The sequence below is a fragment of the Procambarus clarkii genome, chromosome 75 (assembly GCF_040958095.1).
Source record: "Procambarus clarkii isolate CNS0578487 chromosome 75, FALCON_Pclarkii_2.0, whole genome shotgun sequence".
Classification (NCBI taxonomy): domain Eukaryota; kingdom Metazoa; phylum Arthropoda; class Malacostraca; order Decapoda; family Cambaridae; genus Procambarus; species Procambarus clarkii.
In genome coordinates, this window is record NC_091224.1 from 21,791,533 (window position 1) to 21,863,621 (window position 72,089).

General features: G+C 40.9%; 2 protein-coding genes across 7 annotated transcripts in view; one reads left to right on the top strand and one right to left on the bottom strand.

Moving 5' to 3' along the window:
- Positions 1–9,326: 9,326 nt before the first annotated feature.
- LOC123771744 (carbohydrate sulfotransferase 10) lies at positions 9,327–53,620 on the bottom strand. Of its 2 annotated transcripts, none has more exons than XM_045764466.2 (7): positions 53,140–53,620; positions 30,435–31,088; positions 19,239–19,390; positions 15,726–15,891; positions 13,522–13,692; positions 12,197–12,402; positions 9,327–11,231 (listed from the first exon to the last, which is right to left on the bottom strand). In XM_045764466.2, exons 2-7 carry the CDS (start codon positions 31,080–31,082, stop codon positions 10,964–10,966), a joined length of 1,611 nt encoding a protein of 536 aa, XP_045620422.2. In that variant the 5' UTR covers positions 31,083–31,088; positions 53,140–53,620; the 3' UTR covers positions 9,327–10,963. The 2 variants fall into 2 exon arrangements, with proteins under 2 accessions (XP_045620422.2, XP_045620423.2); XM_045764467.2 differs by lacking the exon at positions 53,140–53,620 and adding an exon at positions 33,992–34,187.
- Positions 53,621–58,855: 5,235 nt separating this feature from the next.
- Positions 58,856–72,089, top strand: part of LOC123771812 (alpha-(1,3)-fucosyltransferase C) — a 20,140-nt gene continuing 6,906 nt past the window's right edge. For 3 of the 5 annotated variants that reach the window (XR_011224685.1, XM_045764539.2, XM_069313269.1), the window contains exons 1-5: positions 58,856–59,003; positions 68,052–68,124; positions 68,947–69,062; positions 70,457–70,706; positions 71,847–72,019. Coding sequence is in view for 4 of the 5 variants with exons in the window: in XM_045764539.2 (XP_045620495.2) it covers positions 68,098–68,124; positions 68,947–69,062; positions 70,457–70,706; positions 71,847–72,019 (566 nt within the window). In the remaining variant the exon portion in view is untranslated. Of the gene's footprint in view, positions 59,004–63,394; positions 63,447–68,051; positions 68,125–68,946; positions 69,076–70,456; positions 70,707–71,846; positions 72,020–72,089 lie in introns of those variants that run through there. The other 2 variants (XM_069313267.1, XM_069313270.1) reach the window with 2 other exon arrangements.

Here is a 72,089-nt window from a genome sequence, read left to right on the forward strand (position 1 = left end):
ATATAGTATCTTCAGGCCACCAAGTTAGACAGGTTACATATCCCGAAAGGAATCCACAGGGAAATAGCAGTTCGATTATATAGACTTCGTCTACGTTATATTAAGTGAACTAATAATATCAATATATAATGCTGACTTTAAATGCACAAATAACTAAGTTATCCATCCTTAGCTGGAACATTGCATCCCTCAAAAAAAGGTTCTCAGAATTACATCACAAAGTAACAACTGAACACATTGATATTGTATGTCTCCAGGAGTGCAGAGTTCCCGCAAGATCCTCACCCCCGAAATTGCCCTCATTTGTTTCTTACAACCTCAGATCCAGTAACTCTTTCATTCTATACATCAAACAATCCCTACCCCATCAATTTCTGCCAGAAAAACAAACTGCCGGTCAACAGTATCATGAAGTGAGGATCTATGTGGGCAACTCTGTCCTCAATGTATATCTATATGCTCCAGCAGGAAAGTTAAATTATACTGATCTTCCGGCCTGCGCTCAAGCAGAGCCAACCATCATTCTTGGTGACTACAATGCTAGACACAAGGACATTGGTGGCTCTCGCTTCAGTAACGGTAATGGGAATCAACTGCTGTCGCTACTAAATAGTCACCAAGATGTGCAGAGTGTGGGTTATTTTAGTTCAATAAATGAATTAAACTAACTATAAGGCGACAATTATACTAATAGTACAATCCTGAAATAAGAATAAAAACCATAACACCTCCATTAAAAATTATATTACAAATCTATCATGCATAGCTATTACAAGAAAGTGGTAGCTTGTAGGGACCCTCAAGCCTCGAAGAAGACGATATGCAGTACCCGGGGGAGTCTTGTGTGGCTCTCACATGCACCAACCACTTCTGTCCCTCCCCAACCCGTCCTCGATTCAAGTCCATTACATCCAGCGGTCGACCCCACGGATACATTCATAAATTTTTACATGCTGTTCATTCAAAACGGGAATTTTCTTAAATATAAATTAATATTATAATTTATTAGCATATTTTGCATATATAGGCATAGCTTATGTTAGGTTAGGTTCTGTTGGCGATTATTTGTATTTGTAGTTCGTGGGTGAAGCATTTACAGCGTTGGGGTTCGAACCCAATTCCCCACAGGCTCCTTCGGGTTGCCACATTATCTCGTAGCAAGACAAGAAAAAACGGGAGGCCTACACTAACCCACCAGCTCCATAACTGGTACAGTCAGCCCTCCGAGGCTGAAGTCCACCATGAAGACCCCCCCATCCATCCACAGATCTCTATCAGCTATTGGTACTGGTAATGGCTGGTAAGACCCTCCACTTATGGGGTATTTATGCACGTACCACCTTTAGGATGGTTTAATCTTTATCAATCAGTCGAACGTTGTACATTCTTACTTCTGACCAGAGCTCACCACTTTGCGAATTACTCAACCGTATATATATATATTGTGAATTTACGAGCCAGAATCAAGTATTTAATACTTTTTCTGGTTCTCCAAAATATAAAAAGTTTTCTATAGCAATCCTAACCCGCCTTATGTCCCTCAGCAACGGAGGAGGTAAAAAAAATATTTAAATAATTTAAAACCTAAACTTTTTATGTTATTTCTTGCAAAATATTATTTATTTTTCAAAAGTGTTAATTAAGCTACATTACGTTTATTAGTAATAATTTAATTATTTAATCTTTTAACCTACATAGTTCATTTCCAAGTGAAGAGATAGATTTGACTGATGAAGAATAACATTTTCAGGGGCCCCGGGCACACCCGCCGTCACTATGTGATGGAGTACGAAAATATACGTGAATTCAGACAATTCTATAGCCAATGTTCCAACGATGTGTAAATATTTCATTCAAAATGATCTGCTACCAGAAGTTTTAGCCAAGTTTCCCCAGTTTGCTAACTGTAGGTAGTAACTAAGTAATTGTAACCTATCCACCGCTGCCCACTGGATGGGGGGGCGGTGTGCAGGACAAACATATCAATTGTGACACTTAGCTCTCCACATACGGGCTCACCATAGCCCGTGCTACTTGGAACTTTTTGTTCCAGGTAGCGAATCTTAAACAACAACAACATCTCCACATATGTCAGTTGCATAATTTAGAAACTACTTGTGGTAGATCTCTAACCCATTGATGATGTGACGACTTATACTGAATTTTATAACTAGCTCATCAAAATTGTAACTTGAACAAATTCACAAGGGCAGTGACGCAATTGTGATTTCTGTGTGTAAAATTGTAACTTGCTTAGCTAAATGAATTGTGTGGTTCAGTCCCTGAGCTCATTATGTGCCTCTGTAACCCTTTCTACTACCGCCCACCAGATGGGTATGGGGTTCATAATAAATGAACTAAACTAAACTAACTAACCTCAGCCCACTAGAACAAGCAAACATTCTTCTTGATCAATGTGCACTAACATCAAGTTAGTCTCCGTGGTGTAGTGGTAAGACACTCGCCTGGCATTCCGCGAGCGCTATGTCATGGGTTCGTATCCTGGCCGGGGAGGATTTACTGGGCGCAATTCCTTAACTGTAGCCTCTGTTTAACGCAACAGTAAAATGTGTACTTGGATGAAAAAACGATTCTTCGCGGCAGGGGATCGTATTCCAGGGACCTGCCCGAAACGCTACGCGTACTAGTGGCTGTACAAGAATGTAACAACTCTTGTATATATCTAAAAAAAAAAAAAGTTACAACTCACTCCCAAATAACATACAGCACAAACTTAATGACACACGCCCCAACAGACAACGAACCATCAATCTTGCCTGTACAGCTATCGACGTGTCGGATCTTAATGATGTAACTGAATGGGAATTAAATCATGCACTAAAGATGGGCAAATCAACTGCTCCTGGAGAGGACGGTTTTACTTACAGTTTACTGGGATTAGTCTCACAAGTGGCAGGTAATCCTCTTTTAGTGTTATACAGAATGAGTTTAAGCGAAGGAGTATTACCTGATGCTAGGACAAAGAGTGTCATTGTTCCTATCCCCAAACCACACTCAGATAATTATAGACCCATATCTCTAACATCTTGTGTTTGTAAAGTGCTTGAACGCATTGTCCTTAACCGACTCATGTATCGTATACAGGGCCACCTGTCACCCCAACTGTTTGGATTTATGCCTGGGCTCAGTACACAACACTGTTTTGCTGAATACTTCGGTCATGTGCAGTCGAGGAGTCACAGTAACGTGGCTGAAATATGTTGACCAAACAACATACTAGAAAGTGAAGGGACGACGACGTTTCGGTCCGTCCTGGATCATTCTCAAGTCGATTGTAAATAGTCCTTGATTCTCAAGTCACAATCGACTTGAGAATGGTCCAGGATGGACCGAAACGTCGTCGTTCCTTCACTTTCTACTGTGTGGTTTGGTCAACTTCGCTCATATTGAAGCATCCCCTCAAGCAGTCTTCATCGACCTAGTAGCAGCTAAGTCGACCATACAGCAAACAGGGAAATCATACTAGAACAGCTTGCCGAGCTGGGAATACAAGGAAAATTACTGAAATAGATAAAGGGCTATTTGTCTAATTGAACAGCATATGTTTTGTTTAATGGTGTTAAAAGCACAGAGAGCAAACACTTTGAACTGGGAACTGCACAAGGAGGGGTCTTCAGCCCCTTGTTATTCAACGTTCTAGTGCATAAACTTATTAAAGATCTTCCAACTAATAATGAAGATACGGTCATTTGTTATGCTGATGACATATGTTTACAGGCTGCCTCCGAGCCTAGACTGCAAGTTCTGCTCGATGCTTTTGCTACTAGAGCTGAGGAATGTGGCCTCCTTATCTCTGTTCAGAAAACTCATGCCCTCATTCCATGTGGTATTCTACCAAATGAACAAATAACCCAGTCGTAACCCCCTTTTAACCCTGTCGTAGCTCAGTCGATTAAGGCAGTGTCTGGGATGTTCCTGGACGCAGGTTCGAATCCTCGTCACGGCCCCTTGTGGATTTGTTCATTTGCCCAGCTGCGTGTCGTTTGATTGCGGCATTGGTGTTCTGGCCAGGTCCAACCACCAAGGCCTGTCGTACTGAGAATGGATCAGGGGAAACAATTATCTTAATCGAAGCTGTTCTTTGAGATATTTTTCTTAAAGAGAGGGCAAACCCGTTTCCAGTTTTAGAGTTTCAAGCCTGGTCCACATAAGGGCTCACAAGGCAGCTCTCATAGCATTGTTTTGTGCTACTTCAAGCTTTTTCCACTGTTGCTGTGATAGGCTTATGAGTGCAGGTGCCGCATAGTCAATTACTGATGAGACTGCCTGTATATAATATGTGCGAAGGACTTGCAGATTGGCTCCTCCAGAGAGGGAGGAGCGACCTAAGGATTGCCGTCCTGGCCGCAGTTTTCAAGTAAGTGACCACAGTATAATAATTTATGTGTGTGTCCAGGATTATTCCTGGATACTGATAAGTGTCCACCCATTCAATTGGTTGACCCTGGTACTGTGAGTTGTACCAACTGGTACAACCTGGTACTGTGAGTTGTACCAACAACCATCTGTGAGTTGGTTGTTGGGCTGTTCACTAGTTTTATGGGCGTGACTTTCGTCATGGTGTTCTGGCCAGGTCCAACCACCAAGGCCTCCAAGGCCAACCACCAAGGCCACCAAGGCCGAGTTTTATACTAAACTGTTTTGCCTCTTCACTGATGCAGTCTTTGGGTGCAAGGCGCGCCGCATCCTTTCCTTTTAAAATGGTTATCTTGAGATGATTTCGGGGCTTTAGTGTCCCCGCGGCCCGGTCCTCGACCAGGCCTCCACCCCCAGGAAGCAGCCCGTGACAGCTGACTAACTCCCAGGTACCTATTTACTGCTAGGTAACAGGGGCATTCAGGGTGAAAGAAACTTTGCCTATTTGTTTCTGCCTCGTGCGGGAATCGAACCCGCGCCACAGAATTACGAGTCCTGCGCGCTATCCACCAGGCTACGAGGCCCCTTGGTGACCAAGTCGTCCGCATAGTTTAGCAGCCTGCAGTGTTGTGGGAGTTTCGTCCTTGTTATTCTTTCTTTTAAGCAGTTGAGGAGTACGGGGTCCGTAATGTGATTGATTTATTGATGAAGATTAAACCACCTAAGAGGCAGATCATTTTAAAATATGATGCTTGACAGTTGAGAGTGATGCTTGACAGTTGAGTGATGCTTGACAGTTGAGTGATGCTTGACAGTTGAGTGATGCTTGACAGTTGAGAGTATCATCAAGCTGTCTGTGAACGTTTCCTCTCCAAAGGGAATAAGTAAAACCAGCAGATATTGAAAAAATATTTTATTACGAGATAACCATTTGGATATCGGAAACAAGGAATAGAGGCTTCCATGACTGCTTGATCTCCCCCAACACCCCCTTCCGTATGCACTAATCTTTCACTTGGGACTTGAACTCCTTGGCGTATAAATCTATCCGGGCATAAGCGTAGTCATGAGCTTATTTAACAGTGAATATAATTTGGCAGTGCTGTTGGGCTTACGGGCTATCTACCTCTTAGAGCCTAGACTCTCTAGGGTTATTAAGGCCACCACAATATATTTCTGACCAACCAGAAAGAATGCTTTAGTCCTGGACATTGTTTATGATTAACGTACATTTGTTGTGAAGCTGGGTACAGCTCTTCGTGTATATTCCTGTATCCAGGGTTAATTTGGTGTTTGGCTTAACGGCCTCTAGTATGAGATCATGGAGCCTGATACATTTGCCATAAGAACGTTGAAGGTACTTGCTTGAGATACATTCTGGGTCGTACTATAATGTTACTGTTTAAGGTTTTTGAAACGAGCAATCTTGCATACTTATCAGCTTGTAAACTCCATTCATATATACCGAGCAGTGGGCCACAACTCTAGTTATATATATATTTCTTGAATAGATTTTTATGAAGGGCTAGTTATATATGCCCACCGCCTGCGGACATCTAACTAACTTTTATCCCTAACTAATCTAATCCCTTTATCCCTAATTTTAATCCCTAACTTGAGGGAATGAATTGCTTAATTTGTATTAACAGTTTTAATTCCACTGTTACGTCGAAAGTACTTGCTTCCTTGGTCGTTCAGTCTAAGGTCAATGGCAATAATTGTCTAAGAGAATATTGTGAGTGTCCAATACACCTCCCTATTATATTATCTCCCGGGAGCCGGTCGGCCGAGCGGACAGCACACTGGACTTGTGATCCTGTGGTCCTGGGTTCGATCCCGGGCGTCGGCGAGAAACCCGGCGGCGATCCCCGGCGTCGGGCAGAATTTCTTTCACCCTATGCCCCTGTTACCTAGCAGTAAAATAGGTACCTGGGTGTTAGTCAACTGTCACGGGCTGCTTTCTGGGGGTGGAAGCCTGGTCGAGGACCGGGCCACGGGGACACTAAAAAAGCCCCGAAATCATCTCAAGATAACCTCCCTTCTCCCCACTCTGGGGACACGAAAGCAGTTATTAAACATATGAGCAGATTTGACATCATGCAAACATCACATAAAACTATGATGATAGAATATTAATTATATACACAATGACATCCGTTGTATAGACACAGCTTACACACACCACTTTTCAATCCATAAATGATATCAGTTAATGATATCCGTTATTCTAAATAAATAATAACATGGGAAAAAAGCTTTTGCTAGCGAAATACCTAGTTACAAAGCTTCGGGCTCTAGTTAGTTTTACCTCGATTAGCCTACAATCTGTCCTCACGGATTATAAAACCAAACTAACCTAAGCTAACCAAACCTAACCTAACCAAACCTAACCTAACCTAATCTACCCAATTTAACCTAACGCATCCTAAGCTAAATGTAACAACGATATATATACGGTTTTCATAATCAGAAAACGAGCTTCGTTGAATCGTTTTGTGTATCATTAAAGCAGATCTATGTAAGAGAGTACTGGATAACTTGTACAACAATCCCAGAGCGGGACAGAAATGATTGGGTGCATTTTCTATCACCTAATGCCGCTGTTCATCTAGCAGTAAGCAGGTACAGCTTATTGTGGGATTGCATCCTGGGCGGGGTCCGTAATTTGACCTTGGCCGGGGGGGGGGGATCAATTTTGTTTTTATACAAGAGTTCTTACATTCTTGTTCAGCCACTAGTACGTATAGCGTCTCGGACAAATCCTTAATCATAATATTCCCAAGAATATGACCCGCCAAATCGTTTAACAACCAGGTTCCTATTTTGCTGTTGGGTAAAAAGAGGCTACAATTAAGGATTGGTGCCCAGTAAATCCTCCCCGCAAGGATACGAACCCAGGACAAAGCGCTCGCGAAACGCCAGACGAATGTCTTACCACTTCACCACGGAGACATAAGCCAAACATGTTTGAATACACTCTAATTACCTGTTCCCCGACACAATAAATTATTATTATTACTATAATAAGAGTGGGAAACACCAATCGAAAAAAAAAAATATTCCTTTTAGTACAGCGTCTCGGATACGTGATACCAGACAAATAATTAGGTTGAGAGCTTAGAGAAAACACAAAAATTATCACAATTTTGGAATGAAATCTTGCCAGTCATATCACCTCTTTATACCTGGCGTAAAGCGACTGTACTTGGCGCACACCTGGTACACAGCCGTCACATACCTGTAGTATACCGTCACATACCTGTACACAGCCGTCACATACCTGTAGTATACCGTCACATACATATACACAGCTGTCACATACCTGTAGTATACCGTCACATACCTGTACACAGCCGTCACATACCTGTAGTATACCGTCACATACCTGTACACAGCCGTCACATACCTGTAGTATACCGTCACATACCTGTACACAGCCGTCACATACCTGTAGTATACCGTCACATACCTGTACACAGCCGTCAATCCACCAATAACTTATTTAAATTTTCTTATAAATTTGTAAAAATTTTGGAATATACAATGGTGAGTGACATCAGTTATATGGCAACAAATTAGTCAACAATAACAACAATAATAATACTAATAATCTAACTACTAATGTATACTATTCCACTACAATTTCCACCGCTACTGTTAACAGCTAGTGCTTCAGTTAGTACAACTCATACTATTGATTGAATAATAATGCCAAAAAATAAGGAGAATTTAAAAATTAAATCGATCTAATAATACTGATTATTTACCCATAATTCTCGCGTAATTACCAGTGTCCAAAAATTCCTAGGTGTGCCCATAATTTTTCAGATGTGCCCATAACTGCTCAGATGTGCCTATAACTCCTTAAATGTGTCTATAACTACTCAGATGTGCCCATAACTGCTCAGGTGTGCCCATAACTGCCCAGGAGTGCCACAGGGCAGCATCTTAGGATCTCTCTTATTTCTTATATACATCAATGATTTGACAAATGTCTCTAGTGTTTTTAAACCTACATTATTTGCTGACGCTTCTACCTTCATTTATTCAGACTCCATCCCACACACACTAAACATTATTGTATATAACGAAGTAGAAAAAAGTCCTGAAACACTTCCTTGATTGTTGTAACAGAACTTATAAGCACCTAACCAGATATAAATATATCCTTGAAAATTCCTAGAGGGCTCAGTCTATGGAACTTACTCCCCAATAAATTAAAAAAAATGTCCCAACCTTTTGTTTCCTTCAAAAGTAAAATAAAAAAGTACCTAATTTCATCCTGATAGTTTCCCACCATGTGCTCCAAACTCACACTGTATCTATATAATAATAATAATAATAATAATAATAATAATAATAATAATAATAATAATAATAATATTTTTTTTATTCGCTACAAGGTACAATGGGTTGGTGAGATTACATAAGACTGGTTTTACTACATTTTTGCAAAATCACTAACACGTATAGCGTTTCGGGCAGGTCCTTAATCTACCATATCAGGTAAGATGAAAAGGTACATTGCAGCAAAGTTTTATATCAACATATAACCACAATATACACACGATGAGTCACAATAACGTGGCTGGAGAAATGTTGACCAAACCACACACTAGAAGACGAAAAGGAGACGACGACGTTTCGGTCCGTCGTGGACCATTAGAAAGTTGATTGTGGTCCATCGATAATCAAGACATTGGTCTTTAGTGTATTTAGTGTTACAATCCACTTTATTTCAGGACGGACAGAAACGTCATCGTTTCTTCAACTTCTGTGAGTGGTTTGGTCATCTACAGTATAATTAGAGGTGATTACACTGGTGAAGATATATTCTTAAGTACTAATATTGGAGTATTAATATACAGTGTGAGCTTATAGCACAAGGTAGGAAACTATGAGGATGAAATTGAAATTAGATACTTTTTTGGCTTTACTTTTGAATTAAGATATAGAATTGGAAAGTTGTTTAATTCGTTAGGGAGTGAGTTCCATACTCTGGGTCCATTTATTTGCATGGAGTGTTTGCACAGATTTAGTTTGACTCTGGGGATATCAAATATATATTTATTTCTGGTATAGTGCTCATGGGTTCTATTACACCTATAAAGGAAAAGTTTCAGATCAAGATTAGCATTTTGGAACAAGGTTTTGTACATGTAAATAGCACATGAGAATGTGTGGAGTGAGTGTATGTTTAGAATGTTAAGGGACGTAAATAGAGGGGCTGTGTGTTGTCTGAAGACAGAGTTTGTTATAGTTCTGATAGTAGATTTTTTGCTGAGTGATGATAGGCTTGAGGTAATTTGCAGAGGTTGAACCCCAAGCATAGATACCGTATAGGATAGATTATAGGTATCCCTATTATCCATAGGGATAGATTAGCGCGGAGTATAATGAGAGGAGAGTAGAGTGGGGAACATTATATCTGATTTTAGAGAGTATAATCTTAATCTTGTCTTATATTACCCACTTACCCAACTGTATTACTTAAGAATTGTAACGTCACCAGCATAATCAATGCTATCAATTTATATTGTAGTTATTATGTTGAACTCAAATTCTGCTACAATGTAGCTATGAATTATGAATACTTTTACGTTTATTAGGTAAATTAAAACCTGCCCGAAACGCTTTGCGTGTTAATGGCTTTGTAAGAATATTATGCCCAATGTTATGTAGTCCCACAACCCAATGTACCTTCTAGTATATAAATAAATAAATAAATACATAAATAAATAAATAAATAAACAATTAAATAAAATAAATAAATAAGTAAACAAATAAATAAATAAATAAACAAATAAATAAATAAGACGATTATTAATGTATGTATGTTGTTGAATACAAAAGTGTAACTTGTTTAACTAAATGAAATGAAACTGTAGATAGTCCTTAACCCAACACAACCTATCTATCCCGGGAGGTGTAGTCCGCGTCTCGGTGGTTATTCACCGAGAGATTATCTTAGGGCTGATAAGAAGCACTCAAACACCCGTAGCACCAGAGACCCAGAGACACTGCAAGTTGTTACACGACCAAAGATCACATTCACTCAAAACATCTACCACCAATGAGCTATACTCATGCCCGTGTCACCTCTTGTGGTGGCTTAATCTTCAACAGCAACAGCAAACACTGGAAGCACTCATCTAGGACTGTTCGTGTCAACCTTAGAAACACTGTAGTCATACTTGCAGCTTGGTTAAAGAAAATGGTGAAGTTTCTGTCACGCTGCATCGCCAGTGAGTTCAAGTTACTGCATTTCTCACACTTTTCCAGCTTACGAAACGAATCTAGCACGAGAAAATTTAATCTTCTCTTATGTTTACTTCTCATTGGTATTTCATGTGAGGTATTTCATCACACGAGATAGTTTGCGCATTCGTGACTGTATCGTAAATTATTAAATCCAATTTTCTTTTTAATGTTCAGGCGTTCACTTACGTATAATTAAAGCATATTTTGGAGATGTAAGCATAGAGTTGGAAGTCCCTCATAAACTTGTCACTAGAGCTTTAGAATCATAAATAGGTCCATATTTCACTGCAAATCTTATATATTATTGATTAATATGTCTTAATAACTACGTTTTCACTGACGGTGTTGCGGTTGTGTTAGCGAGTTCAGTACAGCTGAAATACTTATCGGGGCTGTACTCGTAAAGATCAAAGTCTTTTTTGTACTTAGCGTACAGCTTGCGCATGTGTGGGAGGGAGAGCTGCGAGTAGTACGAACACGCCACCTCCCCAGTAGTGGTGCCCTGGGTTGGGTTGTCCCATCGAGGGCGAACTTGAGCAGTTCGGTTGAGGTACTCGATGAACAGCTTGCCCTCCTCCGGGAGTGACTCGAACCTATGAAAAGGGCACGATGATTGAGAACACTTGGTATAGGATGTTTATAGGAGATCCCTTCCATGTAAGGGCCGGATTCACAGAACCCACGAAATATATACCTCCTCTTATTTGGATCATGTCGGCTAAGGTATGAAGTTAGGGAGCTTTGATGTCGACCTAAGTCCATTGTTATTAATGTTATTTACGACCACGTAGTACTTTGGAGCTCGTAAACTGTTAAGTGATTACTAACTTAGCCGCCATGATGAAGGTAAGAGATTAAGATCTCGTTAATGGACACTTTAGTAGTGTGTAAATCCTTTACTGATGACCAAATTGATATTTATAGTGAGCCCGTATTCATTACGGGCTCACTATAGCTCGTCCTACATTGGGAAATTTTGTTCAGAGTAGCTGAATCTAAAACAACAACCAAATTCATGTTTGTTTGTCCACTTGAAAGACGATCAGATACAAGTGTTTGTGACAAATTACTAAATAAGCTTACTATAATAGTTTGCAAATGGAGTAAAACTTGACAATGAAGTTATGATTAAATACAATCTGTATATAGAAATCGCAATCTACTTAATGGAAAACAATACCTTCTGCAATCTGATTATAACTTTAATGTCGTCTGTTAAGCGTTTAAGCGTTTTCACTAACAGGATGGAATATGGGGTGCACTATAAACTACTGTTCAGAGGATAAATATGAGTAAACAATAAACTAATGTCCACAGGATGAATATGGGGTGCAACTACTGCTTCAAACAGCGAGATATGGTTAGAAGCGGCTACGTATGAAAATATGTAAAACAAATCATGCCGGTGGAAACTAGAAACACAAATCGTATAGATGCCAAGAAGAATGAAATCAATTAGAAGAGAATGTTTATTGATGAATCGACCCATAGCCATGAAAGTGGGACAAAAGCTAATATACGTCCTCCCTGCACCACGTCAAGACTACAACTAGCAAACCTCAGGATGAAGTCGAAGGGTATGAGGCAGGGAGAGCAGTGGGCCTCGTACGTCCGCCAGTGCTCATCGTCGTACTTGGCGTCAAGGATGTATTGTACGAACTCTGAGAAGGTGGGGCCAAGCGGGGCAGCGAAAGGGTTGTACGGCAGTATTACGGGAACCTCTCTGCTCACCTTGGACCTCACCTGTTCCTGCAGCAGCGCTATCTGTGGGATGGAAGGATTGTAGATAGTAGAGGGTGATTGATTGATGAAGATTAAGCCACCCAAAAGGTGGCACGGCCATGAATAGCCCGTAAGTGGTGGCCCTTTTAAGCCATTACCAGTATCAAGAGCTGATACTGGAGATCTGTGGAGGTGCGACTGCACCCTGCGTGACGGGAGATGTCTCCCGTATAGTAGAGGGGTTGGGGAGTTTATGGTAAAATTATAATTCATATGTGCTATACTAAGCTTAGGAATGTTTCAGTTTGGTTTTTAGCTTTATTTTTCAGATTACAAAATTAAAAGTAAATTTTGTTTATTATTAATGATCCATCACTACATATTGGTAATTTCGACAATGAATGGTGCATTCTTATTTAGGTAGTACAGTAGATTTTCTAGAAAGTCGTGTGCCCCTCTGAGTACGTAGTTGTGCTTGTTTGTGTGACTTGTAGTTCTTGGGTTATTGGAGCCTGGGTTGTAGGCATTTTATGGGTGACATATGGAGAGTGGACTTGAACAAACCTTTGCTGTAGTATAGGATTAATAGTGAGCGTGTTCTGTGCGTTTTCTGTGTTGACTAGAATTAATCTAGCTGTTGATTCACGGGGGGACTGTACAAGCGCATACCCTATGTGTGTTTCTTATTTGTATTTTATTTATTTATATATTTACACAAGAGTTCTTACATTCTTGTACAGCCATTAGCACGCACAGCGTTTCAGGCAAGCCCTTAAGTCTATGTTCCCCCGGAATACGACCCCGCCAAATCGTTTAACACTTACTGATGGGTACACAGAGGTTACAGTTAAGGAATGACGCCTAGTAAATCCTTCCCGGCCAGGATTCGAACCCAGGATAGAGCGCTCGCGAATCACCAAGCGAGTGTCTTACCAACTACACCACGGGGGACTCTTAAAGCAGAAATTAGATTCAGCTACTTGGAACAAAAGTTCCAAGTAGCATGGGCTATGGTGAGCCCGTAGAGGACTTGCCTGGCACAGGAGCGGGGCTGTAACTTGGGTCTGCACTGGCACCCACACACTTACACATAAACAAACTCAACCCACCTCTTCCACTCCCCCCAATCGCTTCTCCCCACAATTCACCTCAGCTCCTCACCTGTTTAATGGAGAGGTGAGATGGGAACTTCCTGTACCGCCTGACCATCTTCTCGCCGTAGTTCAGGTAATAGTAGCTCTTGCTGGCGCCCTGGAACTTGTTCCTGTAGCAGGAGAGGAGACGTTCGAACGGGTGTCGAACCACCATGAAGCGAGTAGCGTGAGCAGTGATCTGTCGGGGTGGACGGATGAACGCTGATTAGACAAATCATTGTCAATTAGACAGTGATCTGTCTAGTTAAATATTACTGGTAACGAAACAAAGAAAGTCAATGGCTCCTATTTAGTGCATTCGAATAACAAAGACAATACAAATAACAAAGGTAATATCCATAACAAAGGCAATACGAATGACAGGCAATAACGAATTAAAATAAATGATTTAAACTTATAGAGAAAGTCATAACATTATTAGATTGATTGCTAAGAGGCAGGGACCAGGACCAAGATCTCGAGAAGGGATATGTACACATAGATCTAACCCGCTTCTCCACAGCACCGCTCCTGTGCCAGGTAAGTTACGGGCTCACCATAGCCCGTGCTACTTGGAACTTGTTCCGAGTAGCTGAATCTATAACAACAAAACCCGCTTCTAGGTGTATATACACTGAGAGTTTACTTTAGTCCTGGACTATGTTCAGGACTAGTGTATACCTGTTGGTTGGTCAGAAAGTTATTATATGGTGACCTTAATGATCCTCCAAAAGTTGATACCTTGAGGTGCTTCCGGGGCTTAGCGGCCCCGCGGCCCGGTCGTCGACCAGGCCTCCTGGTTGCCGGACTGATCAACCAGGCTGTTAGACGCGGCTGCTCGCAGCCTGACGTATGAGTCACAGCTTGGTTGATCAGGAATCCTTTGGAGGGCCAAAGGATACCTGATCAAAGGAGTACAAAGGAGTACTAGGGCTTGATAGGTCTTAAGCCCAACGTAAAAGCAAACCTAGATCTCGAATCTTGTAAGCAAGCTGACTAGCACACACACACTTCACTTCACTTAACTTCAGAGTAGTTAATAAATGGAATGCACTAGGAAGTGATGTGGTGGAGGCTGACTCCATACACAGTTTCAAATGTAGATATGATAGAGCCCAGTAGGCTCAGGAATCTGTACACCAGTTGATTGACAGTTGAGAGGCGGGACCAAAGAGCCAAAGCTCAACCCCCGCAAGCACAATTAGGTGAGTACACATCCAGTTCGGCGAGCACAATCGTTTCTACGCGCTGGAAAATACAGCGACAGAGGTGATCATAAGCATATACGAATCAGAAAGAAAACAGTCGGATCAGAACCGACTAGTCTCGGGTTCGATTCTCAGAAAGCGAGACTATTGGGCACGTTTCCTTAAACCCGCGGCTGCTATTCACCTAGTAGTAAATAGGCACCTGAGTCTTTCGACTGTTGTGGTTTGCATTTACTGAAAAGTCAGTCGTTGACTAGGGTAGCTTGATAAAGCTAACACACTTCTTGTGAAACCAGAGTGCGAGAAATATGTGTGAGAAAGTGTGATAGAGTACTAGGGCTTCGAAATTATATAGTTGTCCCAGACAGTACCTACTGGCGTGTGTGTATCATAGGGCAGATCTTGCTACTAGTTATGAACACACGCACACACACACACACACACACACACACACACACACACACACACACACACACACACACACACACACACACACACACACATGTGTTGTAGATATGATAGAGCCCAGTAGGCTCAGGAACCTGTACACCTGTTGATTGACGGTTGAGAGGCGGGACCAAAGACTCAGAGCTCAACCCCCGCAAGCACAATTAGCTGAGTACAATTAGGTGAATACACACACACACACACACACACACACACACACACACACACACACACACACACACACATAGGGGCCTCGCGGCTGAGTGGATAGCGCTCGGGGGACGTAATCCTAAGGGCCCAGGCTCGATTCCCGGTCGAGGCAGAAACAAATGGACAGAGTTTCTTTCATCCTGATGAACTTGTTCACTTAGCATTAAATAGGTACCTGGGAGTTAGACAGCTGCTACGGGCTGCTTCCTGGGAATGTGTGTGTGTGTGTGTACGAATAACAATAGTAAATACAATAGGGAAAGTAGGTTGTAAGACAGTACATTAAATACTCTCCGGTTAGAAAGGCGGGGCTCAAGAGCTAATAGCTCGATCCTGCAAGCACAAATAGGTAAATACACGTACTTACCGAGGATGCAGCCAAGTTGCTTATCCTAGGATAGACTTGCTTCAGGAATAACTGTAAAGAGTTCCCCTTGACATTTTCCTTCCAGTAGCCTCCAATTTCCAACAGGGTGATGGACCAGGAAGTACTGGCAGCCTTGTACACTGGGCAGAAGGCCAAGTGGTTGGTACTGCGGATGGGAAACACGAGGTTAGGTCATATACTGACATTCTGATGTTTTGTTTAGGACCAAAAGTAACATTTTGATGTGTCTTTAGGGCCGTAGTGACAATTCGATGTGTCTCTAGGACCATATTAGTGACTTTTTATGTTTCTTTAGGACCATGTAGTGACATTCTAATGTGTCTTTAGGACAATATAGTGACATTCTGGTAGACATGTAGGACCAAAGTGATATTATGATGCTAATTTAGGGTCGTAGTAACATTCTGATGTGTATTTAGGGTCACATTAATTAATATTCTGATGTCTTGAGGACCATAGTGATATTATGATGTATATATGTAGGGTCACAATGACATTCTGAAGCTAATTTAGGGTCATAGTAACATTCTGATGTGTATTTAGGGGCCATAGTAACATTCTGATGTGTATTTAGAGGCCATAGTAACATTCTGATGTGTATTTAGGGTCACAGTAACATTCCGATGTGTATTTAAGAAGGAAGGAAGCAATTATCAAAAGCAGGTGTCACGTTCGGAAGGCTATATAGCACCATGTGTGTCACTAAATAATCATAAGGTCTTAGATATCATTCTAGATATCTGTATGCGAGTCCTAGATATGAATACGAGATGCCAAGACAAAAGATGAGTGATATTAAAAAGAGTCAAGAGTCTCTAAAGTATATTCAAGATCGAGAGGGTTTAACCTTTACTTTAGCTAGGAAGACGAACAATGTATGAACCCATAAAAGTTATATATACTAAATAATTAAGTGAAAAAATGCAAGTATGAGTGGGGGAAACATGGGGTCGGTGTAGCTGGGGATTGGAGGGGTGACCCCTGGAAAAGATGCAGTTGGGGGTTGAGTGTTTCACGGGTGATATCATAGTTGGACTACACACAACATTTCTTCAACAGCCAGTGAACAAAAACGCTATTTTTTTAACTCCCGGTTTTGACAAATACATCAGTATACATTATAATTATTGACCCTAAATTTGACAAAGGATTCAGTTCCATGAACGATGAGATAAATCTTCATTAAACACTTTAAAAGAATTCCGTGTACAAAAAAAATAAAATAAAAATCAAGTCGGCTTAAAATTGTATAGCGTATATTAACAGTGGTATAATAAACTTTCTTTCCACTGCTTTACAATGCCCATTATCATTTACAAATGGTCTGCATTGTACACAAATTACCTTCAATTACAAATGTCATGCACTGTAATGTACATGAACTATCTGTTTACATATTTGTGGATTCATATATCTTAACAGTTTAAACATCTGTGACAATATGATGGTACTAATAATTACATGATATCTATTGTATTAAAAACGTTTTAAACTTAATATATACGAGATACAGTGATACATGCCATAAGCTGATTGATATATTTGTATATACTTTTAATAATAAATTCTGAAAGAATTTGTCATGTTTAGAAAAAGTATTATTGTCATGGACTGCGGACAAATTATGAGCATACAGTTGTCTCTGAGTGCTTGGGTATTCAGTTATATGTATTCACCTATTTGTGCCTGCAGGCTCGAGCTATTAAGCCATTGACGCTCGCTTTTCTAATCCGTCTGTTGTCTAATGAACTGATTTCCTACTTATTGTCTATCATAACTGCGATATATTATAACCAAACACACACACATCCCGGGATGCAGCTGCAGAGAGGAGCATTTGCTCTTGTGTGCTCCTGCTTCATGTAATTACTTGACTGTTGTTACAAGATAAGGGCTACGCTCGTGGTGTCCCGTCTTCCCAGTACTCTTTGTCATATAACACTTCGAAACCACTGATTTTTTTGGCCTCCACCATCTTCTCACTTAACTTGGTCCAACCATCTACCACTCTGTTTGCGAAAGTGAATTTTCTTATATTTCTCCGACAGCTTTGTTTAGTTTAAAACTATGTCCTCTTGTTCCTGAAATTCCAGGTCTCAGGAATTCTTCCCTATCAATTTTATCGATTCCCATTACTATTTTGTGTACGTAGTGATCATATCACCTCTATTTCTTCTATCTTCTACTTTGGGCATATTTTATTACCTTTAACCTCTCCTCGTAGCTCTTGTCCTTCAGTTCTGGGAGTTATTTAGTTGCATGTCTTTGCACCGTTTCCAGTTTGTTATTATATGGGCAACGTACAACCGCTTCATATTCCAGGTTTGGTCTAACAAAAGTCGCGAACAATTTCTTTAGTATTTTACCATCCATGTATTTAAAAGCAATTATGAAATTAGAAAGTGTAGCATAGGCTCTTCGCAAGATGTTCGCGCGCGCGTGTGCGTGCGTGTGTGTGTGTGTGTGTGTGTGTGTGTGTGTGTGTGTGTGTGTGTGTGTGTGTGTGTGTGTGTGTGCGTGCGTGTGTGTGTGTGCGTGTGGGTGGGTTGTGAGAGTGTGTGTCTGGGTAAATATTGTTATCTTTTGTCCCTTGAAGGCGTGGTACACACATTCATCACCAAAAGACCTCCGCAGAGCGTCACTCATCTGAACTCGCAATATATCACCAAACAAAGACTGGGTCAAGTATAGAAAATAAAATACATTTGTGGATCTTCACAACAAGAGCTTTGTGTCAAAACAAACCTGGATGTTCCAGTATTTACTAGCAGCAAGCTGTCAGCGACCAGAGTCCATCCTACATATAAACACTATTACTACTACCACTATTAATACTACTGCTACAACTAAAAGTTCTAACAATAATACTAATAACGGAAAAGTATATATATATCTTATCAATAATAATTGAATGCTCGATTTACTAGAACAAGCTTTGCTAGAGTTCTAATATATTTTATTACAAATGCATATTTTACCGACTTTTTTTCTAGACAGAATTCGCCCAAGGTGAGGTGATACTGAAACTTACATAATTAATTCTGCATTACTTATTAACTCAGCATATAATATTCTAAACTTGTTTTTCTAGTTTGAGTTTACTGCATGCTTGAAGTCGACTGAGCTGTTTTGAGTGCTTACAGCTCACTAGAGGTTACTGTTTCACAATTTTACCAATCGACAACGATTTTAAATTTTCATATTTATCATGAGTATTATCTAGTGAGGTTTCCCCCATTAATTATAAGTTTGCATGTTGAGTTTCTACTTACGTGTATGTGTACTCTGTGCTTACTTCTCCCTAATAAGTTACTTTTGAATTTATCTCTTCTATGTAAATGGACATTAATGTCACCTCTACTACGAAATGTATGTTGAGGTTACATTAAATACGATAAATATATGTGTTTAATATTGCAACAAAAGACTATGAATTTAAGCATCCGCTACAAGGTTTTTATAAGGAGGATAAACAACTTAGTACCAGCTTACCTGTCAAAAATAATGTCTCTGGCACCTAAAAAGTCCCTTGGAGGTCCATGCATAGTGCCAATGTTGCCCTCCGCAGTTAATATTTGATTTCCGCAGCTTTTTGATACATGATTAGCTCGGCGATCTTGCTCTTCCAGAAATTTTCGCAGTGCCTGTAATAAATAAATTAGTAAATCAAACAACAGATTAGTGACAAATATTATATATATATATATATATATATATATATATATATATATATATATATATATATATAATATATCATTGTATATATATATAATATATCATTTGTATTCTTGAATATTTGCTTCTCCTACCATCCCTATTTAATTGTAAACTTTAGTGTACATAATTACAAAATATGTATAGCAAATCAGAAAAATTCTTGAATTCGTGGCCTTTTGGTCGTGGCAGTCGAGAGGCTTTAACTAACTTAGGGCTTTAATTTTGTCTCTACTAAAAACTAAGACAGAAAACGCTTTATGCACGACCACAATTTCTGTTCTTTAATTACGCGAAAATAAAACTGAACTTCGTGGTAATTCTTGCTTCTATAGCCCCAGAATATTGAAAGGCTGTTGAATAAATTAACAAACTTACAATGATCCTTGCTAACTCGGAGTTTGATAGCGTGGGTATGCAAATTCGTGTGTGCGTGCCAAATGTGTATTTTATGTGTGACGACCCGAGTTTTTTTAATTACATGCATTTGTACACGTGTGACTTTTTTTCCTGCATGCGTGTGTCTCAAAGTGTTTGGTGGCTGTGTAATAATTGTATTTTCTTCACGTGTGCTTCAACGACTTTAGAATTTTCCTTGCCTCATTCAAAAATGTTCAAGAAATATGTAAGTTTTAATTCCAAATTATATACTACCTGTGATCTAGTGATGGGCTTAATGCCTTTCAAACTCTGAATGATGATATTAAGGCAACAACTAGTGCTTATTAACCAACTAGCACGAATACTTCAGTTCTGGACTTAATAAGGGATATAGCAAATTCTCAATGTATATATATACCGAGATGCAATATATGTATCATTTAGTGTATATAAGCGTCGGTGCTACAGGAATGTTTATTGTTTTAGATTCAGCTACTCGTAACAGAAGTTCTAAGTAGCACGGGTTATGGTGAGCCCGTAGGGGACTTTGTTACAGGAAATCTTAGCCAGTTTGTCAACTATGTCTACTGATGTAGTACAGGCATGTGTCTACTGATGTAGTACAGGCATGTGTCTACTGATGTAGTACAGGCATGCTTTTGAAACCTTTCCACGGCCGTTGGCTGGGTGTGTTGTTTCCCTCTTTGGTGGGGGCGGCGTGTGGAATTTTCATGATAGACAAATGAAAACTGTAACTAGTTCACCATAAATGTAAATAACTTAGTTTAATGATCGTTGGATCCCATTTCCTGAACTCATTATGTAACTGTATCATGAGAGCATCTGCCGCTTCTCACTCGATGAGATTGAGAGTTCTTAATACATGAAGTCAAGAAATATATTTTTACATACTGAAAAATCACTAAAAGAAATACACAAACAGGAAAATACATCAATAAAAGCTTTAATAACGACATATAATTAGCACTAACAAGAAAAACAAACACAATGATATAACAATTACATCAAGAATGTCAATGACTATTTGTCAATATCAAAGAATAGAAGTATTTGGTCAGTATTTTTCTGTAATTATTGGCATTTAAAGGAATGTTTCCATACGAGACATATACAACACAGGCTTACCACCATGACTACAACTCCACCTTCCACACGCACACCAACATAACCCCCTCTTAAACTTTCACACGCATACCAACATAGTCCCTCTTGAACTCGCATATAGTTGGCTTCATTCTCGCCTAATAATCAGGAATCCCGGCTTCGATTCCTGAGCGTGACTGCAATGATTAGCCATGTTTCCTTTCGCCTAATGGGTCTGTTCGCCTTGTAGTAAATATATAAGAGAGTTGAGGTGTTGCATCCTGGGGAGGGTTCGCAATTCGACCTTGGAGAGGGGGGTGGGGGGAGGATCTCGATTCAAGCGTAAACTCTAAAATATATATACTGTATAAACACAGGTTGCCTGTTCCCGGTAAAACGATTTGTTAATTACAGTTATTGTTTCCCTTTATAAACCACCTCACACGCATACTAACATAATCCCTTCTCAATCCTTATGCCATGGTAACATAACCCGACCTCCGCCCCACGCATGTGAGCCTATCTACCTACCAGTTGAAGATTCAGGGGGATCAGTGTCCCCGTGGCCTGGTCTCTGCCTAGGCCTCCTGGTTGCTTATCAAATACCAGGCTGTTTGATGCGGTTCGCAGTACGGCGTATGAGTCACAGCCTGGTTGTTCAGATATCCTTTGAAGGTGCTTGTCGAGGCGCTCTTGAGCACTGCGAGAGGTCGGCCAGTTATGCCCCGTATGTGTGGGGGAAATTAAGAGTGAGCGTGTTGAAAATTCTTGGGGTCTTTGATGTGGATCGAGTTCTCTCTCAGCGTGCTGATTACACCTGTAATCTTCGTTTGGGTTATCTTTCACATTCTACCATTCCTTCTGGTCTCATGTGGCCTTATTTCTGTGTGCAGATTTGAAATTAATCCTTCTAATTTTTTTAATGTTTAAATTATAATGGATCTATAACGCTTGCGCTCTAGGAAATACAAATTGTTTTTTTTAGGCGGTCCCAACAATTTAGATGATTTTTAGATGTTTATGTATTCTAGTGGTAAAGGATCTTAGCACGCTCTCCAGGTCAGCAATTTATCCAGCTTTGAATGTGGCTGTTAGTGTGCAACAATATTCCACTCTAGAGAGTATTAAAGTCTTAAAACGTATCATCATTGGCGCGGCATCTCTTGTTTGGAAAGTGCTTGTTATCTACCCTGTCATTTTTCTTGCAGTTTGATAACAAGTATCGGGAGTGTATATAACTCCAACACTAACACCAGAGTCGCACATGAACAGGATAACATGAGCAGCGTTCGGAAAACTCCCAAACGCTTGAAGAGAATTTAAAAACATAAATCAGGACTCTATCAACACAATTCTTAGAGATATGACCTACCCTAAGACCTGGCATGGTCTGTGACCTCTAAGACAGAGTCCACCTTAAGGGCTAACATGGCCACTCCTTAAGAACAAAACATGGCCCACCTGAAAACGAAACATGGCCCACTTACTCCCATATATGAACCACATCACAACTCACCAACCTACAATTTAGGTTCAGTAAAGCTATAGCGTGCTCCAATGCACACATCGTCATAAATTGGCTTAACATTATCGTAAATCTATAACTGAAGAATCATCACAATCGTCTTGAGAATGGTCCAGGGCGGACTGAAACGTCGTCGTCCCTTCACTCTCTTTAGTGTGTGGTTTGGTCTTCAATATAACTGAAGAACATATTTTCAAACACCTATTTTTCTAAAGTGATATATTTCTATTCTATATTTACTGATCTTCTCAATGATTTAATATTTAATCCACAGTATTTTTAATATTTATTAAAAAAAGTGACTTGATAGAGTAACTTTATTTAATGGACGAATATTTTATCTGATGTGCTAAATTAATTACTCGTTAATTCTTCCTATTATTTGATAATGTTTATCGCATATAACTTGTCCTCTCATTTAATTCGCAGTAATTTTCACGCTTTAGTGAACTTGAAAGCACACAATAAGAAAAATAATTATACGAAGCACTGAAAAAAAAATGAAAAAAACTCAATAGAAAACAAATCCCCAATTTAAGACTTCATGAAAATCGTAGGGGATCGGTTTAGATGCCGATATTTCTAAGAGGGCAACACCAAGGCCGACCCCGACCAGCCTATAACACTGCCATAACTCCCATATGTCATCTTGGCAAGTTAGGTGAGGCTAGCCTTAAGCCATTGGCTTCCAGCCTCGGACAGACCAATGACAGGTATTCTCTTTCATAACTATAGGAAATATGAGTTTGCTTTGCATTGCTTTTTCACCTATTTAGTGCAACCAGAAATGTAACGTTTCATAAAAGTTGATATGAATATAGCCAAATTCTGCATTGCGACATCCACCTGCAGTCTGCTTCCTAGACTCAAATATTTAGGTCAGATGAGCACCGCCAAAGTATGTAACAATAGAAACCAAGAGTATAAAAACTGCTCACCTGAGTCAGGTTGCACAACATAAAGCTAGATATCTCGATAACCTTGACAAAGATATAGACATGATGTGTGGCCAGAGGGTGTAGAAAATTCCTACGGTATACAAACTCCAGCGCTATTATTCAGCAAACTGAACAGATAACCATGAATATGTCAGTACCCACACACATATCACTCCCAAGCTGATAAAAACTGGTTAGATGAGTGCCGTGGGAAAACAGTACAGTGCACATTGCTCATTCCAACCAGACTCATCATATATTATTCGTGGATTGCGGCTTGGAAACCCGTATATTCTCTCGGAACTATGATTCATATACGTTATTTGAAGAATGTTTCATTAATACAATGAATATAAATATTATTTTGTATGACGAAATGCAGCATTTATTTATTTAATGAATTATATTCAAGAAGGTTGTGAAAGTGCATGTGTGGTTGATTTAATGGCACATTCTTGCAAAGCCATTAACACGCATAACGTTTCGGCCCGGTCTTGAAGCACCCAATCAAGTGTAATGATAAATACTCAGAAACAAAATTTAAATTAACGTAATAACTCATTCATTCATTCATTTAAATATAGGTCAAGATACCCTGATGGGTGAGCGTGGAAGTGGGGATAGGGGAAGAATTAGTGGGGGTGAGAGGAAGGGTTTTCAGTATGAGGTAAAGTGCCAGGGCTAGACCCAGCTGCATGGCATTGAAATCGTTATGACCAGACTAGGCAGTGAAGGCAAGGAATCGGATCTCTGTGACAACATTTCGTCTTTTCTGAGCACCCACGGAGACAGCAGCCCTCAGCTGGGTGTGCCCTGGGGGCTCACTCCAGATGTGGTCTTATATCTGCTAATCAGCATCGCGCCCCACCCAAGGCACCAGAAAACGGGAGCTAGTTGGTCCCCCCCTAAAGAGGGGGGAGAAGAGTTAGGAGGCTATAGTTGGAAGTTTGGTTATTTGAGTAGTGATATTATAGGAGAGGGGTTATGTAAAGGACGGAGCAGGAGGTGGATCGTCGATCAGGTTAAAGAGGTTGTGCGTATGTCTGGGTCTGCTTAGGACGTTTCTGAGGAACGTGTCGTAGTTGTCATGATAGGTGAGAATTCTGTCAATCTGTTTCTTCCCCATAGTATCCCAGGTTATGTTCAGAGGTGGGATGTTCGCCCACTCATGCAGGGCCTCACTGGTGGTGAAGTCCTGCCAGTGGGTATTGAACACCCATCTCAGAGCCCTGTTCTGGGTACGCTGGAGTTTCTTCCTATTTGTTGGTGCTGCAAGTGTGAGTGGGATCGGTGCATATGTTAGGAGTGGGAGAATAAGTGTTTTGTATAAATAGAGCTTGGTGGCTTGGGAGGCATGTTTGAGTGGGTAGAGTTTTGATAGAGCGTTTGAGGCTATAGCTTTCTTGGGTGTTATGTGTGTGTGAAAGCGAAGGTTGAAGTCTAGTGTGAGTCCAAGTACTGTGGTTTTGTTGACTCTTGGGATCTGGGTTGCATCTGGTGATTGAGAGTAGAGTTTTACTGGGTCAGGGTTACGTCGTTTGTTGTAGAAAAAGTATGTAATTTTTGACTTGTTGGGGTTTGTTTTTATTCGCCAGTCGTGTTCCCATAAGGTGACTTTGTCTATTTCTTGTTGTGCTTTCCGTGTGAGGGCGTTAATCGTATAGTCTGTGATCAGTTGGGTTACGTCGTCAGCGTAGCAAAGGGTCATTGATGTCCAGTATATTGGGTCAGGGATGTCGTTTATATAGAGTATGTATAAGGTTGGTGAAAGAACTGAGCCCTGAGGGACACCTGCATTTAGGTTGAAATAACCTGACAGCTTGCTGAGGAATTTGATCTGCATCTTTCTATTTGTTAGAAAGCTGCAGAGTAGCCTCTGCATGTTGTCAGATAGTTGAAACAGAGTGCAGAGTTTGTAACGTAGGCCGTCGTGCCATACAGTGTCAAAAGCCTTTTCGACGTCCTTTGCAATGAGGGCCGACTTGGCCCTCTGGTGTTTATTTATGGAGAGGTAGTTTGTTATTATGTTCAGTGCGTCTTGTGTTGAGCGGTGTTGTCTGAAGCCAAATTGTTTGTCCGTCAATATGTTTTTGTGTTCTAGGTGATTCCTGAGTTTATGATTAATGAGTTTTTCGTATACTTTCCCTAATGTCTCTAGTAAGCTGATCGGTCTGTAGTTCTTAGGGTCTGTCGGGGATTTTTGGGGTTTTGGAATGAGGATTGCTGTGGCTTCTTTGAATGGGCTTGGGAAATATCCTGATGCTAGTGAGGCGTTGTAGACGTCTGTGAGTGCAAGGATTAGGGGGTCTGGAAGTTGCTTGAGGAGAGCTTGGCCAATGCCAGAGGCTCCTGGGGCTTTACGTCTGGTGTTCTTGAGCATGAGTTTAACTTCTTCAGGTAGTATTGATTCTGTGAGGTCACTTTCTAAGTCGTCTAGTGTCGTGAGGTCAATGGTAGGGTAGTGTGTGATGGCATGAGGGTTGTGTCGTATCCATGTTTCTACTCTGTTTATGTTTTGTATTGCTGTTGGTTGTGGGGGGTGGGGATTGAAGATGTCCTGCCAGTGTTGTTTGAATATGCCTATTACTTCTGAGGGATCGGTGTAGTTTTGATTGTTGTGAGTGATGTATGTAAAGGCAGAAGAGGAGGAGTTTCCTCTGATCCTCTTTATGAAGTTCCAGAATTGTTGTGGAGTTGTTTTTCTTTGTATTTCAGCTTTATGTATGAGTTTCTCCCAGTTGTTAGCATGGTCTTGGTCAAGGCTGTTGAGTATGTGGTTTTTGAGTATAGTGAGGTCTGTGTTTACTTGATTGTATCTGTGAAGGTTGTGGGTGAATCTGTTGTGATAGCAGGAGAGTAGCCTTTTTGTTCTGATCGAAGGAAAAAAGGAGTATCTGGTTTTGTGGGTTGTTTTTGGAATGGTAGCATCAGCTGCTTGTATGATGTTATTCTGGATGGTGAGGACTTGGGAATCTATGTCTGTGTGTGGTTTGTCTTGGAAGTTGTAGGGCTGTGTGCTGGCAGTTAGGTGTTGTTTGAAGGCTTCCCAGTCTGCATTTTGATAGTCATATTGTGGGGTGGCTGGGATGAGTATGGGGTTGCTGGAGAGTGTGAGTGATATGGGTATGTGATCTGAGCCAGTGAGGGGTCCGGGTGTGATGTAGTGTTGTAGGTGGGTGCCTGCTCTGTTGGTGAGGATTAGATCTGGTCTCCCAGTTCCATTGTGTGTGTAGGTTGTTTGGAAGTCAGGGCCAAGGAAGGTGAGGTGTTTGTTTTGGTGGAGTTGGTGTAGTTGTTGACCGTGCATGTTGTGTTGGCGATGGTTGAATGTTTGGTGTTTTGCATTTAGGTCTGCTAGGAGGAAGACTGGTATGTGTGTGTGGTTGAAGAGAGTGTTTAGGTCCTGGAGGGGGAGACCCAAGTTTGGACGAATGTATGTGGTACCAATGATCATCTGCCCGTGTTGAGTGTGAATGCGGACTGCTAGGAAGTGTTTGTGTTGCCAGTTGGTAGTGAGGAGGTCATGTTTATAGGTGTTCTTTATTAGAATAGCAACCCCTTCGTAAGCTTCATCAGGAGATTGGTATGTTGTGAAGCCAAAATGTCTAATTTTGTGAGAGTTCGTCACGCATGTGCTGTTTAGTAGCAGCACATCCGGTCTTTCATTCTCCACAAAGTTAGCAATTAGGTGTCTGATGTTGTAATATGCTCTAACGTTAAATTGTGTGATTTTCATATTTATTGACTTGTTGGGGGAGTGTTTGTGGCATTTGAACCGGAGGGGTTCTCCTTTGTGGATTGATTCGTTGTGTAGACAGATTTGGTAATTATAGATTTGGGTAGGAGATATGTATGGCGTCCGTTTTGCATGGTTTCTGGTATGAATTTAGGAAGTTTTGGTGTAGGGGTGAGGGAGTGGTCTGGGGAGGTGTTAGTCCTCTTGGCTGAGAAAGACACGTTTTGGGGCAAATTTTGTGGGATTTTGGGCTTTGTACCTGTGTGGTATTGGGTTAGGGGCGTGAGGTTGGCTAGCGTGTTGGGCGTGAGGTGAGTTGACGTGTTGGGCGTGTGGGCTAAGGTGAGGGAGGTTACATGTTTCTTGGTATCTGATGTCCTTTTTATTGATGGGTTGGTTTTCTTGTGTATTGGGGTTGTTCGTAATAACTACCTTACCATAAAGTGATAAAATAAACTATACTGATGACGTTGCAGTCCTACGTTACAATACAAGGGAATAGATAACACAAGACATTGAGCGAGTCGCACAAGGTAGGATATTATGAAGATATCAAATATTTCATTGTTTTACTTTTGAATAAATGATATAGGTTGGACAATTTTTTAATTCACTAGGGAGTGAGTTCTATATATTAGGTTCTTTTAGGAGCAGAACAGGTTAGCATAGATTTAGTCTGACTCATGGGACTTTGATAATCCAGTAGTTAACTGGGAAAGTACTCTGTAATGATATAATATTAACTTAATGCTAAAAGTTGGTCTGCATCTAATATAACAACGATCTCCGGGAGCTGCGTGACAATATGTTTGACTTTGTTTCCCTTCAAACAGAAAAACCTCTTAGTACGCAGCCAAGAAGATGAAGGTAGTAGTGTTGGTTAGGTAATTACATTTGAAAAGTAAAATTCTATCTATAACATCTAAAAGCCCTTGATTACTCTATATAAATAAAAATATAGAATCCTCGCGGTATTTATCCGAAAACCTATAAATAAATACTTTTTAAAAATTAAGGATCGAGGTAATGAAGGACAATTACAAGCCTCGATCAGTAATGACGCAAAGATATTTAAATTATCGGTGAGCAACAGCGAGTGGTGTGGCACAGAGAAGCTTGGCTAACGTGAAAAAAAAACAATAACATTCTTTCATGAGATGAAAAGATAGAGGAAATTTTGCGAATATTCAGAAACATTCAAAGCAACAACCAATCCGTGGCCAATGAATTTCAGTACATAGGCTTCATGTTAATTATGTAAATTATCATCGATAAATGCAAATATAAAAAAACACACTAACAAAGTCAAAGGAAAATAATGGCCTTGGAGGGTCATTAGTAACGATCTCACGAACACAAACACAGTCCAACAGTGAGAAAGAAAGCCAACAGCGTGCTGAGTTTCTTCGCTATAAATTTCAAGCACAAAACGCCATTAATGATATGGACTTCATACAGACCTTTGGGAAGTAGCTCAACAAATATTTAGATATCATAAATTTCAATTAGATGCGGTACCAAAGATCACTTTTTGCGGTGGAGATAAAACCAGCAGCAGTGATGGATGTGATCAAGGGTATTGTAGTGGTAGGATCATCACACAATATTATATATATATATATATATATATATATATATATATATATATATATATATATATATATATATATATATATATATATGTATATAAGTATAAATGATGGTTGGCATGTCAGCAGGTGTGGTTGCCTTAATAATGCTCTAGAGGTTGATATGCTTGAATCCCATCACCAAACCAAGCAGCATCGTCAGCAATAGTGGTAGTAATAATAATTGTAGTTACGCAAGAAGCAAGAGAAGCAGGCCTAGCTGTTGCTTCATGCAAAATATTCCTACCAGAAATGTAAACCAGAATGAAGAGAGAGTAGGGAGAGATCCTTTTGTTTTTCTTTCAATATGTCGCCTGGTTAGATATGATACGCAGCCTTCCTTTAGAGCTGTGATCCTCAACTGGTGAGTCGCAGAACCTAAATTCTGAGTACTAGTGCATCCGAATCATCAAGAATAGCAAGTGGTGAATATCCTGATTAGGATTTTTTTTATATATTACTGAAGTGTGGCAAGGAAGTGGGTGTTGCAGTGTATTAGAAAACAAAAAAAAAGTATTTTTGAGTATTAGAAAACAAAAAAAAAGTATTTTTGAGTATTAGAAAACAAAGAAAAGTATTTTTGAGTATTAGAAAAAAAAAAGTATTTTTAAGTATTAGAAAACAGAGCCACGAGTCCAAAAAAGGTTGGGAGGTTCCCCTTACCCAAGACACTCATTTTTCTTTCTCCCATTTATAAAAAAAATAATTGCTAATCCCACGTTTTCCTTTTTTCTACATCATTAAAAAGTATGTATTTTTCATCCGTTTGTTTTCAATATATAAAAAACTATACTTTACAGCCACGTGTGTGGCTTAGTTGTTCCTTTAGTGTTTGAGCTTCAGAGCTTGAGTTTGAGCTTCAGAGCTTGAGTTTGAGCTTCAGAGCTTGAGTTTGAGCTTCAGAGCTTGAGTTTGAGCTTTAGTGTTTGAGCTTCAGAGCTTGAGTTTGAGCTTTAGTGTTTGAGCTTCAGTTGGTGAAGTCACCAACTTCACCCAACAACATGCAAGTCTCTGAGCGGGCAAGACGTATTTTGCAATGAACACCCCACACCCCCAATTCCCCCATCGTCTCCCCTACCCCTCTACCCAACAACACCCCCCCCTCACCCAACTCCTCCCACCCTCAACTATCACCACAACACCAAGCACCCCCAAACACCATCCCACCCTCCCATTCCTCACCCGACGTAATGAGTGAGTCTAGCGCTGTACAGATATAGACATTGATCGTAGCCAGCACACAACTTTCAAGTGTTATAAATAAACTTTAACTAAAATTATAGCAGTCTCTCTCTCTCTCTCTCTCTCTCTCTCTCTCTCTCTCTCTCTCTCTCTCTCTCTCTCTCTCTCTCTCTCTTTCTGTCCCACATGCAATATTCGACCTCACAACGAGATATGATCAAGACGTACAAGATTCTCGGGAGAATGACAATGTAGACATACTAGATTTAATGTTAGATTTAATCATCGAAAGATTAACGTTTTAACATATGATAAAAGACGACACCTAGCCTATTAGACCTTGTTTTCATACAGAATGAAGAAGACGAGAGACAGACAGACAGAAATAGAGATATTTCAAAACTTATTAAACTCCAAGATAAATGTATGAAAGTAAGAAGTTCGCTCTAGAGCTAGAGTAAGGAGCAAGGTAAGACTTACCGACGTTTTGGGGAATGCAAGAGCTCTCTCTCTGAGCGCCTGCGCTGTGTACTTGGCCGATGGTGGCTGCCGTTGGCTGATAATCACTTGCCTTTCTCGGTGCTCGTCAAGATTATTCCTGGTAGTGATTGGGTTGATCTTCTTCACCTCGACGAAGTTCTCTGGGGTGAATTCTTCCATATAAGGTCCTTGCACCATCTCAATCTCCCTGTCTGAGAGTACTGCTCTCTCTGCTGTTTCCTCAAATGCTTGTTCCTCGTGAGATTTCTTCGGCCTCGGATCATTCTTGGACTTAATTGGAAAAGTATCCCTCGTTGCTATAATTTCTTTCTGCAGCCTTTCAGCTATGGGGCCCTTTTCAATGTGCTCTTTAGCGTACGTTTCCTTTGTTCTCATTTCCAGCCAGGCTGCGTATTTTACCCCATCGACCTTCCGGAGGGAGGTAACGGGCTGTTGGAGGGGTTCCACACGTTCTTCATCAGCACCAGCCGTCGCCACCAGATAGAGGGAAGGGTTATCCCGTCTGGGGAGTTTCTCTAGGAGACGTGTGTGGTGAGCAGGAGGTGGAGAGTTCAGAAGTAACACAGCCAGCGTCAGCAACACCATCAGGAGCGCCACGCTACGGAGGCGGAGTCTCGGCAACTTCATTACCGCCTGTTAAAAAAAAAAAAATAGTGCGTGCTGGAATTAATTTGATTCTTTAGGAAAAATTCTCATAATGTTATGTAAACACACCAATTGCTTTCACTGATCTTCAGTGGGTTATAAATAATAAAAATTAGTAAATGATTTGCAAATATTAAATATTATTACAATCTATGTTAGTTTAGTGTGGACTAAACCAGTGATGACGAACCCTCAACACTATAGTGTTGAAGTTTTTGCATAGAATAAACATTAGTTTAAATCAATGATTAGTGAGAAAATTATAAGAAAAAGAAAAGATAAAAAGAATTTTTAATATTATAAAAACATAATTAAACTTGAACAATAATGGTGAGTTTAGGAATTCTTAAATAACAAATTACAAAAAAGTGCAGACAATTTGAATGGATGTCTTAGTAATTTTCAATATCAATGGATGTCTTAGTAATTTTCAACATCAATGTTGTAATAAATTCTATATGAAATAAGAAATCAACTGTTATTAACTACTGACTAACTAATTTTTTCCACACATACACAAGAAGCAGCCCGTAACAGCTCTCTAACTCCAAGGTACCTATTTACTGTTAGGTGAAAGAAACTCCACCCATTTTGTTTCTGCCATCAGCGGAGATCGAACCCGGACCCTAGGACTACGAGTACAGAACGCTGTCCATTCATCTATCAGGTCCCCCAGCATGTTGTAACTAGACTGGTTTATCAGTGCAGAGAGAGAGACTCCGTGCTCTCAAGGCTGTGGCAAGTTAACACCCCCAGCTATGGCGCGCAAATGTGAGAATTGCCAAAATGATTAATTTCCTATATATTAGATCTCTTTGCGATATTGCTGCACGCATGCTTGCTCTAGTGCCCGATAGATCCCGTGGAGAGCTGGAAAAGATGCAAAACGAAGCTATGAGGATTATCCTCGGATGCCCCCATACAACTAACTTGTTTAGCTTGATGAATTGTGGGGTTCAGTTCCTGAACCCATTATGTGCCTCTGTAACCCTTTCCACCACCGCCCACGGTGGTAAAAAGTGGTTATAATGCACCCCATAATTTTTGGCTGCACTATAAATAATTAAAATAAATAAAATATGATGATTGAAGTGCTTGGCAATTATAGTAATACGTGCACGAAAGAGAACTTGAGAATTTTTTAATGAATTGTTGAATTAATGAATTAGCTAAGTGAATGAGCATTCACTTAACCCATGCATCAACCAGGATACATATTCAACACCAACCTGACTGACGAGCCCTTTCATTCCTTGATAAAGCAGTTAGGTTAATTATCCTGTCTTTACATAGACTTCGACCTTTAAGACCTGAACAGAGAGCAGTGTGTCCTGCGCATGCTCACTGTCATCTTTATGCTGGGACAATTGTGGCAGCGTCCACTGAGAAGGATAGATACAGTCAGTCGAGTACAGAGTGATCACTGAGGTAGGTGTTTTCAGGTAACCCATCGCCGACTCTCTTAAGTACAAGTCCCTGTTCCAGTGGGCGCCGACTTTCTCAAGTACAAGTCCTTGTTCCAGTGGGCGCCGACTCTCTCAAGTACAAGTTCCTGTTCCAGTGGGCACAATATACACGTTGGAACACAGCTGATAACATTAATTGAACGTTATTCTTGGATATTGTACCACTGGGGGTACCTCCGTATCTCTCAAGTGGTACACTGGTGTATATGGGCGAAAGGTGCTTAGATATACAGGGGAGAGAAGCCGGACATTATGCCGGTATTGATGGTTTGAGTGACAAATCTCTCCACCACATGACAAACCCACACTTGCTCCATCAGGTAACCATCCATCGAGGGAGACTATGTTGATTTAGGAGCCTCGACGAGAGAGTTATCGTATGTGCGACGGTGTTCCTGTGTCGGGGGAAAACTCAAAGCCTTGCGGATGGTAAACACGCTGTTCCACAGATATTTTGGGGACCCCGGCAAGCACCGGACACCCAGCCCACACAGATAACCAACTGAAAGGCTGTCTACGGACACCCAGCGATCACATTGATTGATGAAGATTAAGCCACCCAAAAGGTGGCACGGGCATGAATTGCCCCGTAAGTGGTGGCCCTTTGGAGCCATTACCAGTATCAATAGATGATACTGGAGATCTGTGGAGGTGCAACTGCACCCTGCGTGACGGGAGATGTCTCCCGTGAGCGATTACATACGCTAGAAGGAACAGCCGACAGACATCCGGCGAGCTGTGGATAGTCGAGTAAATGTCGTAGCGGAACGGCGGAGTTGTCCCTTGACTCGAAGTCCAGTTTGGCAAAAAGACAGCAACGCTTTCCAGACTTACGGCGGAGCCAGAACTATGACGCCCAGCACGCCCCGAGGGGCAACACCCGGGGCTCACCGAGACCCGCGGCCGACGTCTTAAAATGTAACAAAAAAAAGTGGGAAAATCTATCAACACACCTGTGGCCATAGGCGTAGATTTCACCGACCGGCATGGCTCACATCGCCAAGAACATGTCTTCGTTAAGAATTTTTCGTCTACTGCCAGACGAGGTCACGTTGTCTCTACCTCGACATGAATAATAAATTTCCTCCCAGCTATCATATCCAGCTGAATAATTAACCTCTAGCATTTATTTAATTCAAGTTTAATATAATATGTTATTTACAAATGACTATTAACTTAATTTGAATTTGTTCAAAGGGATTAAAAAATAAGGCTTATTAACTTTTGAATAAAATTTGTTTTAATTAATTCATAACTGAAAAATACTTGCGTTAGATATAAAAGTTAATGTACTGCGCACCTAAATTTGTAACCAGTTCCAGGCATAACTATATTACAGCCAAAATGTGTCATAACACATTTTGGCAATGTTGTTTTCGTGCTGGAAGATATATAGATCTCATTATAGACTAGTGATGATCTTACAGGTAACCAAGATGTATCTGCGACATCTTCAGTCGCCAGTGGCAGTGTTGGTGGGGAAGGTGGTGAAGGTGGTGCTGGTGGTGGCGTTGGTCACTACAGAGAAGGAAGCAGAGGCGTCAACAGAACATATATACAAGATCCTCTACGAGGGAACACAGATGATAAGTGCATCCTACACCTTCCAGGGACGACTCTCCAAGATCATGTAATTTGGACAATTTGGCGATCAACCTAATATACATAACTTATTACAGTCGTAACAAGCTTAGAGCCAAGCTACGGATTCTTAAAGTCTTAAATAGCTTGGCCCATACGAGGCAGCTCCTATTTATATCCACCCAATCCCATTCAAATATATGCCTAACCTACGCTTGAAACAATCAAGGCTTCCTATACTTCTATTTTGTTATGCGGCAGGAATGAGACCAATAGGGTACGACAATTTGTTTCAACCATCAAAGCGAAGCTCCGTCCGGTTCACAACCTGTATGTACTAAAATATAGAGTCATCCAGTCAGAAATAATCAGTATTTTGTACATGTATTAATCTTTTTTCGTATCACTGGCTCGAAACGTGCTTCTTTCACTTGCTTTCCCGTATTGTAAACACTTTGTAAATCAGTTGTTCTCAAGGTGGTCCACGGGTGAGCGGTGTTCTCTCTAGTATGTATATGTTCCAAGGATGCTCTAGTGTGTATATGTTCCAAGGATGCTCTAGTGTGTATATGTTCCAAGGATGCTCTAGTATGTATATGTTCCAAGGATGCTCTAGTGTGCATATGTTCCAAGGTTGTTCTAGTGTGTAGATGTTTCAGAGTTGCTCTGTTGTATATATTTTCCAAGGCTATTCAGATATTCACACACCAGAGCTACCATAGGACATACTCATATTAAAGAGTTCCCCATGAAACAGCAGTTGTGAACCAAAACACCTTACCTAACTTTACCTAGGTCTAACTCCCCATATAATGCAATAACAATTTAAATCTTAGAAAATTCCAATTTTAGTTATATTTTTGGAAACAATACATTGTCATTCAGTAGCCAAATGTATTATTCAAACATTAAATTATTATCGCAAGTGCTAATAAATTCATAGGGGATACTTATCAAGTGTGGAGTAATTAGCATTCGTTGTTCGTCAGATGTGAGGTAATTAACAGGTGTACTACCACAGATGTGAGATAATTAACAGGAGTACTACCACTATCAGTGACGAGGAATTAGCTAGCTCATCTGTTCAGGTGCTGGGTAATTAATAAACATTGTCATATATGCTGTGATTAGCAAACATTGGGTCTGGTATGATGTAATTTGCAAACATTAGGTCAGGTATGACGTAATTAGTAAACACTGGATCAGGTATGACGTAATGAGCGAATTTTAGGTCAGGTATGACGTAATTAGCGAACTTTGGGTCATGTATGACGTAATTAGCAAACTTTGGGTCAGGTATGACGTAATTAGCGAACTTTGGCTCAGGTATGACGTAATTAGCGAACTTTGGGTCAGGTATGACGTAATTAGCGAACTTTGGCTCAGGTATGACGTAATTAGCGAACTTTGGCTCAGGTATGACGTAATTAGCGAACTTTGGGTCATGTATGACGTAATTAGCGAACTTTGGCTCAGGTATGACGTAATTAGCGAACTTTGGGTCATGTATGACGTAATTAGCGAACTTTGGCTCAGGTATGACGTAAATAGTAAACTTTGGCTCAGGTATGACGTAATTAACAAACTTTGGGCTAGGTATAACGTAATTAAAAAGCGTTCCTTCGAGGTATATTGTGTCTTACACAGGTTTCCTTGCAGGTGCAGCAGTACCTGCCACCAGCGTCAGGTCAGCTGCTGGGTGTTCACCTGGGACCTGATCACCTACGACTGTCACCTCCTGGTTAATCTAACAGCGCTGATCACCTTAGCCCCAGCACCCGCCTCCTTCCTCACCTACTACGTCTACACCCACAATCACCTCACCTACTTTAGGACACCTTCTAGCGGCACCTGGCAGGCTGGAGAGACGGCCTGTCAAGCAAAAGGTGGTCACCTAGGCGTGCCACCTGACTCCACCTATGCCTTCGTCCTGCATCACCTCTTCCAGGCTGATATCCTCTTCATGGGCATCAAACGCAAGGGCACGTCGACCACCTGGTTGGACCTAGATGGCAACCCAATCAAGCAGTTCCCGGCTTGGTACCCAGGGGAACCCAACGACTTAAACGGGAATCAGAATATCCTTGTGAGCTGGACTGGGTTGTCCTCTGACTACTGGGACTACGAAATCTTCTATGGTGTTTGCTCACACTGAGTACCTTACCTACCCTCTCGTCCTCAACTACCTCTCTTCCTCTCACCTTTTCCATTGTACCCCCGTCCCATCCTAAATCCTTATCCCTGATCTCTTCCAAGTGCTATATAGTAGTAACGGCTTGGCGTTTTTTTTTATGATAGTTTGCCCTTCTTTCTCTCTCTTTTTGTCTGTCCTAGACCCTATTGCTTAAGATCGTAATGGAAAAAGAAAAATGTGATTTGTCTGTGCATTGTAATTGGATAAAAACAAAACTTTATTGAAAATACTTGATCGTGTAAGTGTCTGCTGCTAAATGTACCTTGTTAATAAATTTGATTTGGTATTGGGTTTGAGGCCTGTCAACCCCGGAAGACAAATTTAACATTAAAAACAAATTAACATGGTAAAAATTTATCCAATTAACAAGGTTTTGAATGTACTCACCTATTTGTGCTTGCGGGGGTTGAGCTTTGGCTCTTTGATTCCTCCTCTCAACCGTCAATCAACCGGCGTACAGATTCCTGAGCCTACTGGGCTCTATCATATCTACATTTGAAACTGTGTATGGAGTCAGCCTCCACCACATCACTGCCTAATGCATTCTACCTGTTAACTACTCTGACACTGAAAAAATTCTTTCTAACGTCCCTGTGGCTCATTTGGGTACTCAGTTTCCACCTGTGTCTCCTTGTTCGCGTACCGCCCGTGTTGAAAAGTTTATCCTTGTGTGTGTGTGTGTGTGTGTACTCACCTAATTGTACTCACCTAGTTGTGTTTGCGGGGGTTGAGCTCTGGCTCTTTGGTCCCGCCTCTCAACCGTCAATCAACAGGTGTACAGATTCCTGAGCCTATCGGGCTCTGTCATATCTACACTTGAAACTGTGTATGGAGTGAGCCTCCACCACATCACCCCCTAATGCATTCCATTTGTCAACCACTCTGACACTAAAAAAGTTCTTTCTAATATCTCTGTGGCTCATTTGGGCACTCAGTTTCCACCTGTGTCCCCTTGTGCGTGTTCCCCTTGTGTTAAATAGACTGTCTTTATCTACCCTATCAATCCCCTTCAGAATCTTGAATGTGGTGAACATGTCCCCCCTAACTCTTCTGTCTTCCAGCGAAGTGAGGTTTAATTCCCGTAGTCTCTCCTCGTAGCTCATACCTCTCAGCTCGGGTACTAGTCTGGTGGCAAACCTTTGAACCTTTTCCAGTTTAGTCTTATCCTTGACTAGATATGGACTCCATGCTGGGGCTGCATACTCCAGGATTGGCCTGACATATGTGGTATACAAAGTTCTGAATGATTCAAGACATTGTGTGTGTGTGTGTGTGTGTGTGTGTGTGTGTGTCCAGAAAAGCATTTTCGTTTCAAGAAAACTCCTTCCGACAAAAGTATGGTCGTAGTAACGAGAGTCGTCTATGCCTAGCGTTATCTAATCTATATATGGAGAACTTCAAGACACGCGTCCTCTCCCTGATAGAGCCTTGAGGCATGACCTGGTACAGATACGTAGATGTATGGCTCTCGTAACATTATTGTAAATCCTGGCCAAAGCAATGCACTGGAGCCCCTACCCAGATGATGGACACTGGGGCCCCTACCCAGATGATGGACACTGGGGCCCCTACCCAGATGATGGACACTGGGGCCCCTACCCAGATGATGGACACTGGGGCCCCCAACATAGATGAGGGGCCCCACCCATCCGCTAAAGTGCAGGCTTACCATCAAATAATTAGGTACAAATTATTTATATTACAGATATAAGTTGAAAAGTGATTTGATTCCCGGTCTTTCCAGCAGGATATTATATCTAGCATATTATATAATACACACACACACACACATATATATATATATATATATATATATATATATATATATATATATATATATATATATATATATATATATATATATATATATATATATACAAACTACCTAGTCTTTCGTCATTCGTACTCACTGCTGAAGCAACCCATCCTCCTAATAGAACTTCGCATATATTTTGACGTATACTCTACCTAAATGCAAAAATTTACCTAAGGGCAAAAATTTTCGTACTAGAAAATGGTAGCGGCTCGCGAAAATGATACACTTTCCCGTTTTCTGTTTTGGGTCATCTGGTAGGTTAGGATAAGGGTACTTTAATACGACAGTTTCTTGACGTTAGGGAACCTTAGGATGGCGGGCTGGCTGAAGTGGGTTCCGGTTTGGAACCAAAATATCTACTCATTTTTTTTTTCCTTCTATATAGTTGGCTAATATTTCATAATATATGGAAGTTATCAATGGTCAGATGTTGATATCTTAAATTCCTCGTATTGTTATTGAAAACAAATTCGATAATAGGTTGCAAGGACCAAGTCTGAGAGAGGGGGTGATATTGCATGCTATCTTGAGGTTATCTTGAGATGATTTCGGGGCTTTAGTGTCCCCGCGGCCCGGTCCTCGACCAGGCCTCCACCCCCAGGAAGCAGCCCGTGACAGCTGACTAACACCCATGTACCTATTTACTGCTAGGTAACAGGGGCATAGGGTGAAAGAAACTCTGGCCATTGTTTCTCGCCGGCGCCTGGGATCGAACCCAGGACCACAGGATCACAAGTCCAGCGTGCTGTCCGCTCGGCCAACCGGCTCACCGTGCAAATATTGCAAGAAACATATTGCATGCTAGGATAACATATTGTTAACCCTCGGAATATAAGTTAAACTGTTGCACGCTTTTTGCGTGATAATCACTGAGCTATGTATAACGAAAGGCAGTTTCATTCTCAAGGTAAATTTACTAACGATTCTGTCTCCTGCAGGTGGTAAGAATTAACACTTCCGTGAGAGTTAACTGTATCCACGCACGCATATACACATACACATACACATATTTACGGTTGAGAGGGGGGACCAAAGAGCCAGAGCTCAACTCCCGCAAGCACAACTAGGTGAGTACAACTAGGTGAGTATACATGTACAGGAACACATACATGTATATATAAATACAGACATAAACACACGCACATTCATACACACAAACACACTCCATAAATGCACATATAAACAGAGACATACACACGCACATTATTATATCCAAGCATGCTGGAGACCTCATCCTCAGAGACATATCTGCTTTGGAGGAAGTTTAACACCGGGCGACTAAAGGCATTTCTGGACTAAATCGAGTCTCACACCAGTACCGATTGAGGGCCATTGGGCCAACAACACTGCAAACCAGACATGACAAGGCTGATCTCACTGAAAGTTTTAAAATACTGAGCAATTGGGTGGGTAAATTATCCAGATCATTTACTCAAAACGTCAGATATATCACGAACAAGGAGCAACAGATTCAAGTTCAACAAGCCGCAATTAAGGAAGGAACGCAGGAGATGCCTTTTCACTCACAAGGTTATAATTCTATGGAACAGCCTACCCGCTGAAGCATTAAATGCCAAAACACTTCTGAATTTCAAAACCAAGCTTGACAAAATCATCAGGACAAATGGAGAGACCATCGACAAACCGCCGGCTTCCTGTCCTCGTCGAGGCTACCAGAGATATAGTGGCCCTCAGGTAATATAGTGACACGTACACATACATACACATACACACACTTATACATACATTCACCTACATACTTATACATATATACACTTACACACTTATACATATATACACCTACACACTTAAACATACAAATACATTATTAACTACTCTGACACCTAATGGCATACCTGTGAACATTCTCCAGCTTTGTCTTTTGCTTGTATGTGAATGTGTGTATTTTTACTCCTTTATATTTACTATTTTTACTATTTGTGCCTGCAGAATCGAGTTATATTAGCTCCTGGACCCCGCCTTTCTAACAAATCTATTTTCCTCTATTATATTTATTCATGTATTTATCTCTAACACACACACACAGAGGAAGCAGCCCGTAGCAGTTGTCTAACTATATATATATATATATATATATATATATATATATTATATAGTGTTCATTATATATATATATATATATATATATATATATATATATATATATATATATATATATATATATATATATATATATATATATATATATATATATTATATAGTGTTCATTATATATATATATATATATATATATATATATATATATATATATATATATATATATATATATATATATATATATATATATATATATATATATATATAATGAACACTTGACCTACAGTGTTCATTCCAGTACAGGATTTTGGACCCTAAGCGCGAATAATCTAAAATCAAACGCGAGCAAATATACCGAGAAAATACAGGCTTGAATATCTCACTCTGTTGTTCATAGCTTGACACAAAGGTTTACAGCTTGATATACAGCATATAGCCTAGCCACTTGGGCTGGTCGGTAGAGCGACGGTCTCGTTTTATGGAGGTCGGCCTTCAATCTCCGACTCTCCAAGTGGTTGGGCACCATTCCTTCCCCCCCCCCCCGTCCCATCTCAAATCATTATCCTGACCCCTTCCAAGTGCGTTCAGATATTTCTGATAGTTCCCTGACCTTCCCTTGAAATAGGGGTCGGCAGCTAGACATGTGGGTTCACTGTTTGTTACCTGGGTTTACAGACTGATTCACAGGAAGAAACATACGACCGGGTTCACAGGACGACACACGGTAGAGTGCACAGCTCGACACAAAGTTCACAGCTGACTGCCCTAAGCCATAACGGTGACAGCGAGGATACCATCAGGACATTCACCCCTCCCAATACTAACCTTTCCATCGCTATCCCACCCCACCCACATCTCTCTTCCAACTCGTCCCAAATCTATTCCACCTCCTATCCCGTCTTATTTATCCCCATCCCGTCCTGCATCTCCCAACCCGTCTCACATCTAACCCACCCCTCCCACATCTCTTCCACCCGGTCCCATATCGCAGTATATGGGTATACTGCGTGAAGCATATATGCTGCAATATTATAGTGTGCACCCTGCTGGCTCTGTTTTAAACTATTATTTATTAATATTTGTGTGAAAAAGATCGAATGTATGTTTATTTTGCAAATAAGCTTTTATCGTTCTACGGGTTCAAAAATTATTTGGCTCTGATGTTTACACAAACATAGAACTGAATAGACGCTATAACGTTGAATCTTTGACGCATAAACGATTTCATTTTCATTATAAAGACTAGTATTGTGGTGCATTTTGTTGATAAGTAGCCTCGTTAGGCTCATATCGATGTTTTCGTCATCGCGAGACGCTATTATATCGTTCAAGTTTCAGCATTAATCTTGTTCTCTGCTGCACGAAGTATTTTTGAACTCCAGCAGTTACTCGTTAGAGAGCAAACTCGAGAAGGAACAGGCAGATTTATCATGTGAAAACCATGTACCAACCTCGCACGAACACACCCGCGCACAAACACGATATCACGAGCGCAGTTCTATTCCTGTAACTACACTTGAGTAATTACACACACACACACACACACACACACACACACACACACACACACACACACACACACACACACACACACACACACACACACACATGGAGGAAACAGTATCAGGACTAACTCAAACACTTCAGGTATCTGAGGTAATATTTATAAACTCCTTTGAGCATGTGTCTACCACGAAGATACGGACAAGAGAATACCAACAAAAATATTTTCAGCATTGACGAACCTCAGAACACAAGCCCCATATTATATGCATATTATATGTATAAAACGTAGGAATACAGGTTCCACGCGCAGATTCATTGAACTAATTACCGGGTAACATATTGGACGTGGGCTCACTGGATTATTTTCAACATAGGTTAGAGATATATGAATGATTTTGAGTGGATATAAATAGAAGCTGCCTTGTATGGGCTAATAGGACTTCTGTTAGTTCTCTATTTTGATATGTAAACATGGAAAAGGTTGCATTGTGTATAGAGGCCTGACACACTACATAAACGTTACACAAGACACAACAGAGCAGCAAAACCAGACTACCCGTGAGATTCACTGACGCTGAAGTAGTTATAAAACTCTTCTGACAACCGTTTGAAAACCACCACAAATACTCAAATAATGCTCATATGAACAGACCTGCCAAAGTGGGTCAGCTTTATGCTCAAGGCTCGATTATTATTAATCGTATAAAATAATATTTTCATTAAATTATTAGATATGTATATATACATGGTTAGATACTTAATTAATAACATACATACCACGAGTATTAACATTCTGCTCAGCCACACCTTACATGTGTGTTGAGCAATTGCTTCAGTTTACGTTCACTATAAGTTCACCTTAACTTGTGCTACTTTGAACTATTATTCCGAATAGCTGAGTTTTAAACAAGTTATCACCAAGAGGGTTAACCTACCACTATGTGTATGTTCATTGAGATTACTCTAATCCCGAACGTAGTCCAGGACTATAGTAACCTTTGCTAGTTGGTCAGCAAGCAATATTTTTTAGTTTTTGCCATAGTAACTTCCTACAGATTTATTAGGCGTCAAGCCCAGCAATGAGCTGAAACTCCCTCAAGTACTGCAATTCTAATGCCTTTTATATTTATTTGTGAGTAAACTTTGAATTAGTCATTATGAGTTATGAATGCAACGCCCTTAAACTTCAAGTTAACTTTTCTGTCAAGCCATAAATATAACCTATTACCCTCCACTAACTGACATATTAATATATACTTCTAATACTTCAAAGAGTGTACCCTCATCTCGTTGCATTTGCTCTGAGAGTTTACTTTACTTGATCAATAAACACTTGTGATTTTAGACATACACAATGAAATCACAATAATGCAATAGAACTATAAGAAAAATCTTTGGACTATGGGGGCTTTACGGGTTCCTGAACCTATAATGTGCCTCTGTAACCCTTTCCACCATCGCCCTTGGGATGAGTATATAAGGGGGAGGGGATGCATAATAAATATCTAAAATATATAAAAAAAAATTACCATAAACCACAATATCCTAAAGGTTACACAACTTGGGATCTGCTCGGGTCCACTAAGACTCTGGAGGCACCTAGCTACTTAAGGTGCGTGTCTGGGGTTACCCAGGACGTTGATTCAAGGCATATTCGTCTCCAAAGATTTTTCTCCCTTGTTTGTTGCATTACTGACCCCTCCAGAAGTTGATAGATCTCAATTAGCAATTGGTGTGGCCTTCTTTAATATCCTGCCAAATGTTGATAGGCTATAAGTTCAATTCGAAAGCAAACTAATTGATCCACCATAAATGTCAGTATTTATGCTATATGATCAAACGTACAAAAATAAACTGCTGCAACCAACAATGTTCATGGTTTCTACACATGAACATTGTGTAAAAAAAAAATTCTACACAATGTTCTACTACTTTACTTAATTAAATAAGTGTAGCTCTACTAAACGTTCTTTTCTACTTGTCTTTGTCAAAGACGTTTCACACACGTCTTTGACAAAGACGTGTGTGACGTAAATTAATTATGTAGAAGGTACGACAAAAAAGTAAAAAAAAAACTTAAACATTGCTAGGCTTAGTTTATTACATATGTACTATATTAGGCCTAAGACCGTGTATATTAGACAGAAAAGCTTTGACAGGTTAGGTTAGGTTCACTAATTATTTTCCACTTTCTTAGTTTGCCATTTGGGTCAATTCCATAATGATTATTCTTCACAGAACGTTTGTAAAATGTGAAAATGAATAATAGTACAACAAAAATGAACAACAGTTCATGTGGCCTGTTGTACCCATAAATGTTCACAGAACGTGAACATTTTTGGGAACAGTTCATTTTTGTATATTTGACCAAACAGTTGCTATAAGTATTTTCATATTAGATTGACCGATTGATAAAGATTAAGCCACCCAAAAGGTGGCACGGGCATGAATAGCCCGTAAGTGGTAGCCGTTTTGAGCCATTACCAGTATCAATAGATGATACTGGAGATCTGTGGAGGTGCGACTGCACCCTGCCTGCGTGTTCGTATTAGGATATGGTCTATTTAATGTATACCGGTATACATTTGATAGTTTACGTCTATACTGGACTACGTTCCAAACTAAGGTCTAAACTGCTGGCTGGTCAGTACTCTTATTATTGTGACCATAACCAGATTAATGATGTAATCGTCCAGATTATTAATATCTGGACGGCGCAGATATTAATAACCCTCCAAAGTTTGGCGGGCCTTAAGCCACACACCAACCAACCAACACTTGCGTGCAGGCGCCATGCATGTACAAAATATCCAAGTGGTCTACACTTGCACGAACACTTAAGAGTTTATGCCGTCATCAACTCGAAAGGACACACTATCCCACACTCTTCAACACGCTCCCACAATATCCCACTATCTGCAACAATGCCCTACAATGTTCAACACTGTTCCACAGTGTCCCACACTCCTCAACACAATGTCTCACTCTCTCTCACAAATGCCAAAGACAAAAACTAGCAGTATATATTTCACCTTGGCAGTCACCCTCTCGTAGCGTTGACAGACCGCACCCTCCCTCCTTCCCCCCACCACCACCCGCTAGGTAGTCCACCTGCAACCTGAACCTCTGCAACAGTTGCGATACCTTTGCAACAGTTGCCACACCGTTGCAGGTTGCATCTGTTACAATAATGTTGCAGTCGCTAGGATACCGTCGCAGTATTTATAACACATTTGCAACCGTTAATGTTCCGTTAAGATATCAAGGCAACCGTTAGGATACTATTCCAACTGTTATAACAGTAGGAGCAGTCACTGCTTTAGCGTGGTCTTAAGGTCAACGTACCTCTGGAGGGTTATTAAGGTCACCGCAAGAACTGTTACTAACCAGCAAGTATCTACTTTAGTCCTGAACATTGCTCAGGACTAAAGTAAACTCACAGAGCATACGCACCGAGTTGCGGGATACTCCTCATGCTGCTGTGCTCATGAGGATGGTTATAGCGACCTGTTGTTAAACATTAGCGAGTTATGTTGATTATGTCGGATTGTTTTGAAGGGCGGAAGGCCTTTGGTGTTGCAAACTACGTGAGCGAGAATTTTGTTCACACAGCAGGAAATAGGAACACTAGACGACTTCTGTTTCATGTTAGCAGGTTTTTTCACTTGCTATAGATCTTTTTTACCTGGAACACAATCTGCCAATCAGTTTACAGTCAGGTGATTAATAATTGTTGGGTGAAAGAGGCTAATGCTACTTGGAATTACTTGTTCCAAGTAGCAAATCTTTAACAACAACAAAGGGCAAGTATTACACAAGTCCACTACGGGCTCACCATAGCCTGTGCTACTTGGAACTTTTTGTTCCAGGTAGCGAATCTTAAACGACAAGGGCAAGCAGCAAAGGATTGGTACCCAGACAATCCACTTTCGCTAAGACTCGGATCCAAACTGAAGCACTGGAAAAGCACTGCGCCACCATTGGACGTGAAGCGGGTGAAACGCGCTTGGGCAAACATGTTAGTTTTTCTGTATATGAGGTCTCCCTCTTGCGTGACTCGCTCAAGGCTAGGAGGAGCTTGTAGCGGTTCCACCCACACTAGTCCACCCGACCATCCAGAAAGACCTTGAAAAACTATCCAAGACACTCCCGCGTTCTGTGTGCTTTTTTGTGTGCAGTAACCATCGCAAGTTTATATCCGTGAATATACCACAAGCTTGGGGCAGGGGGGAGGAGGGAAGCGAGGTATACTACTCAGTATTTATTGCGATGCATGCTGAGAATACTTTACGATTGAGAGAGAGAGAGAGAGAGAGAGAGAGAGAGAGAGAGAGAGAGAGAGAGAGAGAGAGAGAGAGAGAGAGAGAGAGAGAGAGAGAGAGAGAGAGAGAGAGAGAGAGAGAGAGAGAGAGAGAGAGAGAGAGAGAGAGAGAGAGAGAGAGAGAGAGAGAGAGAGAGAGAGAGAGAGAGAGAGAGAGAGAGAGAGAGAGAGAGAGAGAGAGAGAGAGAGAGAGAGAGAGAGACAGACAGACAGACAGACAGACAGACAGACAGACAGACAGACAGACAGACAGACAGACAGACAGACAGACAGAGACAGAGACAGAGACAGAGCGAAACAGAGGAAGACAAAGATAAAAAAGTGCATAGGCCCTATGCACGTTTGTTCTTTTTTATATTTTTTTTATCTATTTATAACTTTTTGTTATCCCATGCAATACATGAGTTAGGACACGACGTGAACAGTCCCGTGATACTACAATGACCATTGTAAATCGTTCGTGCTACAGTGATCAGAAAATCAGCTATACTAATGCATGTATTCAGCCTTGAGACAGAGCAAGGGGGCATTCAAAGATAGTTTAGTGCAGTGGAGAAAGAGGTGTTGCATACCGCTTACCTCCCCCCTCCCACCTTCCCGGGACGTGATCCCACGTGATCACGTGCGAAGACAGGAGTAACAGACTGTTGTATCGTCGTAAATCACTGGAATCATGAGCCTGAAGTCAATTTGCTTGAGTGCTTAGCTTAGCTATGTGTGTAATTGTACTGCCAGTGACTGGGGTAATTTGTATCGTCAGTCAGGAAGTAGTTATTAGAGAGGTAAGGGACTTGAACTGTTGCTGAATAGTGTGGTACTAACCACATGACTAAGCACGTGGTATTGAGCACATGACTGTGCTCACCTAGTTGTGTTTGCGGGGTTTGAACTTCGACTCTTTGGTCCCGCCTCTCAACCGTCAATCAACTGGTGTACAGGTTCCTGAGCCTACTGGGCTCTATCATATCTACATTTGAAACTGTGTATTGAGTCGGCCTCCACCACATCACTGCCTATTGCATTCCATTTGTTAACTACCCTGACACTATAGTTTTTGTTTAATGTCTCTGTGGCTCATTTATGTACTAAGTTTCCACCTGTGTTCCCCTGTTCATCTTCCGCCCATGTTAAATAGTTTGTCATTATCCACCCTGTCAATTCCTCTGAGAAATTTGTAGGTGGTGATCATGTCTTCCCTAACCCTTTCTTTTGAACAATTTATATAATTCTGTGTTAAGATGTAATTACTGAGCATCGCTCGCGTTTTCGCCTTTCAAGTGAGTTATAAGTAAACTTGTACACCAGTCGATTTCCCAAGTGTTTCTCCGGAGAGTAATTACGGGTTTATTCAGAATGATTCGATTTGCCATCCAGTCGGCTACTAAGTACTGTGGTATTTTAAGTACCCTGGCCCCGTGGGATACCATCCTCCCGAGTTAAAAGCTACCACAAAAGCTAAGCTCACTGCTTAGCTTTTGTGGTTGTGATACTCTCTATTTAACATAGAAGGAACCGTGTGTAATAGTGTTATATATTATTTTTAATAAATTAACATTTAGCGACACATGCTTTTAATCAAACCCTTTTTCCCTGTACTACTCTCACACACATACGACTCTCTGGGTCACTTAATATTCTTGACACCATCTTCTTCATAGAGTTGCTTCACAATCTTGTACCCAATAGTTGGGGTGTATGACCCTAATGACATTCCAAACCCCTCTGGTAATTGTCATTTGGGTAGGACGAAGCCCAACGCCAGATTGTGATATAGTTTTTTTTTCTACCACAGACGTGGCCACACATTTACAATGCTAACCAACATATATACATTTTCTTGATATGATATATAGTGGAAGAGATCATTCGTGCAATCTCGGCCACTGGCGTGTCAGAATCTTTTTGTTGCCTCCTTTGGGCAACTCAGCATGGACAAGTGCAAGGTGCAATTGCAGGTCCTCTGTGAGAAGCCAATCATTACACTTGCAATAGATAGTTCTCAAACTGGTTGAGTTTGGTTACAGTCCATCACACAGTGATGCAGAGTGGATGAATAGTTTTGCAGACACAGATTAAAATTGATCGACGTCAGCAGCAAACGTCTAGAGATACTAATAACCAAACCACACCTCAGGAGATGAAACGACGACGTCTCGGTCCGTCCTGGACCATTCTCAAGTCTCTTCCAGAGATACTTATAACAGTGTGAAATGATAATAACTCCTCTAGGAGTCTATACTGATTTGATTGCATGATCCACGGATATATAACACGTCTTTCAAGATGAAAGATGGAAGTTTACACCAGGCGATGCTACACCAAGTTTACAACATATCATACATAATCCACTCCAAGTTTACACCTAATCATACATATGTTCAGATCCAAGAAATTCACGTTTAGGTAACTGTTTATAACTCTTCGAATAAGCGTTTTAGGTTTTAGGTCGTATATTGTGCACATGACTCCAAACGGAATAGATTTAGCCGCACCTTGGCCAGGTCACTAGTGTGGCGGGGACGCCGCACACTTTTGGTAATAATGGCTGAACATTTTCATGATAAATTATTGATGTGTGTGTATGTGTGTGATGTGTTAGCACGAGATGTTGCGTGATACTAGGGACTGACAGGTGTGTACTCACCTATTGGTGCCTGCAGGATCGAGCATTGACTCTTGGATCCCGCCTTTCTATAGCCATCGGTTGTTTACAGAATGACTCTGGTCCTAATTTCCCTATCATGTCTAGTTTTAAAGTTATGAACAGAGTTTGCTTATGAATAAAAATTATGAATAGAGTGGAAGTGTGTGTGTGTGTGTGTGTGTGTGTGTGTGTGTGTGTGTGTGTGTGTGTGTGTGTGTGTGTGTGTGTGTGTGTGTAAAATAGTTGGGGAGTCAATACATTAGTCAACTGACGGTTAGAAAGGCGGGGTCCAAGAGCTAACAACTCGATCCACCCGATATAAATACTAAATACACACGTAATAATATTAAAAAAACATAAACTAACATTTAAAATCGCAATATAAATAAAAACAAACAAATCACAGATCAAAGGTAAACAATTCTTTACACTCACTAGAAATATTACTAAACGCAGATTAAATACCTCCAAACAATCCCCATGTCTCTCTTAATACACACACTAGCAAGAGTGTTCCTGTGACAAATGGACAAAAGCGCTCCGAATGCTACTACTACAGCAGCCTGATACATATAAATATCCATGCTTTTAGCGAGTCGATATGAATTTGGTGGGGGAGGGGTAAACTAGGTGGAAAGATGGGGAAGGTGTGGGAGGGGGGGGGCTGGTGTGGTGTGGGAGGGGGGGCAGTCGGGGTGTGGGAGGGGGGGCAGTCGTGGTGTGGGAGGGGAAGACGTGGAGTCGAAGGGGGTAAGTGTGTTGTGGGAGATGTAAATGACGTGTGGGAGGGGTAGATGTGGTATGGGGAGGTTATATGTGGTGTGGGAGGGTTTTTGTAATGTGGGAGGGTGATGTGGTATGGGAGGGGTAATTAGGGGTGTGGTGATGGAGTGTGAGAGGACCGAGTAATCTTGCTCTGCTTTCTCATTGAACCGCAGATGCAGTAACGGTGTTGTAAACTGGCAGTTCTATCTTGGTCTTGTAGATGGTAAAACATACCTAAATGTAAGCTAGATGTTGATAACTGAATGAAAGTGCTTCATATGTAGTGCTCCTGCTACGTCTAATCTTTGATTGCGAATAAATCAGTGTTGCTAATCAGGATATCAGTCTGGCTGTGTATAGAAATAATGTGATCTTGGATGGAACCGATGATATTTGTGCATTATCAAGCGACTTAAACGTGATTTCGTCTTGCCTTTATATTGAGATCATTGGGGTTGAAAGTCTAAAAGCGGGCAATACGGGCATAGACGACATTCGTCTGTTGCAAATTGTTCCGTTTTGTGTCGAGTGAGATCTTAATGAGCAAGTTGGCCGTTTTTCTAATCTTAAAATAAATGGTAAACTGTATCTTTTCTTAATCACGTCTTTTCGTTTTTTTTCCTCCATCTTGTGGGATGTTGGAAGCAGGAACTTGTATAAGAGCTTTATGGGTGGAACAAGTTCATCACTTGTTGGAACTTGTTGGAACAACAAGTTGTTCCAACAAGTTTGGAACATCTTCCTTTTAATGTTTTTTCTCCATATAATCATTGCTATCCGTTGTTAACGTTGACCTGCCTTACGAGAACTTATTTCCTCGTCAACCTGCTTCTAGTTGAGGTTGGAGCTTCCAACCTCCAACCTGTAAGAAGTTGGTTGACGTTGGCATCGACAGCACTATGCCTGTATCAATCACGGAATTTACAACAATCATTAAGGTATATTCTTATGTTTTCTCAGTAAAAATTAAAGTGAGGAAGTCACCATTCCTTTCAGAGCTTGTTACACTCATGGAAGGCCACTTGTCTGCACCATTCAAGCACGGAATTATTTTGCTCAAAAGCTTCCTGAATCACTCCATGTAAGGTACCTATACCAAGATACCTTCAGCATACCTTAAATATACATCAGGTTTAAGGTCCAGACCAACTAGGCCTTTCTCCACAATAATACCCACAAACAAATCGCAAAGAATATCAAAGAACATCGTCATCAAAGAATAAACCCATGACGACCCCTTCTACACGACATTATTATGCATGAGATAATACGTATACTCTTCAGTATACGTTGGGAGAAGTTACCCCAAGGATGTGCTCTGGGATGTCAAGAAGTCATATTGGATCCCGATATACTTTTAATGCCAAGATCAGCCAGTCCCCCCTCGACTGAGACCTCTCCTCTCCTCTCATCATTCTAAATGGACTAACTGTCACCGCCAACTTTATTCACCTCAGCTCTGCCTCCGAAGATGTTGAGGCGTAATTCAGCGAAATTCGACCATTAACGACCCGTATCAGAACGAATAAAAATGTAAAATGAACTTTTAAAAGTAAATTGTTCAACTTCCTTCTCAAGTATAAAAGGAAATAAGAAATATAGAGACAATTCGTGGAAGATAAATATGGATCCAACACTTTCTGCCATAGTTAATAATGCATGTCTATAGTTTCTGCCATATATATATATATATATATATATATATATATATATATATATATATATATATATATATTATATATATATATGAAGAATTGAAATAGGAATTCCCTTAAGTACTTTCGTATTTAATAATACATCTTCAGAAGGATTCCTTCTGAAGATGTATTCATATAAATGATGATGACTCATATAGATGATGACTAATATATATATATATATATATATATATATATATATATATATATATATATATATATACATATATATATATATATATATATATATATATATATATATATATATTTATATGTCGTACCTAGTAGCCAGAACGCACTTATCAGCCTACTATGCAAGGCTCAATTTGCCTAATAAGCCAAGTTTTCCTGAATAAATATATTTTCTCTAATTTTTTCCTTATGAAATGATAAAGCTACCCATTTCATTATATATGAGGTCAATTTTTTTTTATTGGAGTTAAAATTAATGTAGATATATGACCAAACCAAACCAACCCTACCTAACCTAACCTAACCTATCTTTATAGGTTAGGTTAGGTTAGGTAGCAGAAAAAGTTAGGTTAGGTTAGGTTAGGTAGGTTAGGTAGTCGAAAAACAATTAATTCCTGAAAACTTGGCTTATTGGGCAAATATGGCCTTGCATAGTAGGCTGAGAAGTGAGTTCTGGCTACTAGGTACGACATTTATATATATATATATATATATATATATATATATATATATATATATATATATATATATATATATATATATATATATATATATATACATATATATATATATATATATTTATATATATAAATATAAATAAATATATATATTATACCTAGTAGCCAGAACGCACTTCTCGGGCTACTAAGTAAGGCATGATTTGCCTAATAGGCCGAATGGTTTTCTTTATTTTCCACAAAAAATGTCCAATTGGTTTATTTTAATTATTATTATTATTATTATATTATATTATTAACATAAATTAGTACCTTAGTTATGTTACTTTAGGTTAGGTTAAGACAGGTTAGGTTAGGTCATATATCTATGTTAGTTATAACTCAAATTAAAATATATATATATATATATATATATATATATATATATATATATATATATATATATGTCGTACCTAGTAGCCAGAACGCACTTCTCAGCCTAGAATGCAAGGCCCGATTTGCCTAATAAGCCAAGTTTTCCTGAATTAACATATTTTCTCAATTTTTTTTTCTTATGAAATGATAAAGCTACCCATTTCATTATGTTTGAGGTCATGTGTGTATACATGTATACATGTGTGTGTGTGTGTGTGTGTGTGTGTGTGTGTACAATCACTTGAGGTGGAATGAGCACAATCACTACAGGTGCCATGAGCACAATCACTACAGGTATCATGAGCACAATCACTACAGGTATCATGAGCATAATCACTGCAGGTGGCATGAGCACAATCACTAAGAGTGCTATGAGCACAATCACTAAGGGTGCCATGAGCACAATCACTAAGAGTGCTATGAGCACAATCACTAAGGGTGCCATGAGCACAATCACTACAGGTGTCATGAGCGCAATCACTACAGGTATCATGAGCACAATCACTACAGGTGCCACGAACACAATCACTACGGGTGCCATGAACACAATCACTTCAGGCGCCACGAGCACAATCACTACAGGTATCATGAGCACAATCACTACAGGTATCATGAGTACAATCACTACGGGTACCATGAGCACAATCACTACGGGTATCATGAGCACAATCACTATGACTTAATAAAACCGAGCTTCAGGATGAACTGCGAGAACAAAAGCTCTCAAAGCAGAATATGGAAAAAAAACGTAATATACCTCTCAATCAGCATCACATTAACTTTAAACGCAGTACAGAAACACCAGGCGCAAACTACGAGGCGGGGCCCTAGAGCTAAATAACACCCTACACTTTTTCAACACATTCCCCAACACCACCCTCCCCATCCCATAACTCCTACGAGATACCCATTTGCAAAGCTACTTACCTAATACCCACGCCAAGGCAACCTCTCCCACCAGTTGTGACGACTGTCGTTGGTCCGTTGCTATTCCAGGGAACTGGAGCTCGCAGTCTGCAGGGGAAAGTTGCACGGCTGGTGGTGGTCATGTCGTGCAGGTGCCGTCGACAACACGCATCTCCACCGATGTATTTAGAACTCACTGCTGTGTTTTTGGTCCTTTTACGATGCGTGTAAATTGTAAATTTTATAACTGTTGACTGCGGTAGTGCAGGTAAAGGGACTGAGTAAAAAGAGGGAAGCGGATGGTGAGGGAGATGTGTTAATAGTGAGGGGGGAACACGTGTAAGCAGTAAGGGAGGAACGTGCAAGCAGGGAGAGGCAGTGGGAAGCAATTGGGCTCCAAGCCAAGACGTAAGACCCTCGTGGTATTGAGTGTGTGTCAGTAACTGAGCGTCGTGTCTCTCCCTGCGCCCTTACCCCGCCAGTGTTGAGCGAGCACTGAGGGACTGAGCAAGTATACCGTTCTTACCTCACGCGCTGACCGTCTGGAGCCATACTTAACTACCCACCTACCTACCTACATCCTTCCACCCCTCCACCCCTTCCTTCTTCCCTCCCTCCCTGACAGTTACCAACCCTCTACGCCTGTCGAGATTCGTTCCTATACCTGAATTCCTTTCCTGCTTGACACGATACCAAACGAGATTCCCAATTTGCTAACTCACCACTTGCCTTTCTCTCTGACTCTTCTTTCCAACCTGACTCCCTCACTGACTGGCTCCTTCCCTCACTGACTGGCTCCTTACCTCGCTGACTGGCTCCTTCCCTCCCTGATTGACTGACATCCTTCTTCCCTCAATGACTGACTGTCACTTCCACGCCTTAATTTGCTCCAACCTTCGCCTTTCTCTTCTCCTCTTCCAGTAACAGCAGCTGTTGTTGCTGTTACTTTTATGATGTAGCCTCCGCCGTTTTGCTGTTGTTCTGTTTGCTGCTGTTTCTTTTGTTTCCTGTTTGATGTTGCTTCTTCTGTTGTGGTTGCTATTTCTATTGCTGTTGTTGCTTCTATTGTTGCTGTTGCTCTTCTGTTGTTGCTACTACTGTTACTGAATATGTTGCTTTTGATCTTCTGTTGCTGTTATTTCTCTTGCTTTTCGTCATATTCTTATTTTAAGAGTTAAGCTTTTCGTCTTATTCTTGTTTTAAGAGTTAAGCTTTTCGTCATAATCTTTTCTTAAGAATTAAGCTTTTCGTTATAGTCTATTTTAAGAGTTAAGCTTTTCGCTATAGTTTTTCTTAAGAGTTAGGCTTTTCGTTATAGACTTTTCTTATAAGAGTTAAGCTCTTCGTCATAGTCTTTCATACTGGTTATGCTAAAACAACTGTTGCTACGTTCTTCTTCTCCATTGGTATATTTCCATCGTGGTTTGTATTACCACTGTAGCATAAGAACTGCAGCTACAACACTAGAACCATTCCTTAAGAAACCACATACGAAACCTGTACATCTTTCCTCATTCATGGCGACATTGTTTACATTTATCGAAGAGTTGACAAGCTTCAAGACTTTACTTACAATCCAAGATTATCATTGTTATAAACGACCTTGTACTGCTTCGTAACTTATAAACTGTTTAGTAAGTGTAAATATAGCATGATTGCGGAAGGATGTAAATGTTTCGCAAGTCGTTGCGTAAATGATTAATGAATACTTTATCCTGGTTAACTGAAGTCCTCCTGGGAAGTTCGAATTCCAAATTACATTCAATCATTTCTTCGTTTGACCAGACTACACACTAGAAGGTGAAGGGACGACGACGTTTCGGTCCGTCCTGGACCATTCTCAAGTCGATTGTGATGAGAAAGTAGATGCAGGCAATAAATAGGCTAGAGAGAGGTGAGGAATTTCTTCGTTATTGCGATCATTTGAGGCTTACGTTCCAGGGGCCAGATTCACGAAGCAGTTACGCAAGCACTTACGAACCTGTACATCTTTTCTTAATCTATGGCGGCTTTGTATACAATTATTAAACAGTTTATGAGCTCCGAAGCACCAGAAGGCTGTTTATAACAGTAACAACAGTTGATTGGGAAGTTTTCATGCTTGTAAACTATTTAATAAATGTAAACAAAGCCGTCAAAGATTGAGGAAAGATGTACACTTTCTTTAGTACTTGCATAACTGCTTCGTGAATCTGGCCCCAGGATATCTTCTTGTATCTCCGCCGCCATATTTGTCAATTTGTCTGCCTTATTCGTGTACGCAAGCCGCATACAGCTCACCTCTAAGGAGTGTGGCTTTGGCCTTGACCGGGGGGACGAGAGTACCGGTACAGCCTGGAGGTAGCGGGGAGTGGTGTTTAGTGTTCCAGTCATACCTGTGTGACTGGAATACGAGTCGTCCCCACATCCACTGTAGGGGGGACTCATCTTGTTTAGTATGTAGCAGTCATTGAGACTTCTGTCATATTCACACTTTGGTGTTGGCCTTATCAACCTCTGGAGGGTTATTATGGCCACCACAGTAGTTTACTGACCAACCAGCAGGTATACTTTAGTGTGTATACACCAAGAAGAGGGGCACACCTCTGTTTACATATCCCGTTGATACTCGCATGATGTTTATAGTGATCATGATAACCTGATTTTGACAGTATTCTGAGAACCGGCTATTAACCTCCTAGTGAGGTTCCAGCACCTTACTACGTCCTCCCATGTATAAATCCAAGGTAAGATGGCGAAAAACAAGAGAGTTGGTGCTACTGTGAGCGTCAGATGAAAGAAAATGAGCCATCAGTATTCAGACGTGAATGTGCACAATGTGCCAACTTGTAACGGCGACTTATTCGATGTAACCTCACAAGATGAGACTGCATCAGGAGGAGCTACAGGTGGTAGCGCAAAGTAATGTGAGGGAATTGTTCATTGGTACTAAACGTTAATATTTTGGGGGTTGCGTTAGTTGGGGAACAATAATGTGAATGTACAATAATGTGAATGTTAGGCGTTTTGACGACTTGACAGAGGTCAAGACTACACATAAGGGGGATAACTGGCCGACCGCTCACAGTGTTCAAGAGAGAACTGGATAAGCACCTCCAAAGGATACCTGATCAACCAGGCTGTGACTCATACGTCAGGCTGCGAGCAGCCGCGTCCAACAGCCTGGTTGATCAGTCCGGCAACCAAGAGGCCTGGTCGACGACCGGGCCGCGGGGAAGCTAAGCCCCGGAAGCACCTCAAGGTAACCTCAAGGAGGTGAGGGTGAATATTTGTGAGGAGTTCGCGCGTGACCGCTAAGTGGGTGCGGACCTCACAAGGGCGAGTTAAGTGATTAACGGTTTAGTGATTTCGTTATTAACAAGCTTAGGTATACACAACAATGTGCTGCTACTCCTATTTTATAGGAAAGTTTACACAGTGTAGATCAAAGTTTAACGATGGTCTGTGTGTCATGACTCACGACACTGGGGTTGTGATGGTAGCTGGGAAGTATGGGGTCCACATTACTAATGGCAAGAGAAGTACTGATCAAAGCCTGCTTTCAGATTTCTCGCATGAGGCAAGCCAGTGGCAGTACAAGCATATAGTGTAATATATATGTTTATGATGAAAATAGAATTGTGTGAAATTAATTAATGCGTATATTTAATACCTGTTGTAATTAATGAGAAGGAAAGTTTACGGGAGCAGAGTAAAGGTACAGAAATAAAGCTCTTTGGCATATTAAATAACCTGGCTTGGAGAGGCAGACGCCATGCTACAGCTTGCACATCTTGTGCTACAGCTTGCACATCATACTACCTTCTGGGCATAATTACTAAGTGGTTGGCATAAGACAGTCCTTCGGGACTAGGTCACGGGACTGAGAGAGAGCCGCGAGACTTACCGAGGAAGAGCATCCTGCAGGAAAAATACAATTGGAGAGGAAGTAAGCCCAGTGTGAGAGTATGGGCCAGAATCGCCCCCTGACATCATAGCAGGGATAAGGGCTAGTAGCAACCGCCATTGAGCTGATCCTAGGATATATAAGAGGGGAAAAGTAAGAAGACGAGGGAGTTGCCATATAATAATGAGTGAAGAGCCAAGGGGATCTATGAAAGTTGGCTTGTAGGGAATGTAGGGATCGTCTACATTTACAGAAGTTATGCCCAGTGATGGCGACGTGGAATCGTGTGGAAGATTACGGTCCTGGAGTATGCTGGTGAGGTTATATAGCTTCTGGGCATGTGTGTGGATGCAGCCATATATTATATATACTCTGGACAGGTGGTCCTGGAGTAGTGTGCTACAGCAGTCGTAAGCACAGTGGCAAGGTTAGCTTTGGAGCTGCTGCGAATTTACGGTGGTGTGAATGCTGCAGAACGGGACTAGCAGGAGCGCAGCACGGGCGCTAGGTGCCATGACCCTGGGACCAAGGCATCACCGTTACTCTGGAGATGGAAGCTCCCCGGGAAGATGACGGCCCTAAGCAACGACGAGAATTTGGCAACATTCATCAGGTCTGACAGCCTGGATTATGCCAAGGTCGTGGAGAACCTCAGTACCTAGCAACGACCTACGACCAACGACCAACGACCTACGACCAACGACCAACGACCTGCTTCAGTGACTGTGTCACTGAAGCAGCAGACGACGGGAGGCAGAAGTGATGCTTCATAATAAATGAACTAAACTAAACTCAGATGTAACATTTTGAGGGCTGCATGTGGAATTATTTGGACTGCATGCAGGCAAGCAGTCTAATACTTCAGGTTAGGGGAAATTTATTTGCAAATTGTGAGCTAAACGCTATACCAGGTACCAGACCTGGAGAACTGGCACATACTGTAGGGTAGAAGGTATCACCGGGTGCACCCTGCTGGTCTCAGTCCTCATATGGGCTGGACGGTAGAACGACGGTCTCGCTTCACGCAGGTCGGCGTTCAATCCCCGACCGTCATAGTGGTTGGGCACTATTTCTTTTCCCCCCGTCCCATCCCAAATCCTTATCCTGACCCCCTTCCCAGGAAGGGGGTCAGGATAAGGCACTTGGCACTTTCCCCTGAAAGTTTACTTCCTTCAGTCCTCATATGTTGCTTGCAAGTGAGCATATGCGGACATGCGGGCTAGAGAGGTGGGTGGTGTTGTGACCCAAATAGATACAAATATTCAGTTAGGGCTCTCTAGCACGATGCCAGCGGAAGTACTTCATGGGTGACCTGTATGAGTTTGCCGGACCCCACCTTCCAATGTAGCGAGCTGACCTTCGTGGATCTTGTGGACTTCTATGACGTTACTTGCAGTTAGACAAAGGGCTATATAAACTGTTGGCGAAGGTCAGGTCAGCCGAGACCCTTCCCCCACCACTCTCTCCCTATTTAAAATGGCAATGAAATCCTCCCATGATTATACAGGCGAGATGTATAAGCTGCCATCCGCTAGTATAACCAGACGTCCTGTGTCACAACACATGCTATCTGAGCTGTCAATGTAATTACGGATCCGTAGACACCCCGACACATAAAGGAACTATTTTCTCTTAATGGATTTTTTTAAATATAAATATTTACGTATGACATGAGTCCTTCTTGCCTACAGGCAAGAAGAACTTATGTCATACGCATAATATTTAAGGGTAAAACCAATGATTAATATCACTAAGTCCATCTTGCCGCGTTTGTCCAATTAACCATCTCGTCAAAACCCTATCTTCTGTTTACATGGGACGGACGGCCGCTTTAGTGGCAGTGTAGCGCCAGACGCCCCGGTGTACGCACCTGTTTACAGCAGACATAAATTCACACATTTGGGACGTGCACATACTTACATACTGAATGAGCGGACTCTGCCCATGTCATCCATGATTTGACTTTAAGTGGTCTCGACAAACTGTCTCAGTGGACCACGTGAGTACCAATCATTGCTCGGGGGTCAATGGGTAAACGGGTCCATAAGAGGCAACTAATGGCCTCTTACATAGGTCATTAGTTGCTCAATTAAAAATTATTCCTTCTTACTCGCGTATTTCTCTTAAAGAATTTAAAAGGAAATTCTAAAGCTTTCACTAGAATTTATCTTTTTTTTTTGCCGGAAGTGAGGCAGTATTTCTACTCACTTTTGGTAGATTTAAAGGCTAGTTAAGTATATTAAACGTATCTTACGGTAAGCTACTACATATGATTTGTTACACAACCTTTTTATCGTTTGAATAAATTGAATGGTAGTCTGAAAGTAGATCCCATAATTACGTGGTTATGCTTCCATATTTATTTATTTATACAAGAAGGTACATTGGGTTTGTGAGGATACATAGCATGGTGTTTACATTCTTGTAAAGCCACTAGTACGCGCAGCGTTTCGGGCAGGTCCTTAATCTAACAGATAAGTAGGTAAATTCTAGCAAAATTTATAAAATGTTAATATTGAAATGGTAAAAATGGTAATATATTGATATTACTGAAATCTTATTCTTCATATACTTGCTGGAAACTTGTAATTTTAAGTTACATTCAGTTCGTTTTATTAAGGTACTTTCCCCTCCAGGCGGTTAAGATGGCTAAGTTTACAACAGCCTAAATAATACCGCCAGCCGAAATACCAGAGTTACCGCCAGACGTTTTCTTATTCCTGCAAATATTAAAATAACGCTAAAATAGCTTGGACGAATATTATTTTTGCTGCCCACTATCAAAATGTACCGCAAGGTATCTGTATCCTGGGCTAAAGGCGATAACAATACTCAGTGCTCAGTACAGCACTGCACCCGCGGGGTACAAGTTTAGCTAAGAGATCATCATTCTTCCACACACTCAGAAACAGGAGAAGACTTGTATTGGATCCATTTAGGGGTAATGGTGAGCGTATCTAGAATTGCCATATGAAGATTTGACCTTACATCCTACACTTACAGAACCTTGAAAAGAGTAACTCGGTCCATAACTTCGTCGGTTGTTTTGGGTTATTTGTTGAAAGTTTTGGCAAACCCAGACTTAAACTGTTTGAGTGTTTTACAACACTGAGGGTTGGGAATAGGGTTTGAGGTGTGGGGTTGTTGATATGAGGGGCTTACCTCACTTTAACTTGCATTTAAATGCTTGTTATATTCATGTATTTTATTATGAGGATCAGCGTCGCGGCTCCTGGTTGACGATCTGGTCATGAAGTCACGGTCACGGTCATGACCAGACGCAGCTGCTTGCAGCCTGGCATATAAATCACAGCTCGGTTGATCAACTTGTTTTGAGATTAATTTGAATATGTTTAGCCCATGCACTTTGGATAATTATGGCTGTTATCTTTGGGACTGTAATGTTAAAACTAATGATTGAAGACAACAGTCCAAGAGTCGCTCTGACTATGGTGAGAAGGCTTCAAAATCTTTATTAGTTACCACATTTGTGAGGTCATAAAAATGTAGGTAGACTGACTTTGTAAAGATAGATTGATTGATAAAGATTAAGCCACTCAAGAGGTGTCACGGGCATGAATATCCCGTAAGTAAAGATAGTTAGTTGTTCAAAATTCGCTACCTGGAACAAAAAGTTTCAAGTAGCACGGGTTATGGTAAGCCCGTCGTAAACAGGTATAATTAATTAATTTGTTTGGTAGTGCTGCGTACTTTAATCATCGAGGATGTTTAGAATATAGTTCTTAATTATGTAATGTGTTGAAACACAGTATGTACTTGACCATATCTATTCGTATTTTAGTTAAATAATGATGATAATAATTTATATTTATATAATTGTACAGATATGATACAATGGTTAATTGTTTGTTACGACATATGAACATTTAACAACGCCACAGTTATGCACAGCAATTTCGGCCCTTGTGCAAAGTGGGTTTGAAAACACCTCAGGGTGTGTAGTTTTAAAGTGAGGGAGTGTAGAAATATGGATTTGTGTGGTTGTAGGTATTCCTTAAGAATGGTTGTTGAATTGTAGATTTATTATTTACTTATTTAACTATTTAATAAAAATTAAATGTTTATAGATTTAATGTACATTTAGTGTTGTTATTGTTATTATCTGCAGCTTTTTTTTACCCTGGTGCACGTTTCTCTTAACATAATGCCTCTGTTCAGCTTGCAGTCAATCAATTCCCAGGAGTTAGGCAACTATTATGTGGTCGCATCCTGGATAGGGAGGGCGAGACCACTAGAGAAATAGTGGCCCTCGGGTAAATCTGGTAAAAATATAATTGAGTGTATATATTTATATCCCTGAAAAAATTAAAATTAATTTATACCTCCGTCCGAGATCATCCCAGACTGCTGCCTTTATCGACTGAGCTATGACATGGTCAAAAAGAGTTGAAACCGAAGTTCTACTGAACTTACTGGATCCTGCAGCCTCTCCGAGACACAAACCAGGGTTTTACACAACCCTTGTTCATTTGATGCATACCATTCTCAATCGACTTGAAAATGATCCAGGACGGACCGAAACGTCGTCGTCCCTTCACCTTCTAGTGTGTGGTCTGGTCAAATTACGCTATTGGGATTTCTGTGCGCAAGTTATACCTCATTTTTTACATTAGATATCCAAATATTATTTCGTTTTCTTTAAATGCAATTTTATTTGCCAAAAGAAAATTATTATTAAGGGGTAACAGTTATATTATTTTATCACTCATCTTGCTCCTCTGTATCTAACTAGCTCATCGTGATTGCAACTTACTTAGCTAAATAAATTGTGGGGTTCAGTCGCTGAGCTAGTTATGTGCCTCTGTAACCATTTCCACTACCGCCCACAAAATTCGTATGGGGTGCATAATGAACGCACTAAACTAAAAAAAACTATCATTCGTGTATACTTTTCTGCTTCGTTATTTACCTATGTATCTATTTCTGCTAGTACCTGTTTTGCACTTTTCATGTATCTGCATTTGTGTATGGGTGTAGTTAGTTTAGTTAGTTTATTATGCACCCCATACCCATCTTGTGGGGGGCTAGTGGAAAGGGTTACAGAGGCATATAATGGGCTCAGGGACTGAACCCCACAATTCATTTAGCTAAGCAAGTTACACTCTTGATGAGCTAGTTACAAAATTCAGTATAAGTCGTCACATCATAAATGGGTTTGAGATCGACCACAAGTACAGTTTCTAAATTAAGCAACTGACATATGTGGAGAGCTAGTGTCACAATTGATATGTTTGTCCTGCACACCGCCCCCCATCTAGTGGGCAGCGGTGGATAGGTTACAATCACTTAATTACTACCTACAGTTAACAAACTGGGGATATTTGGCTAAGATTTCAGATCATTTTGAATGAAATATTTACACATCTTTGGAACATTGATTATAGAATTGTCTCTGAATTCACGTATTTTTTCGCATTCCATCACATAGTGACGGAGGGTGTGCGAATAATTTTGTTGACAGTTTACATTTGGTCAGGTCTACATCAGCAGATAATGAGAACTCCCAGAGATACTTGTAACCGAGTCTAACCCGAGCAGTAGTAACATCTAGAAGTCTGCTGATTTTATTGGATGATCCATAGATGTGTGGCTCCTCTTGCATGATAGTATGATGATAGATGGAATTACTGATGTCGATTTCACTTTACCTCAGATCTACAAGATTTTCTTGAAATATGAGAAAGTTAAATATACATTGCTGCAGTTCTGTACATCAGTTACTTTTTCCTGTTATATTATTATACAACATTTTCCATTGTATTTTATATTGCTGACAAAGAATATACACACACCTGTAGATGCACTCTGCTACTCTGTATGTAATATAATATATATAATATATATATACTGAGAGTTTACTTTAGTCCTGAATATAGTCCAGGACTAAATTATAATAAACTTGCTGGTTGGCCAGTGAGTTATTGCGGTGACCTTCATAACCCTCCAGAGACTGATAGTTTGGTGTAGCGTTTGAGGCCTAAGTAGTAACTTGGAAGATAGTGAAAAGTGAGGGGTAATGAGTGAGAAGGGGAGCGATTGAGGGGTAATGAGTGAGAAGGGGAGCGATTGAGGGGTAATGAGTGAGAAGGGGAGCAAGTGAGGGGTAATGAGGGAGAAGGGAAGCAAGTGAGGGGTAATGAGTGAGAAGGGGAGCAAGTGAGGGGTAATGAGTGAGAAGGGGAGTAAGTGAGGGGTAATGAGGGAGAAGGGGAGCGATTGAGGGGTAATGAGTGAGAAGGGGAGCAAGTGAGGGATAATGAGGGAGAAGGGGAGCAAGTGAGGGGTAATGAGGGAGAAGGGGAGCGAGTGAGGGGTGTGAGTGAAAGAAGTCTTTACCAAGCAAGGTTGGCCCAGTCTGTCTTAAGTGTCTCTACGGTGCGCACTGTTGCTGCTCCTGCAGTCAACTGATTCCACCTCTCAGGTGAGCTGACCCCTACAGCTCTCCTGCTGACCCCCCCCCCCTCCCTCACCACACACACACACCTTCCTGTTGACCCCTACACCCTCCTGTTGACCCCTACACCCTCCTGTTGATCCCTACACCCTCCTGTTGACCCCTACACCCTCCTGTTGATCCCTACACCCTCCTGTTGACCCCTACACCCTCCTGTTGACCCCTACACCCTCCTGTTGACCCCTACACCCTCTTGTTGACCCCATACACCTTCCTGTTGACCCCCACACCATTTTATCGACCCGTCATAACCATTTTGACCCCACACCATCCTGACCTCCCTGATACCATCTTTGACCCACACCATCATCCGGATCTTACGCCATTCTTTTGATCTCACCTGTACCCACGTCTGTACCCGCTATAACATCCACAAGTGTACCCATTCCTGTACCAGGTCGTACATCCACGAGTGTATCCACTTGTGCTAGTGGCTTTATAAGAATGTAAAACTTCAAGTCTCTGTACTCTCATAAACCCAATGTACCTTCTTGTATATAAATAAATCAATAAATACATCCACAAGTGTACCCAGTCGTACATCCACAAGTGTACCCACTCCTGTACCCGCTCGTGTATCCACAAGTGGACCCGCTTATTGCCGGTAGCTAGCTGTGTTTTGACTCGTCAATGTAGTCCTGACTACCATGCTTGTATTGTATATCAGGGACACTCGGTGTCATGACTCAAAGCTCAAGCTTTTCTCTATTAATAGTGACACGTGGAGGCAAGGGTGTGGGGGGAGACTTAGTTAAACTTACCTAGTTAATTAATAAATAAAATAAATATGTTTATTCAGGTAAGGTACATACATACAAGTGATGTTACATTAATGGATTGATATATAGATAGAGCTAGTACATACAATGCCTAAAGCCACTATTACGCAATGCGTTTCGGGCAAAATTTACATTCTTATAAAGCCAGTTGTATGTGCGGAAGATGAGTTACAGCTCTTTGGCCCCGCCTGTCAGCCTTTAATCAGTGTAAGGGTTACAGAGCTAATTGTAACTCCGTTTTATCTAAATTGGAGGCTGTATATGGAGTCTACCTCCACCATTTCATTCTTTGATAAATTCCATTTGCTCGGGATACTAACTGAGGGGACATTCCGATACTTAGTTTCCTGATTTACCCGAGGGCCACTAAAACTATAGTGCCCCTCGACGAGTACTGGAAGTCGGCGGCTTGTCATGTTCCTTTGATCGTGTGCCACCCGTGCTAGATAGTCTATCCTCGTCTGAAATGTCTATTCAGCCTGAGTATGTTATATGTTGGGATCATGTACTTGATTATTTGTTCCTGTAGTAGTGAGTTTCAGCTCTTGGACCCAGCCTTTCCAACCATCGGTCGCCTTATGCAATGTTCTATACATAGATATGATAGACATCGTACATGTTTGTCATATCTACGTATAAAACTGCAGATATATTTGGTTTTGTAACCCTCCAATCTAGTAATTTAGCTGCTATAATATTAAGCTGAAGGAGTATACTCTCATGTTGACCAGACCACACACACTAGAAGGTGAAGGGACGACGACGTTTCGGTCCGTCCTGGACCATTCTCAAGTCGATTGTGACTTGAGAATCGATATGATCATTCTCAAGTCGTCACAATCGGATTGAGAATGGTCCAGGACGGACCGAAACGTCATCGTCCCTTCACTTTCTATTGTGTGGTCTGGTCAACATACTTTAACCACCTTATTGTGACTCATCGCCTGCAGTATACTCTCATATCCTGATTAATTTGTCTAGGGCCTTTAAAAGTATATACGTATCAGCACTGTTGGCCTATGGCGTAGTAGCCGTATATTCCTTGTAGAAATATACGTATACTTTATAGTAGTGAATATTCCTTGTATAAAAGTATGGCACTAGCCGTTTTCTTGCTGTTTGGTGGTTCTCCCCTCGCTAATGGAACATTGTAAATTATTGATACATTGTAAATTATTAATTTACATTGTAAATTGAGAGAACATTGTAACATTGTAAATTATTAATTATTCGGTGTTTCTGCTGTATTGTTTAGCATCTATGGGATGCTTGGTTTACAGATTTTTAGCACATGTACAATAATAATAATAATAATAATAATAATAATAATAATAATAATAATAATAATAATAATATTACTTTAAATGTTATATATGGTACATTTGAAACATGATACAGAGTATTACCAGGTACACAATATAAGTTACATAAACCCACTAATACGCAGAGAATTTAACTTACCTGCTGCAACTTCAGCGCTGGTTAGGGTGTGTGTGTGTGTTGTTAGCTCTTGGACCCCATCTTTAGAGAACAATAGAGAACCCATCGGTTCTCTAATGTACTAATTCCTATTTTACCTATCATATCTACTACATATATTTTTCTCTCACATCCCCAAAATGCAGCCCGCAGCAGCTTACCGACTCCTAGGTATCTATTTACTGCTAGGTGAACAGAGGAATCAGGTGTAAGAAACTCTGTTCATTTCTTTCTGCTTCGACCTGGAACCGAACCCGGGTCTGTGAATCCCGAACTCAGCCTTCTCGGCTGCGATGACCTGTGTGCACTCGCCTAATTGTTGGTTGAGTTTCGGCTCTTTGGTCCCGCCTTTCAACTGTCAATCAACAGGTGTACAGGTTCCTGAGCCTATTGGGCTGTATCATATCTGAACTTGAAACTGTGTATGGAGTCTTTGGATAAACTGTCTTTATCTACCCTATCAATTCCTTTGAGAATCTTGTATATGGTGATCATGCCCCCCACCCCCCTAACTCTTGTATCTTCAAGCGACGCGAGGTGCAATTTCTTGTAGTCTCTGCTTGTAGCTCATACCCTTCAGTTTGGGTACTAGTCTGGTGGCAAACCTCTATATCTTCTCCAATTTAGTCTTATGCTTGACTAGATTTTGACTTCAATCTGGAGCTGTGTATGTGTGTGTGTGTGTGTGTGTGTGTGTGTGTGTGTGTGTGTGTGTGTGTGTGTGTGTGTGTGTGTGTGTGTGTGTGTGTATGTGTGTTTGTACTCACCTATTTGTACTTGCAGGGATTGAGCTCTGGTTCTTTGGTCATTGGTCGTGTGAGCATGCATGTGTGATTGTGTGTATTTACTATTTGTATTTACGTTTGTGTCTGCAGAATCGAACTATTTAGCTCTTGGACCCCGTCTTTCTAGCCAGTCTATTTTACTTCTATTATGTCTACTACATACATTTCTCTCTAACACACGCACACGCACACATCTGTGTGTGTGTACTCACCTACTCACCTAGTTGTGTTTGCGGGGGTTGAGCTCTGGCTCTTTGGTCCCGCCTCTCAACCGTCAATCAACAGGTGTACACACACACAGGTTTGTGTGTGTGTGTGTGTGTGTGTGTGTGTGTGTGTGTGTGTGTATATCGACCACTAAACAGGACCTGTGTACATTACCATGAGCGCGTCACAGGCCCGACCACCGTCGCTACGTTACGACCCGTCAACAAGGAACTCAACCCGGAATTAAACCTCTCTAAAGTTATTTTGTCTATAGCAATAAGTTTCTGGTGCAAGACTCACTCAAGTCTGGTTTGGTGTTGAGCGGACGTCTTATGAACCTCGAGAGGGTCATTTTAAGTCTACCAAACTCTAGAGTATAATGTCTATCTGCCTCTAATTATTAATGTCTATTAGCATCTGGAGGGTTATTAAGGCCTAACAACCTCTGGAGGGTTATTATTGATGGATGTAATTCTGGTGATTGAACCAGGATTGAGGCACATTAATTCACTGTGATCTAACGGGAGATTTTGCGATCCTGTAGATACAGTACTGAAGGAGCCTATCTCTAATCCAAGGGGGTGAGCACCTTTCATTCACTCTGTCCTCATATTCCGGCTCTTTACCTATCCTCGTATCCTAGCTCTAAGTCCATCATATTCCAACTCGGATTGTCCTCGTATCCGAATCCTAAGTCGACCCTCACAGCCCAGTTCTTGGTCTATCTCACATTCCAGCTTCTGATCTGTCCTCGAATCCCAGGGATTATCAACAGAGTTAAAACAAAAGTACACTCAAGTTAAAACACGAAACAATGGATTCACATAAGGAAGGTTTAGATATATCAAATAAATAGACAAATACTGACTGGGGAATTTGATTGCTAAATCGGCGGATCGAGTTTCCGTGAATAAACAGAAAAACAAAGCTCATTGCGACGTTCGAAGGATTGCTTGGATAAGTGCTTGAGTGAATGACTTGGAGGATAGGTTTGTTAAGTGCTTAAGTGAGGGACTTGGAGGATAGGTTTGTTAAGTGCTTGAGTGAGTGACTTGGAGGATAGGTTTGTTAAGTGCTTGAGTGAATGACTTGGAGGATAGGTCTGTTAAGTGCAAGAGTGACTTAAAGGATAGGTTGGGGGGATTTGTAGGATAGGTTAGATAAGCGCTTTAATGAGAGATTATATATAAATGAAGCTGCCAAATATGGGTCAATAAGACTTCAATAGCTCCACTATATTATTATGTGTTTAAGTCTTTAATGACATTGACAGTCGACAAGTCTTGGTTCCTGATACTTGTTTAATTTAATTCTACATACAGGTCTTTGTTGTGGGGGAGAGTACAGACAACAACACTGCTCTTCGCTATGCTTAGAAGTGTCAGGAAAACCAAGGTAAGTAATACTAAGGTGGGTGTGATGAACCAAGGAAGTGTCCGAGGAACTCAACAGGATATTCTAGTTTTGACTTAATAGATCAAGAAGCACGTCTAAGGCGGTACGTGAGCCTAGACGGGATATCCCGTTGCAACCCGTGGATATTAAGAGAATGAGCGGAAGCCTTGCACTAGCGTCTTATATATTTCAAGTCCCTGTAAACAGGTGAGAGTATAGATTCAACATACACATCCCCATCAGGCAAAATATATTCGAGTAACGTTGAATCGACATTAAAATGTTTATTTTTACATCTACGTTATTTATCCAGATTTGCCACAGGGATATATCCATACACATCTTCCTAACCCATATGTACACAGATGCTACTCACACACAGAGTACTCACACACAGAGTCACGTACTCACACACACAGTCACGTACTTACACACACAGTCACGTACTCACACACACACACAGTCACGTACTCACACACACAGTCACGTACTCACACACACAGTCACGTACTTACACACAGTCACGTACTCACACACACACACAGTCACGTACTTACACACAGTCACGTACTCACACACACAGTCACGTACTTACACACAGTCACGTACTCACACACACACACACAGTCACGTACTCACACACACACACAGTCACGTACTCACACACACACACAGTCACGTACTCACACACACACACACAGTCACGTACTCACACACACACACACAGTCACGTACTCACACACGATCCTCCATTACATTAAACAAAATCTCCTCTCTTTCTGCCCCCTGACGAATATTACTTATTTCTTCCCCGCTCGTCAGCGGGTGTTCCTGACGATGGTGTTGGGGAGTGTGCTGATGCTGGCGTCCTACCAGCTCTACACCAGCTCTCAGCGCGGGCGTAAGAGCAACCTCGCAGATGGCATCAGGAGCCTGGTGTGAGTAGCGAGAGTGAGTGAATGAGAAGTTTATTTTAAATATATATTTTCTCATTGGTGTATTTATATGAATAAACGACACATGGTTTATTTTTTCAAAGGAAAAAACACACACACACACTCACACACACAAACACGTCCCTGGAAGACTGATGAGTAAGGGAAGACATGATTGCCCCCTACAAAATTGTCAGAGGAATTGACAGGGTGGACAAAGACAAACTATTTAGCATGGGTGGAACACTAACAAAGGGGGGCACAGGTAGAAACTGATCACCCAAATGAGCCACAGACACTAGAAAGAACTTTTTCAGGGTAGTTAACAAACGAAATGCATTAGGCAGTGATTTGGTGGAGGCAGACTTCATACACAGTTTTTAATGTAGATATGATAGAGCCCAGTAAGCTCAGGAATCTGTACAAAAGTTTATTGACAGTTGAGAGGCGGAACCAAAGAACCAAAGCTCAACCCCTATGGTACTAGATGAGTACATATTTCCTCACGCCACCACCCATCTCACAACCAGGCTATAAGTCCCAGGCTTAAAACCCAATGACCCCAATAACAACATTTGCATCACCTCTCCCTCCTCAAACCAACCTTCAAAGGAAGCCTTCGGCTTATACAATTACCAAAGGGATCCTAAAAATCTGGTAACCATATGTAAATGCAATCTCCAGCAAATCAGATTCAGTGAAACTGACAAGAACAAACCGGCAGGGAAGTCTAATTACAGGTGCAAAAATTGCTAGGAATGAATTATAAATATTCTGATACATAAGCAGCTGCTGGTTATGGCCGTCAAACAACTCGCCAGAGAACAGTAAGAGATCAAGAGAAGAGAGTTTGTCCAAAGTTGGAGGCCAGACGCTTGCGTCTAGCCTCACCCAAATTTACAGGAGGAGTGGTCTTTGGTATGGGGCAAACATAAGTTCGTCGGGGTAAGCCTAAATTAAATGCTTTAAGAAAAAATTGTAATTATAAACATCCCTAAGCCATTTTCATCGAGTTAAAGTGTGAAATATGGTATGTAGTTAACTTGGAGTTTGGAAGAGGTAGAGATTGAGAGGGGGAGGCAGACGGACAGACATACCCATGTATCCCCCTCTCCCTCCAAGTGAATTTATTTTCCCAATATTCCAATTTTCGAATTAACACATGCTCTCAACCTAACAGAAATGTCCTCATTCTTACCTTACCTTACAAATGTCCTTTTAAATGCCCTGTCTTTAGCAATAGTAGAATAATAGGATTTTTCTAAATGTGTACTGTTGTTGTTGTTGTTGTTGTTGTTAAAGATTCGCTACTTGGAACAAAAAGTTCCAAGTAACACGGGCTATTGTGAGCCCGTAGATAGATACGCGAAATGAAGGTAATCTGGTTTATTAAACAGATCGACTGCGGACCACTTGGGAAAGAAAATTTCTGTAATCAAAGAATCATTGGATGTAAAAACGCATGCCTGGTTCGGGAATATCCAATTTTCTTCAAATTTACCTGAGGATTCAAACTTACCCTACATAGACGAGAAGTCGTTAAATATCACCACGAGACCAGTGGATTTGTACAATGAAGCGATGGCAAGCAAAGGCGATCTTGACCCTGACAATCCCCCACTAAAGAAGATTCTCTTCTGGAATAGCGTGAGTATTTGGTGACATTTAACAGATTCAGGGAGACATTTGTTTATATATACCTTTAGAGTAGGTATTGTTAGGATAATATTACCAACTTAACATTCCACGACATTGAGGAATGAAAAAGGTGATAGTTTGTGTTTAAAAAAAATGGTTCGATAAAAATTAGAGATCAAATGTGTGTATTGTTGTGGGTCATCTCCTTGGGAGGTCTGTTGGCCTAAGGAAACCTCTATATTGCTAAAAGGTTTCCTATTCCCGACAATGTAAATCTATTGTCTCTGACAATATATAGTTCATTCGCCAATTTTAGCTGAATAAATTTCATTACGTATTCGAGAGTCCAAGGAAGAAATACAGGATAACAGCTGGACAAATCTATAAACCGACCAGCAAGCAAGGAAAGCGGTAGACACGCAGACACGCCGGAAAAAACAAGAGAGGATAGCTGGAAAAGACTGGTAGAAACTGATAGGCAGCCATGAAGAAATTGACAGGAAGGCAGGACTCATCGGGCAGGCATAAACAAACAGGTTCCAAATGGCAGACAGAAAGGTAGAAAATACAAACGAAGATTATTAGGGCCACTACAATCATTTGCTGACCATTCAGCAAAGTATACTTAATTTAGTCTGGAACGTATCCAGGACTAACCAGTGTAAATACACCTTTTGGTGTATATAATCTTCCATAAAGTTTAGTTTGGTTTGATAAATTGGACTTAATAACCTCCCAGAGGTTGAAAGACATTAGGCCGCAACAACTGCTTACTGACCAACCACCAAGTACACTTTAAGTCCTGTACATAGTCCAGGACTAAAAGTAATCTTTTATAATGAGATCCATAATAACGGATATGTATTAGTTGTTTACAAACTATTATTTATGATGTATTTTATCGACCACGGATGTTTGGCTGAAAAGGCGGTGGTTATGTTCAACTTGTTAAATGGTTAAATGAACATAAAATGTAATATTCTATGGAAATTCAAGTTGGTGGCATTTCGTCTTTCCTTAACACATTAACGGATCTAGATATTGTTACAATTTTCGCTAATTATCACAGTACTGTATAGTAAAAACCTCCCTAAATGCGCACTTTTGTGAACTATTGTAAACTACTGTGAACTTTACGCACATCTACAGGCTTACGACAACATGCATTACGGGTTCGGGTTTGGTCGGGAGCCGTTCCTGCGGGCGGGGTGTCCCGTCAACACCTGCATGACTACGTCAAACCGATCCAGGTTCCCTCTCAAGGATATTGATGCTCTGATGTGGCACTTCCGGGCCAATGATAGATCCCTGCCAGCCACCAGGTACGCACCTTAGTTTTTCAATGCGTCGCTTTGTGATTAATTTTAATATATTTTTGTACAAATACTCTCA

Excerpts from the sequence above, each read along its gene's own strand:
- LOC123771744 (XM_045764466.2), bottom strand. The coding sequence starts at position 31,082 with ATGAAGTTGCCGAGACTCCGCCTCCGTAGCGTGGCGCTCCTGATGGTG. Across the intron at positions 13,693-15,725 it reads GCAACTTGGCTGCATCCTCG|ATCACTGCTCACGCTACTCG; the intron begins GTAAGTACGTGT and ends CCACCCCGACAG. Across the intron at positions 11,232-12,196 it reads CCCTTCGACTTCATCCTGAG|GTTCGAGTCACTCCCGGAGG; the intron begins GTTTGCTAGTTG and ends CCCTTTTCATAG.